Source organism: Mercenaria mercenaria, chromosome 1 (genome assembly GCF_021730395.1).
Source record: "Mercenaria mercenaria strain notata chromosome 1, MADL_Memer_1, whole genome shotgun sequence".
NCBI classification, from domain to species: domain Eukaryota; kingdom Metazoa; phylum Mollusca; class Bivalvia; order Venerida; family Veneridae; genus Mercenaria; species Mercenaria mercenaria.
The window spans coordinates 68,085,624-68,157,712 of NC_069361.1; the positions used below are offsets into that span (position 1 = coordinate 68,085,624).

At 35.3% G+C, this 72,089-nt stretch overlaps 3 protein-coding genes across 5 annotated transcripts; all 3 read right to left on the reverse strand.

Annotated features, from left to right (window-relative positions):
* Window positions 1–7,337: 7,337 nt before the first annotated feature.
* Window positions 7,338–17,143, reverse strand: LOC123545519 (perlucin-like protein). Its single transcript, XM_045331843.2, has 4 exons — window positions 17,058–17,143; window positions 16,321–16,406; window positions 15,389–15,479; window positions 7,338–7,764 (listed from the first exon to the last, which is right to left on the reverse strand). Exons 1-4 carry the CDS (start codon window positions 17,122–17,124, stop codon window positions 7,550–7,552), a joined length of 459 nt encoding a protein of 152 aa, XP_045187778.2. The 5' UTR covers window positions 17,125–17,143; the 3' UTR covers window positions 7,338–7,549.
* A 5,806-nt stretch (window positions 17,144–22,949) lies between these two features.
* Window positions 22,950–26,107, reverse strand: LOC128559673 (uncharacterized). Its single transcript, XM_053552022.1, has 2 exons — window positions 26,028–26,107; window positions 22,950–23,946 (listed from the first exon to the last, which is right to left on the reverse strand). Exons 1-2 carry the CDS (start codon window positions 26,105–26,107, stop codon window positions 22,950–22,952), a joined length of 1,077 nt encoding a protein of 358 aa, XP_053407997.1.
* Window positions 26,108–32,089: 5,982 nt separating this feature from the next.
* On the reverse strand, window positions 32,090–50,703 carry LOC123535293 (neurocan core protein-like). 3 transcript variants are annotated; one of them, XM_053550095.1, is made up of 10 exons: window positions 50,460–50,693; window positions 45,763–45,845; window positions 44,462–44,822; window positions 41,735–41,845; window positions 41,136–41,246; window positions 39,959–40,069; window positions 39,257–39,345; window positions 33,600–33,684; window positions 32,815–33,035; window positions 32,090–32,301 (listed from the first exon to the last, which is right to left on the reverse strand). In XM_053550095.1, exons 2-10 carry the CDS (start codon window positions 45,784–45,786, stop codon window positions 32,296–32,298), a joined length of 1,119 nt encoding a protein of 372 aa, XP_053406070.1. In that variant the 5' UTR covers window positions 45,787–45,845; window positions 50,460–50,693; the 3' UTR covers window positions 32,090–32,295. The 3 variants fall into 3 exon arrangements, 2 of the variants coding, with proteins under 2 accessions (XP_053406070.1, XP_053406075.1); XM_053550100.1 differs by having other exon boundaries at window positions 32,090–32,299; window positions 32,812–33,035; window positions 50,460–50,689; XR_008372137.1 differs by lacking the exon at window positions 32,090–32,301 and having other exon boundaries at window positions 32,981–33,035; window positions 39,257–39,413; window positions 50,460–50,703.
* Window positions 50,704–72,089: the final 21,386 nt, after the last annotated feature.

A 72,089-nucleotide genomic window follows, 5' to 3' on the forward strand; every position in this document is an offset into this window, starting at 1 on the left:
TTCACACTGATACTAAATTATTTTCTCAGAAAAACATTTTCTCTCTAGGCTCATCTCAACAGACTTATAGAATGCGATTCTGAGGTTATGTAACATCATGAAGAGCCATTAGTAGCACCTGTCAATAGCCACCACAAACTGACCCGCAAAAAGATTAATTGAATAAACTATTTCAAATGACCTGTACCAGATGTTTGATTTTTCTCTAGAATTGAAAGAAAGACAAGCCTTTTTCATGCAGAACTGAAGTAATTGGTTAGGCATTTATAGTTGCTGAATAGCTGCTGCAGAACTTTTTTTAACATTCACATCTTTCGAAATGTTTTTTTTTTTATTTGTTTACATTATTGTAGAAAATATGACAGGAGTCAGGAGTTTATGTTTTCAATATAATATTATTAAAATTGCTTTAGAAATCGCTAGTTTGATTTTAAGAATTCATTACAAATGAAAATTACTTTTTCAAAAAAAGAATATTGATGCATCATAACAATCAAGGCTGCGTTTAAACTGCGCATTATACTACTTACGATTTACTAATTCGATTTACAAAAGAAAATATGCCCACAGGCCCATTACAAAATCCCCTTTTCCTCTTTCTGTGACCCCTGCACCCACCCATTTACTGTGGCTTATCTCAACAGGAATTCAACATTTAATTGGTGCACTTTTGTATGTATGTTATTTGATTGGGGATAAATTACATATTATTGTACATAACATTTTCATCTGTCTGTGAAGTGTTATAACATATTTTAATGAAATTTCCTTAAAACCATGTGTATTAAAATATAAATATTTCCTGCATGAATTATTTTGACCGCTTAATTTTCATTTATTTCTGTCAACATGCATAAATTTGTTAAAATTCTAATCAGAGTTATGGGGATTGTTTCTTATGGTGTAGCCTTTGATAGTAAATAACTATTTTAAGTTTCAGGTCAATAGTTTTAATAATAATAGAGATATTGAACGTTATATAAAACTTTAACCAAAAAATTCTAACTTAAAAAGGGACATAAATCTGACCAAATTCAAATCAGAGTTACGTGGATTGTTTCTCCTGGTGTAGACTGTGAAAATAAATAACTACTTCAAGTTTCAAGTCAAAAGCTTTGATAGTAACAGAGATATTTGACTTTAACAAAAACTTTAACCAAAAAATTCTAAGTTAAAAAGGGACATAAATCTGACAAAATTCAAACCAGAGTTATGTGGATTGTTTCTCCTGGTATAGACTGTGATAGTAAATAACTATTTTAAGTTTCAAGTCAATAGCTCTGATAGTAACAGATATATTTGATTTTATCAAAATCTTTAACCAACACGGACGCCGACGACGACACCAGGGCGAGTGCATCGTAACTCTACATTTTCTTCGAAATGTCGAGCTAAAAACTGCAATTAACCACATTTTGTAGCAGCACTGAGTAAGCATATCAGCATTCAATATGACTGAAAACTATGCAGGTCTTACTTTTCGTGGTTTTGCTGATTTACTTTTCCAGTTGGAACAAACTTTCCTACACCCTTTATAACGTTACATGTATTCCATAATACATACAACATAAAAATGCTTTCTTAAATCATGGAAAGTTGAAATCATATTTATATTGTTTTTCCCTTAAATAACCTGATTGATTAAACAGGCTTAATTTTAACTATGATTGAATAATTTCTCTGCACATATATGACATATAAACTATCAGATTGATATGATTTTCTAAAGTTGCCACCTTCAATTATGTTGGTCAGTTTTCAAGTCATTTGTTATTGTTATTACGCAGCACCGTAGTGCACAGCATATCTTCACTATCTATTCAGAATTATAATTGATGTAATACATTGCACCATGCCATTCACAGGGACCACTACAGTCTAATTAACATGAATCTGCATGGGGACTGTAGATAGGAAATCTTATTGCAGAGATTAATCTACCCTCTGACATAAGTAAAAGAAGAGGACCATGATGGTCCTGAATCGCTCACCTGTTCCCACATGACCCAGTTTTGAGTATGACGTCGTTTTTCCTATTATTTGACATAGTGACCTAGTTTTTGAGCTCATGTGACCCAGTTTTGAATTTGACCTAGATATTATCAAGATAAAAATTCTGTCCAAATTTCATCAAGATCCATTGAAAAATTTGGCCTCTAGAGAGGTCACAAGGTTTTTCTATTATTTGACCTATTGGCCTAGTTTTCAAAGGTACATGACCCTGTTTTGAACTTTACCTAGATATCATCAAGGTGAACATTCTCACTAATTTTCATGAAGATCTTATGAAAAATGTGGCCTCTAGAAAGGTCACAAGGTTTTTCTATTTTTATACCTACTGGCCTAGTTTTTGACCGCACGTAAGTCAGTTTCGTAACTGACCTAGATATCATCAAGGTGAACATTCAGACCAATTTTCATGAAGATCCATTGAAAAATATGGCCTCTAGAGAGGTCAAATGATTTTTATAATTTTAGACCTACTGACCTAGTTTTTGACCGCAATTGACCCAGTTCCAAATTTAACCTAGACATCATCAAGATGAACATTCAGACCAACTTTCATACAGATCCCATGAAAAGAATGGCCTCTAGAGAGGCCACAAGGTTTTTATATTATTTGCCCTACTGACCTAGTTTTTGATGGCATGTAACCCAGTTTCAAATTTGACCTAGATATCATCAAGCTGAACTTTCTGTCCAATTTTCATGAAGATCCATTCAAGGGTATGACCTCTAGAGAGGTCACAAGGTTTTTCTATTTTAAGACCTACTGACCTAGTTTTTGATCGCAGTTGACCCAGTTTCAAACTTGACCTATATATCATCAAGATAAACATTCAGACCAACTTTCATACAGATCCCCTGAAAAATATGGACTCTAAAGAGGTCAAAACGTTTTATCATTATTTGAACTACTGACCTACTTTTTGATGGCACGTGACCCACTTTCGGACTTGATCTAGATATCATCAAGAAGAACATTCTGACTAACTTTTATGGAGATCCATTCATAAGTATGGCCTCTAGAGAGGTCACAAGGTTTTCCTATTTTTAGACCTACTGACCTAGTTTTTGACCGCAGTTGACTCAGTTTCAAACTTGACCTAGATATCATCAAGATAAACATTCAAACCAACTTTCATACAGATCCCATGAAAAATATGGCTTTTAGAGTGGTCACAATGTTTTTCTTTTATTTGACCTACTGACCTAGTTTTTGAGGGCACGTGAACCACTTTCAAAATTGACCTAGATATCATCAAGATAAACATTCAGACCAACTTCCATACAGATCCCATGAAAAACTAGAGAGGTCACAAGGTTTTTCTATTATTTGACCTAATGACCTAGTTTTTGAAGGCATGTGACCCACTTTTAAACTTGACCTAGACATCATCAAGGTGAACATTCTCACCAATTTTCATAAAGATCTCTTGAAAAATATGGCCTCTAGAGAGGTCACAATGTTTTAATATTTTTCGACCTACTGACCTAGTTTTTGACCGCACATGACCCAGTTACGAGCTTTTTCTAGATATCATCAAGATGAACATTCTCACCAATTTTCATGAAGATCCATTGAGAAATATGGCCTCTAGAGACATCACAAGGTTTTTCTATTTTTAGACCTGCTGACCTAGGTTTTGATCGCACGTGATCCAATTTCGAACTTGACCTAGATATCATCAAGATGAACATTCTGGCCAATTTTCATGAAGATCTCTTGAAAAATATGGCCTCTAGAGAGGTCACAAGGTTTTTCTATTTTTAGATCTACTGACCTAGTTATTGATCGCACGTAACCCAGTTTCAAATTTTTCCTAGATATCATCAAGGTGAACAATCTGACCAATTTTCATAAAGATCCCTTAAAAATTATGGCCTCTAGGGAGGTCACAATGTTTTTCTATTTTCAAACCTACTGACCTAGTTTTAGACCGCACGTGACCCAGTTTCAAACTTGACCTAGATATCATCAATAACATTCTGACCAATTTTCATGATGATCCATTGAGAAATATGGCCTCTAGAGAGATCACAAGGTTTTTCTATTTTTAGACCTACTGACCTAGTTTTTGATCCCACGTAACCCTGTTTCGAACTTGACCTAGATATCATCAAGGTGAACCTTCTGACTAATTTTCATGAAGATCTCATGAAAAATATGGCCTCTAGAGAGGTCACAAAGTTTTCCTATTTTTAGATCTACTGACCTAGTTTTTGATCCCACGTGACCCAGTTTCGAAACAGACCTAGATATCATGAAGATGAACATTCTGACCAATTTTCATGAATATCCATTGAGAAATATGGCATCTAGAGAGGTCACTATGTTTTTCATCTTTTTAGATCTACTGACCTAGTTTTTGACCCATCGTGACCCAGTTTCGAATTCGACCTAGATATCATCAAGGTGAACATTCTGGCCAATTTTCATGAAGATCTCATGAAAAGTATGGCCTCTAGAGAGGTCACAAGCTTTTTCTATTTTTAGATCTACTGACCTAGTTTTTGACCGTACGTAACCCAGTTTCAAACTTGACCTAAATATCATAAAGATGAAGATTCTCACCAACTTTCATGAAGATCCATTGAGAAATATTGCCTCTAGAGAGGTCACAAGGTTTTTCTATTTAGACCTACTGACCTAGTTTTTAAACCCACGTGACCCAGTTCCGAACTTGACCTAGATATCATTAATTTGAACATTCTGACCAATTTTCATGAAGATCTCATGAAAAATTTGGCCTCTAGAGAGGTCACTAGGTTTTTCTATTTTTAGATCTACTGACCTAGTTTTTGATCGCATGCGACCCAGTTTCGAACTTGACCTAGATATCCACAAGATGAACATTCTGACCAACTTTCATAAAGATCCCATGAAAAATGTGACCTCTAGAGTGGTCACAAGCAAAAGTTTATGCACGGACGCACTCACGCACGGACGCACGGACGACGGACGACGGACGCCACGCAATCACAAAAGCTTACCTTGTCACTTTGTGACAGGTGAGCTAAAAACTTTGGCGGTATATTGAATAAAATGTATTTAATTCATTCACAAAAAATGATTTGAAGGTATCTTGAAAAAATAAAAGATTTTTTTTTTTTGAATTTCAAATTTCTTCCCACTGTTTTTTAGCTCACCTGTCACAAAGTGACAAGGTTAGCTTTTGTGATCGCGTGGTGTCCGTCGTCCGTCGTCCGTCCGTCCGTGCGTGCGTGCGTGCGTCCGTGCGTCCGTAAACTTTGGTTGTGACCACTCTAGAGCTCACATTTTTCATGGGATCTTAATGAAAGTTGGTAAAAATGTTCACCTTGATGATATCTAGGTTAAATTCGAAACTGGGTCACGTGCCTCAAAAACTAGGTCAGTAGGTCTAAAAATAGAAAAACCTTGTGACCTCTCTAGAGGCCATATATTTCATGGGGTCTATATGAAAGTCAGAACATTCAACTTGATGACATCTAGGTTAAGTTCGAAACTGGGTCACGTGCCTTCAAAAACTAGGTTAGTAGGTCAAATAATAGAAAAACATTGTGACCTCTCTAAAGGCCATATTTTTCATGGGGTCTATATGAAGGTTGGTCTGAATGTTCAACTTGATGATATCTATGTCATTTCGAAACTGGGTCACGTGCGGTCAAAATCTAGGACAGTAGGTCTAAAAATAGAAAACCCTTGTGGCCTCTCTAGAGGCCACATATTTTATGAGATCTTCATGAAGATTAGTCAGAATGTTCATCTTGATGATATCTAGGTCAAGTTCGAAACTGGGTTACGTGCCTTTAAAAACTAGGTCAGTAGGTCAAATAATATAAAAACCTTGTGACCTCTCTAGAGGCCATATTTTTCATGGGATCTGTATTAAAATTGGTCTGAATGTTTATCTTGATGATATCTAGATGAAGTTTGAAACTGGGTCACGTGCCATCAAAAACTAGCTCAGTAGGTCAAAGAATATAAAAACCTTGCTACCTCCCTAGAGGCCATATTTTTCAGGGGATCTGTATGAAAGTAGGTCTGAATGTTCATTTTGATGATATCTAGGCCAAGTTCGAAACAGGGTCATGTGCGGTCGAAAACTAGGTCAGTAGGTCTAAAAATAGAAAAACCTTGTGACCTCTCTAGAGGCCATACTTGTGAATGGTTCTCCATAAAAATTGGTCAGAATGTTCAGCTTGTTGATATCTAGGTAAAGTTTGAAACTGAGTCACGTGCCATCAAAAACTAGGTCAGTAGGTCAAATAATATAAAAACCTTGTGACCTCTCTAGAGGCCATACTTTTCATGGGATCTGTATGAAAGTTGGTCTGAATGTTCAACTTGATGTTATCTAGGTCAAATTTGAAACTGGGTCAACTGCGGTCAAAAACTTGGTCAGTAGTTCTAAAATTATTGAAATCTTTTGACCTCTCTAGAGGTCATATTTTTCAATGGATCTTCATGAAAATTGATCTGAATGTTCATCTTGATGATATCTAAGTCAATTTTGAAACTGGATCATGTGCGGTCAAAAACTAGGCCAGTAGGTATAAAAATAGAAAAACCTTGTGACCTCTGTAGAGGCCATATTTTTCATGAGATCTTCATGAAAATTAGTGAGAATGTTTACCTTGATGATATCTAGGTAAAGTTCAAAACAGGGTCATGTACCTTTGAAAACTAGGTCAATAGGTCCGATAATAGAAAAACCTTGTGACCTCTCTAGAGACCATATTTTTAATGGATCTTCATGAAAATTGGATAGAATTTTTATCTTGATAATATCTAGGTCAACTTCAAAACTGGGTCACATGAGCTCAAAAACTAGGTCACTATGTCAAATAATAGAAAAAACGACGTCATACTCAAAACTGGGTCATGTGGGAAGAGGTGAGCGATTCAGGACCATCATGGTCCTCTTGTTCTTATCAAGGATTCAAACAATTCATAAATAGAATTAAACTGACAGTATTTTGATGTAATTTATACATTTTCAAATTTAAATTGTAATTTATTTATACTTACTGGGATCTTTTACAATTAGTGAAAATTGATTTCTCTCTCTACCTTACTCACCAAGTCATAAAAGCAAAGCACTGCTTATTGAAATCTTGGGGCAGTCAGCCAAAGGTTACATTACATCATGAACACTCTTGCAATGATCTTAATGAGATGGTGATTACTAGCGAGTATGAAATCTGTCCGATTCAGAATCGCATTTGTCCAGTCGTTAGAGACAGAGGCAAGAGATACTGTATATTGTTTTAGAAAGTTGTATCAGAGAGGATTGATTTTATGGCCAGGTGCTTTACATTCAATGACTCTAACGACTGATGCCAGTCTAACTACTTGGTAAATGTTGAATTTGCTTTTATTGTTTTTATTGTTTAATCAAATCATTTGCTGATTTCTTTTCTGTAATAAAATCTATGTATTAGACTTTTTCCCTAAACTGAATTTTCTTTCGTTTCCAGAAACCATTCAGAGCATCGACGATTTTACTGTTGGAAGAAAATTGTTATTGAGCGTAAAAGAGTTGTGGCTTTGAGATATTGTATTTTATGACTTCTCGCATAATGGTGTCAATTTACGTTGGCATGGATAATCATTCCATCTGTTGGCTGATCCTGCATAGAACGCAACACAATCTTCGTTACCCAAATTATTTGGCTCACCAGGCCTCCAGTCTGAGAAAGTGGCATGTTTATTTGTATCAGCCCATCGCCAAATCGATTCATAGGTTTGATCAGACAAACCCATCCACGTGTGCACGGCTGAAATGAATATATAAAATATAAAATGTATATCTAGAAGTACATTTACTCCGCCAAGTTATATCACGAAGTAATGGCACCTTTCGTATAAAAATATATATGTATTTATCTATCAACACTAAACTAACAAGATAATGACTTTATTTTGAATGTACACCATACATCAGTTTACAAAAGGAAACGTTCTATTTGACAAAAATAAAAAAAAGACAACAAATATTAAACTGCCTTTTCGAATACATATCATGTCGTTTAAGATAAGAAGTCAATTATAAGAGCCGATGGTGCCTTTTTCATAAAACGCTAGTGTGTTTGCTAGTGTTGTATAAACGCTTTAAACGCAGGGAAATATTTCATGCGTTTAATAGGTTACGGATGCCTGACTGAGAAAGAGTTTTTGGTAGGGAACTTTTTAACTCATCTGAAATGTTTTAATGTGAGCTATTAATATAGGCGTCCATCCATCGTCCGTCTTCCATCGTCCATCGTCCTGCGTTAACATTTTCACCTCTGAAACGTTTGGTAAGATTTCCACCAAACTTGGTCAGTAGCATCCTAGCTTGGATTTCTTTTAAATTTGTTCAAATGGTTCACCCTGACCCCTTTTAGGGCCGACAGGGCTAAAAATAGAAAAAAACAACTTTAAAAAGCTTTTTCTCATTTACCGTTTGGTGGACCTTCATCAAACTTGGTCTATTGGAAGGTTCTCTTCAAAGTTTGTTCAAGTGGGACAATTGGCCTCTAATCACTAGAGCTAAAGAAACCAAATGGTGGATCTTCATCAAACGTGGCCAGTAGCATCACTCTACACGATGGTAAGATGATGAATATATGATCAGTTAGTCGATGAAGAACGATGGGACTATGGTTAACGCGATGTTGCGGTAGTACTAGTATGATGGTGAGATGTTCATATAATATCTCGTTTACATCATCATACCATCGCGTTTTCACCATGGTACTATCTACTATCGCGTTATCACTATCGTGTTATCAGGTTTTCACCAAAATCATTGTGTCATCGCGATATCACCATCGCACCATCGTATTTCGCCGTCTTACCACCACGTTTTCACCATCATAGCGTCGCGTTATCACAATCGTGCCATTGCACCGCAGCGATTTCACATCCGTAGCCTACCATAGCGTTTTCGCCATTGCAACGGATTCAATAAAAAGACTGTTCAAACGGAACACTGTAAAATCTTTAAATCTTTTAGGTTACAATTTACTAAATAGCTGTTATTCTTTATTCTTCATAGAATTTACATATCCAATAGCTACAGCACACATTAGGACCAATTTTAAATGTCTGTAACTTACATTGTCATGAAGAATATTGTCAGTGCTAAATAAAATCAAAAGAAAAGTGGGGGTCATGTTTGATGCAAGAAAAAGAAAATCAGTTAAACACACAAACTGCAGAATCAGCTAAAGGTTGAGATCCCAAATTGTAGTGGTGGTGTATGATCTTAGTATCCCATTTATCATTTCATAATGAAAATGCTACATGTCAAGCATAGATCTGTTATGTGAATTCAGCAAAAAAGATTGCAAAGAGAATAAGGCAAATAGCTCTACAGTGCAAAGAACTGAGGACTATTTGAATCCGCCATTATGCGACTATCATTTTCTGTACAATTTTCCTATTTAGTGTCTGTATGCCTTTAAGGGCTTCTACAGCTAAAGATAGAAATACCTATATATGACTTTTGTCATGAACCGCTTGATGGATCTTCATCAAACTTGGTCTTGAGTATCATCATAAGGTCATCTACCAAATTTGTTCAAATGGAGGCTCTTGGTCCCTTTTAGGGGCCTCTATAGCTAAAATAGAAAAACCTGTCATGAACCGCTTGATGGATACATTTTAAGGTCGTCGTCTCACAATTTTGCTCAAATGTTGTTTGGTCCATTTAAGAGAGGTAAACATTAGTTTTAATCATAATGTTATTTTTGGAAACAGCTGAATACTTTGTTTAGCCTTTTGTCATTCAACGTAAATTCAAAACATGGTACCAACTAAGGTTATAGACCCGTAATAGCATATCTCCTTTTTAAGAGTATTCAATTCCTACAACATAAGCCTACTTCGACTATTTTTTTCAGAAAAAAAAACATGTTTTAGACATGACATGTTATGCACCAAAATGTATATAATCTTGCACAATTGTAATAAAGTTTGTATAGTATGTTGCAAAAGAAATTATTTTGTTTTAGGTGTAGCAAAAAACTTTCATATACAATGTAAAAGGGAAAATTTCACGTAAACCCCAACCTCCCACCCTACACAAAAATCTCTAGTTGTCATATAATGTTGAATATCTAATATGCTAAGTTATCTAAATATAAATATAAAAGACAAAAAGTTTTATATGCAAAGGTGACCTTGATCTTGAGCTAGAGGTCTGGGTCTTACATGCAACAAACCATTTTGCCATTTTGTTATGATTAGTGTTTATGTCAAATCACTTAAATATCCATTCGTGCAAGGTAAAGCTACCAACAAGACCAAATAAATGCCATCTTATCTTTGACCTCTAAGTATTACCTTTGAGACAGGGTTCAGGTCTTGCCTGTGACACATCGTCTTATTATTTGAAACATGTGTTCTAAGTGATATTGAAAACCCTTCTTGAATAATAGTCTTATGGACCAGACATGAAATTTATGTACGAAACCTAAGATCTCCAAGTGTGACCATGACCTTGGAGCTAGAGTTCTGGATCTTGCGCAAGATACATTGTCACGTTATTGAGAACATTTGTGTCAGGTAATGGTCCGGACAAGAAACTAGCCATATAAACATTTGACCTCTAAGTGTGACCTTGACCTTGAAGCTAGGGGTCTGGGTCCTGCACATGGCACATTGTCTTATAATGGGAAGCATTTGTGCTGGGTGATTTTAAAAGCCCTTGATGAATGACTGAGTTATGAACCAGACACAAACCATGTTAACCCTTGACCTCTAAGTGTGACCTTGCCCTTTGAGCTAGGCGTCTGTGTCTAAAGTATGGCACGTTGTCTTATTATCGGTCGCCCCAACAAATGGGTATTTATGTAGCTACTTAGCCTTCTAAGAGAACATTTTGCTAAATAAATGAAGCGGAATGTATGAATTTACTGTAACAGTTATCTATTATAATCATTGCCAATTAAGTATTCATTTGTTAGCATGGAAGGACGGACGGAAGGTCGCAGCCAGTTTCTATGCCCTTTTCTCTTTCGAAAGAGGCAGTTGGGGACAGTTAGGTTTCATTAAAAATATATTATTGGTTTTAAAGTAATCGTTGAATCTTTTTTTGTGGGCAGCGAAGCGTGACCACAGATTTACAATACCACAAATTACGGTCGAAATCGGAATTCTTATCAGAAACCGAAGAACAAGTAGTTCCATGTCCTCCATAAATTTTACGTAATTCAAGTCTGTTGGACTTTCAGAAAGCTTCTGAGATTCAACTCTATCAAAAAATGCACTTCTTAAGTATAAATTTGTCGTAATCTATACTTTATAACAAAAACAACGCTTATAAAAATGAGCATGCGTGCTTTGATCACATGATCAAAGCAATTCTTCCTCACGTGACCAAAATAAACTATATATAACTTAAAAAAATAGTATAGTACTTCAGCACCATCCGCGTAGATCTATAATCGGTATTAAAACCCAGTTGCATCTTTTGTAAACGTTTTAGATTAAAACTCAGTTCCCGCTAGAAAAGTTAATCGAAATTTATTATAATAACAACACCAATGAGCTTGTTTCGATCACATGATTACAAAACATCTAATTAGCATGGCGTGCGTTCAAATTTCGGATAAAATTGCACCCGTGTATCCGTTGAACTATATAGCATAGAAATGGGTTTATGGAAAGATATATTGAATGAAATCAACAGAAGAGGTGTTATTCTGTTTATTTTTGATAAAGAAAGATACGATTCTTTCATAATATTTATGTAAATATCTTTTATTTGCACGACTTTGGAAAACAATTGCAGTCGTAACGGAGGGGGCAAAAAATTTATACCTGTTTCCCGAAAATACGAACGTATGCACTTCTATTTGATTCAATATTACATTCCAGCTCAATAAAGGGTATAATTAATTCGAAAGAAACATTATTTTTAACCAATCCGCCTTTTAATCGCCGATAGATATGCGGTGTTTTCGTCCCCAAATATTTACGTTCTGGCGTACGATTTCTTCTCGGATAATTATACAATAGCGGGATTCGGAAGATTTCAATCAAATCATATGTTGAATGGACTCCTTGATCCCAAAGGACCAGAAATTTAACAACACTAAAACCTGCATATTGGCTTGATTATGAGGCATATTATATTAATCTACAGCTGAAAAATGACTGAATGCAACCCGAAAATCATAATGTGTGCTGAAATTGGAGATAGTAGTAGTTGTTTTGGTTGTTTTAAAATTGAATGAAACATTTAATTTCATTGCAAATATTCTTTTATGGTTGTTTAAGAACTATTCTTAAGTGTCTTTTATTTATGTAATGTATGTATAATATATTCACAGCCTGCTTATACCAAGATGAGATCTCATTTGAAAAAAAAAAATAAAAAAATAAAATCACCTGTCAATGTCACAGGGGCCTGAACATGGAAACCCGTTTCTGATCAATAACGTGAGGGCCACTTGACCTAGAATGTTGAAACTTCATAGAATGATTAGGCATGTTGATTAGATGACCCCTATTGATTTTTGAATCACTTGATATTACAAAGTCGATGACCCTTAATGAGCTGGAAGATGGAAAAATACTTTCTGGATCAATAACTTGAGAATCACTTTACTCAGAATGGATTATTGGACATGCAGAATAGATGGCCCCTATTGATTCTGGACTCACTCGAAGGAGGAGGGGTATATTGTTAATACTAATGTTTGATGATGGATGTTGGTCGGTCTGTAGACAAATCAGTTTCCGGATGATAACTGGGGAACGCTTGGGCCTAGGATAATGAGATCGGGAGATTTGTCATGATCAGCGAATGACCGCTATTGGTTTTCTTCTTTTTTTCGTACGCGACTACACTGACAGACCAGCAGCCTCAATGAAGTTTGTGGTTTTCTGAAAATCCTCAAAGGCTCCGTACAGTTTCTGGTGGAATGAGGTATCTGTCGACCAAGTTGCAGCTCGCTCCTGGCCATGCCTTTTACATCTCTGAAGTATATGCTCCGTAGTCTGATCTTTCTCACCACCTGGACAAGTTGGTGATGGTGCCAGTCTGTATTTCTTGTACATGTGAGCATTGAGCTTATTGTGCCCTGAGCGAAGCCTGACAAGCATCACTTGTTCAGACCGATCAAGGAGATGAAAAGCATCTTCCGCAATCCTTTGTTTCTTTAGTGCCTTGATGATGATGACTTTCTCTTTGTAACTCACAGGTGTTGTTGGTTGTTCTGACTGAGGTCCTAGCTTAGCCAGTTGGTCTGCCTCTTCATTGCCTGCAAGTTCGCAACGGGATGGAATCCGCTGAAGTGCTACTTTATAGGTTATACTCAGACTCTGCATTATTTTGGCTAGCTGCGGAGCTTTATTGTTGATCAGAACTTCCATGACTGACAGTGCATCTGTAAGAAAGACGATTGAGGAGCTTTCTTCTGCCGAGTTTTCAACCATTGAGACGGCCTTCATGAGTGCTTCAGTCTCTGCCTTGTAATTGCTGCAGTGTTTTCCTGTGGCTGCATGTAGTGTTTCTCTCTTGCCAGATTGGTATTGAATGACCTATTGGTTTTGAGTTCAGTAGGTCAAAGGTCAATATCAACTTTTTTCCAGAAAACTAGATTATGCTTTGGTCTAAGATCACATTTGATACGGAGGTCATTTAAGAGTGGTAAGTGACCCATGATTATTGATTTAAGATCAATACGTTAAATGCCCAGTACGCAGTGACCAAATAATTTCTGTTCCTTGTCGGTTGATTCATGCAATTGTTCTACAAGCTCTTGTTAAAAGTAGAATCTCAAAACAACACATAATCATCTATTAATCCATGACCTTTGCTCACATTTACTTTATTCCCCTTGTTCAAGTAAAAGCAGGGTATTTCCCATTAATTTGTTAAAAAAATGTTTACAATTCAAATAGGATTTTGAGCAAAATTAACAAAACCTCACAAAATTTTCAATAAGCACACGAGCTTTGCTCATATATTATTCTATCCCCTTTGAACAGAGTCAAAGCAGTTTTACTAATTGATTTGTTAAAAAATGCTTGTAATTCAAAAAAGATTTTGAGCAAAAATTAACCAAACCTCACAAAATTTTCAATAAGCGCACGAGCTTTGCTCATATATCATTATATCCCCTTTGACAGAGTAAAAGCAGTTTTACCCCTTGATTTGTTAAAAGAAAGGTTGAAAATGCTTTTTAATCAAAAGTAGTTTAACTAGAATCACCAAACTTAAGCTAACTGTTCATGCCCATTACCAGAAGCTGTCAACCGCTGTCCACACCACTCCTCTCAGTGCTTTGATTATATTTTGGAATGATGTACGGACAAAATCAAATAATCCATATTTTGCCCACTATGTATTATTATTAATAGGAATTTTTACTGCATTATTGCAGGTTCCATGTCTTATTGTCGCCGTAACAACTTTATTTTATGTAACAAAACAGTATATGGCATGCATAATTGTACTTTTGTTTTCTCCATTATGCGCCCTGTTACGCATTCAAAGCAGGTTTCTTGCCAAACAATACCTTGCAATTTTTTCGTAGTATACACTTTTTGTGACGGTCTTGCACTGATAAAAAATAAACAAGAACCAGTTAAGCGTCAAATGTCATAGGGTGAGAAAAAATTGTAGTCAGCCCGGGGCTCGAGTCCTAGATCCTCGATTACGGGTTGAGTGCTCTTCTGACAGAGCTGACCGGCTGCTGAGACATTTTCTAATCCTGTTCATTTGTAATGAGATGTCAAGTGTTACAATATATCTAAGCTACTATTATTTCTTAAACTGTCAAATAAAGAATTGTATGGGTTAGTTTGTTTGTAGGTTTGCGAACTTTCCGCCGTTTTTGACTATACACGGGTTTATGTTGATAAACCCGTGATGGTTTTAAAGTTAAGTTAGGATGTAGGAACAGTGTGCAAAACCCTAATAAAGCATCTATTTATTGAATTGCTGGCTTGCTGATCAATCAGGCACAACCCATTAAACCTTTACCATGCTAAATTTCTAACATGGACTGGTCCATCATTCGATCTGGGTAGTACCATTTATTATTCAAAGGGGTGTTCAATGAAAAATTACTGACTGAATAGTGAAAAGTACAAACCATGTAAAGGCAAACATCACTTGTAGCCAGCATGCTAAAAGTTAATAACTGTTATGTTACAAGATTTCAGACAGAAATTTTCAAAGATTAGGTCATACGGTATAAACTACGGACTCGAAAGCTATGAACTAATACGATTCTTGGTCATTCGTTTTCTAGCCAAGTAACCATCGATCTAAACATTTATTCTACATTTTATGCAGATTATACATCCGTTAAAAGCCATACTACTTAACTAAGTAAACATTTTCCTTCGAATTACGGACAAATGCGAAATACTACCATATAATAATATATTACAAAATTTTACCTTTTGATTTTGAGAGCATCTTTCGCAGAAATATATTTTCAGCCCAGGTCTCAAGTCGTGTAAGATATGCACCTCTAGCTTTGCAGTAACGCTAAAATTCAAATACACATACAATTACAAAACAGAAACCTATCATTTCAATAACTTTAAGTTTCTTCTAAAGTAAAGTATGATGCGTTGATGTTTTTATCATTTTGAAATTGAAGATGTATGTCCTTGATAAGTTTTCTAATTTATTTATTTATTTTGTTGGGTTTAACGTCGGACCGACACAATCATAGGTCATATGGCGACTTTCCAGCTTTGATAGTGGAGGAAGATCCCGGGTGCCCTTCCGTGCATTATTTCATCACGAGCGGGTACCTGGATAGAACCACCGACCTTCTGTAAACCAGCTGGATGGCTTTCTCACCTGAAGAATTTTAAGCTAAAAGTGAGGCTCGAACCAACATCGATTAGGGGCAAGCGATATGAAGTCAGCGGCCTTAACCACTGAACCACGAAGGCCCCTTGATATGTTTATAAAGCAGAAGGGCTGTGAAAAATGAGATAAAAGAGTGGGATGACACATTTCCTCTGAAATATTTAATAAATTAATATCACCATGTTCAAAAAGCGGCGGTGAAAACAAATAATCGGACACGCCACTAAAACCGAAATGCGTATTTGTACACGATGTTGATATGTATGAAAATTAACTGGAAATGTTGAGTACACAAGTCGGTATGACATAGAATAATATCACTACACATGTTATGCTGCCATATGACCAATAACAATAAGCCCTACAGAAATAGAAAAAGCAACTCCGTATGTACATTGCGTACTCGATTTCCATTTATTAAATGGAATTTACGATGCATTATCAATATACACTGTACATGCGCATATAGTTGGAAATTTCATGTCTGATGACCACTCTTTTTACAGACTTGTGCATCTGCAAATGTCAGCTCTACTCCATATGCAATGAAATAGCAATGGGATCTGTACGATGTCCATCCATCTGCACAACAACCTGTAGATATACATAAACCAGGACAGCGTTGTGACTTTCTTGTATCAATACTTCAGTTATTAAGCGTTACACAATGAATAACAAGTTCCAGCGAAATGATTCTTTCAAACTTTTATTTCCGAGAAAATTTGTTGAATATACTGTAACAAATGTAACAAAATGCACATTTTAACTTTTCATTTCAATATGCGACATTCATCTTTTATACCATTTAAGTAGCCTATATCATATGTAACAGAAAGAAAGAAAAAAAATATCGGCATTCATGTTATAATGTGTAACAACAGGCGACAGACAGGCCACTGTGCCAAACGTTACGCAGTATAAACTGTCGGAAATGCTTTTAAAACAATTTTACAAATACATTTGAGAACATTGAGTAAGCAATTCAGTTAGTTTGCGATGTTTTTATCTAAGCGCACATCAGTGCTTGCAATCATATTCTGATGGACACCACAAGTCGTTTTGAGCCGACATAGGACGAAAAATCGAGATTATTTGTCAACATGGCTATTTTTCTATAGAGAGGCTAAACACATAAACAAAACAAATAAAAACAACAAAGAAAAACGCAATAAATAATCATTGATATCTCTCTATCTCTCTTCTTTTATCGGCTGACATGTTCTAAATTTAGGACGCTGTAATTACCTGCAGAGGTGACTTGTAATGTTCCCAGTACTACCAAAACTAGACTATTAAATACAAAGACCTTCATTCTGTATAGCAGATGCAAATTATCTGTAATGACAAGGAAATTCATTGTCAAAGTAAACTGTTGTCCTAAATGAACTTTTAAGTAGGATAAATTTTTTTTTAAATTGTTCTTATCAAAATAACTGCTCGTTTTCTGTATATAATACACCAGAATATTATAATTTAGTAATAAGCCAAACAAAAAAATATTATACGTACCTTTTTCAATTCCTTTCAAAACAAATCTATTAAGAGAAATCAGAAATAAGTGTAGTATAAATAAAAAGAAACATAGGATTATAAATTTTGAAAAAATATGCAGCTTTTATTGCTTTTTATCTTGAAGAATATAAATCATACATACATTACATTACATTTGTTACCTGTTCGCCAAAGCAAATCTTGAATTTATTATATCTACTTCAAATTTCTTAGTGTGCGCGTTACTAAATAGGGTAAAAGTACGTTTCTACTTTTGAATTACATATAGATTGAACTTAGCTTTGAGGTCAAGCATGAGCATTGAGTTTTGTCATACACTCAAGAAAAGTGAAGAGGCAAGATCTATTTATGGCAATTACATGTATTTCATGTCTTCAAAGTTACCTATTTTTTCACAAATTTAGTTGCATTGTACTGCAACCGTTATCAGCCTTTAATTATGTTTGAAATAGGCGTTTTAACACATCTATTGTTTTTATTTCGGAACGGTGGATTCATCGGAAGTATACCCAACAGACTGCGAAATAGGAAACCCCATCTGTCACCAACACGCCAATGTTTTCAGTCACGTAACGTCACACACGAAACCATTTTGCAAAAAAGCAAAACAAAAAAAACTCAGACTTTTTCTATCTTAACATCCTGGTCATAAAGTAACCTAAATTACAACACGATCTCCACGTGCACAAATAACATTGTTGATGAAGTTTCTGAGCATCGATCTGCTAAGTAGCAATTGGTGGTAGGGTGGGTTGCTGTGCGATGTGTGGGTCTGGCTGCGCTGGCTGTGCTCATTGCTTCCAGGGGTCATCTGCTTTTACTTTTTCATTTTAATATCTACAATAGTACAATAGGGAATAACCGAATCTAACAATGGAGTTCATTTACTATTAATTAGTCCCTTACCGGTTCACCGGAGGGGACTATTGGAGTATCCACAGTCCGTCTGTCCGTCTGCAAACCTGGATCCTGCGATTACTAAAAAAATATTCAAGCTAGGTTTATAAAACTTTGTTTATGTATAGAGGGCATATCCTGTATAAATTCTGTAAAAAAAAAAGCTTGTAAATTAAATTGCACAGGTAAATAGGAACATGCAGAAAACAAAATCCGTGTTGTACTGTAAATCTAGTCTGTCTACCCACTAGATAATCTTTCTTTTTTTAGAAAAAATAATTTTATTATATATTCTGATTTCTTCAGTCTTGGCTTTGTGTTTTGTGAAGAAAAGGGACATAATTATACAAAATTTGAATAGCCTCAGGTGTTATATCATGTGAACAAAACTCAGAGTCTGAACACACACTACTGTAAATCATATACTGGGCATTTTGTCGAGCTGTTTTCATTAACTGATATTCATTAATTGACCAGACCCAGTTCTATAAATAGCGTAGAAAAAAACCACTCATTGATAAACTTTGAAGACGGCGTGGGGCAATAAATAAGAGGCTCCATTTGTGGTTTGTACTTCTGGTCGCGAATACTTCCAATGACTGTGATATAGCTCTTTATTTTCATATCATAAAATGTTTTAGACCTAACAGAAAAATTATATGAACGATTAGCGCACGATTAATTTTTAAATTACATTAGGAACACTTATAAATGTATCACCATTTTACAACACAAATTACGCTATGATAGTTTCTGTATAATATACTGCTAATCAATTTCAGATGGGGATTTAAGAACATGCTACTAAAACGAAGAATACATTTCTGGTCAAGCTCCAAAAGGAGTAATCCCAATAATCTCAAATACACCAAATACAAAAAGAAAACAAACTCCATATAAATACTTCAGTTTTAAAAGGACCGATGAAACTATATGTCATAAAATCGATTTCACCTGCCAAACAAAATGGCAAATAAAAAAAGCTTTAAAATAATTATGGAGACAATTGTAATAATAGTAAAAATAACATCAAGTATTATCTTTAAACGCAAACGGAATGAAGGAATGTATTGATGTTTTGTTTTGTTCACATCAAAGTTAATTACGCATTCCTTTGCTTTCAACAAAGAGGAATGCATGAAAGAAACTGTTTCAGAATTAAGACATAATTAGAAAAGGAAATGTGAAAAAAGAGTGTCATTTCTAAGATTAGCAATGCAGGTGACGTTTGACGTTGGAAAATGCGAGTTTTATGAGAATAACTGTGTACATGTATTTTGATAAGATCTTATAGAGTAGGAATGTGGTAACGGACAGTCTTAATCAGAAACACGGACAAATACATACATATACAGAAATTTTCATTTTTTATCATTATACAATGCAATACAATCATCAAGTGATTTTGAGAAATATTTTGACCTTAGCGATGCCAAATTGCAGAAGTTAAGGTATTAGAGCACTAATAGTAATGTTTACAAAATGGCCTTTGCTTGGTATATTCTAAAAGGTAACCGTATTTTGCACTATTTTGCAATTTTTAAACAACTTTTACCGTTCCGATTTTTATAAATTTTGTATAACTTATTGTATCTCCTCAAGCTCAAGTAGAGACAAATTTCAAAGTGATAGCCACTATCTAAAACGTTTATAGAGAACTCATTTTACCATTTATTTTAATAAAAGAAAATCAAACTATTGGTAAACAATTATAAAACACAAAATAAAAATGGCAATATCATTTTTTCTATGGTGCCTCAAGTAATCGGATTTAATGAGACAGAATTCATACTTCAACACTGAAAAAATAAGGTCGAATGCTGTGTTTCTGTTTTGAATTTGTCTTACTCTATTTAAAAATAACCTTAGGGCAAAAGCAAACCTAAATTTCTTCCACAATATATAATCTAAGAGTTAAAGCAAAATAGAGAACTTTCACCGCATGTAACTCAATATTTTTAAAGATGTGTAACTCTACCCCTTCTGTTTAAGTAGTAAATTCACTTTGAACACCAAGAAAACGCTTATAAGATTCATTTTTTCCCCATTTTTGTACAAGAAACCAATAATAAGTCTTGAAAGAAGTAAAAACTTACTAGAAAAAAGGAAAATAAGGGGAAAAAAATTTGGTCCCAGTAGGGCTTGAACCTACGCCCCGCTAAGAATTGCAGTAAAAGTAGGTTTATGGTAGGAATTGAATACTCTTCAAAAAGGAGGTTCTCTATTAGTGATCTAATACCTTAATGTCGGAACAGTTATCTTACATTTTGAAACATTCTTTTTAGATTAAATTCCCCCATATAACCATAACAATGCGAGTTTGTTACTTTACCAATTTATTTACAAATTCGTATTTTGTTAGTTTTCAACAATGGGTCGGGGTATATTCGATTAAATAAAATTGTATTACTGTTATTACCCAAAGGGGTATCGAATGTTCAAAGACTCTATTATAGTGTTCATTCTGTTTTATTAACGTTTCGACAAATCACAAAAAAATCTCTACATCATGGCGTCAATACAACATCAAATGAATTACAAACCCGGAACTGACGTAACGTTGTTAAACGGCACCGACAAGTCCCGCTAGAAATCGAAACACATTTATGATTCATAGGGAATGTCTATAACTATCCTGTTTATATAAAAATTGAAAAAAATGATTTATTCAATGTATAACGACACTTTCAAATTTATGTTGCATCTCTTTTAATAACATTCATTACAAAAGGAAGTGTCATCTTACAAATATTCCAATAATGCTATGTCTGTGATAATAAATTGAGCCGCGCCATAGGAAAAATCAACATAGTGGCTTTGCGACCAAAATGGATCCAGACCAGCCTGCGCATCCGCGCAGTCTGGTCAGGATCCATGCTGTTCGCTAATGGTTTCTCTAATTGCAATAGGCTTTGAAAGCGAACAGCATGGATCCTGACCAGACTGCATATAAACCGGGTGCGCCGAAGTATCTTAAGCTAACCTCTCCCAATATCCACGATGATATAAATTTCGATCTAGGCGTCTAGCCAGGCTAGATTTCCATTCTGGTTATTTTCACAGTTTTCACTTTTCACAAAACTAAAAACAATAACATTATGTTTGCTTTTTTTTACATTTAGAATGTATCGGTTTTTTGTCTTCTTTTTCTTCTTCTTCTTCAAAAAAAGTATTTGAGCTTAAAAAAAAGAAAAGAAAAGAAAACCTTTCATGACGGGAATTCGAAAGATCAAAATTCATTTTTTATTTATCTACAAATTCAGAAGATATGAATGATATTCCTTTTTTCTTGAATGACTTTTAATTTTAAAAAACTTTGATATTTATTTAAATCTGCCTTGCCGTTTTTTTTCAGTTTAGGTTTCAATGTTAGATACAGTAAGTATGTTTCCCGTTGTGCTAAATAATAATAGAAAGAACATTAAAATGTTTCTAGCTACATGTATTTATATAGGATCTAGAGGGAGTCTATTCCAATTCTACATTGTAGAATAAATTTTGATCCGAACGTGCAGAACTACCTTAAAGTATATAATAAACTTCTTGTTAAACAACAATGACGTTCCTTACGTGACCTTTAGCACTTCTAACCCTATAACGGTACTTGGGCTACGCTCTTTTGTAATATAAGTTCGTCGTGATATTACCACTTCAGGTCCGCCATCACCGTTTAATTAGTGTATAATATAACTAGATATTTAGCCAGTACTTGGTTTAAATGGAACAAGGTTATTAGATTTTGTTGACAAGAAGTCTTTAGATTCGTTGTATTTTCACGTCTTAGAATAAAAAAAAAAAAAAAAAAAAAAAAAAAAAAAAAAAAAAATAAAGAGAAAAAAAAACAACAACAAAAGAAAAATGTTTTTCTCCTCTTTTTTGTCCAATATATTTTACGCTAGCATTTGGTACAAAACTTAACAATAATTTCTTTATTCATTTGAATTATTCCTGCATCTAAATGTCTGAATGCATAGTAATTAATTGCATAATTAGACTGATTTAATGCTTGTAAAGATATTAAAATACTTTTCCCATGCAGGCACGTGAGACAGTATGTATGAGGTTCCATACATTTCCCACCAGAAAATTCGGCTCAGATCAGAAGAAACTTAAATGTGAAAAAACGATAAAAAATAATCACCACTTTGTTGTAAAATTTAGAGCTGTGATGCAACATATAAACATGTTATTGATAGGTAAAGATAAAATATAAAGATGGCATGATGAGCAGAATAATGTTCCAGACAAGCTCTGTATTTTGGACCGTGGGAATAGTTGTAAAAATTCTATTGGTTTGTGACCTAAATGCGCTTTATTTATGTTATTGCGCAGTTCTAAGTTTTCATCTTTTTCTGGTCTTTGTTTTTAATGTTTACGCATGAAACGGTATGTTTATTACAACATTTAGGTAGATTTGCTGTTCTAAACTGACTGACAATTATTACCGTCGTATTAACATATCCATTGAGAAGTGGTTTTATCCCGTGCCACAGAGAATATCTAACAAAGCAGTTTTTGTTTTGAAAATGGGAGAGCAATCTTCTGTGGCCTTCTATAAATTTACGAAATTCATGAATTTTCTGTATTTCGGTGGATAAATTGCGATATTATCTGCAATAAAAAGAAGAACAAAAAGGTCATAATATAATGATTCCATGTATGCTTATTTATTGTTGAGCGGTCTTTTTTGCCACAAGTAAAGAGCGCATGCGCATTAAAATAAAAACATCAGGTAAAAATCATAGCAGCCAACGGAATTGTAAATTCGGTTATATTGCTGGTTGAATTGGGAGGGCTATATTTGCTGTTTGAATTAGGAGTAGGAGTGCAGTATCTATTGGTTAAGAGGTGGGGTTGGGGGAGGTTTGTGTTGGGAGGGCTATATTTGCCGTCTGAATCTGGAGAGCTATACTTGCTATTTGAATTATTTGGGCTATATTTGCTGGTTGGATTGGGTGGACTATAATTTACTGTTTGATTTGGATGGGCTGTATCTGCTGGATGTATTAGGAGGGCTATACTTGCTGGATGAATTGGGGTGGCTATATTTTTGGTTGAACTTGGATGGCTATATTTGCTGTTCGTGGTGGGAGGGTTATATCTGTTGTCTGAATTTGAGGGGCTATATTTGCTATTTGAATTGGGTGGGCTATATTTTCTGGTTGGATTGGGTGGACTATTTTTGCTGGTTGGATTGGGTGGCCTATATTTGCTGGTTGGATTGGGTGGACTATATTTGCTGTTTGAATTAGGTGGGCTATATTTGCTGGTTGGATTGGGTGGACTATATTTGCTGGTTGGATTGGGTGGACTATATTTGCTGTTTGAATTAGGTGGGCTATATTTGCTGGTGGGATTGGGTGGACTATATTTGCTGTTTGAATTAGGTGGGCTATATTTGCTGGTTGGATTTGGTGGACTATATATGCTGTTTGAATTAGGTGGGCTATATTTGCTGTTTGAATTAGGTGGGCTATATTTGCTGGTTGTACTGGGTGGACTATATTTGGTGTTTGAATTAGGTGGGCTATATTTGCTGTTTGAATTAGGTTGGCTATATTTGTTGGTTGGATTTGGTGGACTATATTTGCTGTTTGAATTAGGTGGGCTATATTTGCTGGTTGGATTGGGTGGACTATATTTGCTGGTTGGATTGGGTGGCCTATACTTGCTGTTTGATTTAGGTGGGCTATATTTGCTGGTGGGATTGGGTGGACTATATTTTCTGTTTGAATTGGATGGGCTATATTTGCTGGTTGGATTGGGTGGACTTTATTTGTTGGTTGCATTTGGAGGGCTGTATTTGCTGGTTTCATTTTAAGGGCTGTATTTGCTGGAAGGACTGGGAGGGCTGTATTTGCTGGTTGCTTTGGGAGGGCTATATTTCTAGTTGCGTTGGGAGGGCTATATTTGCTGGTTGAATTAGGAGGGCAGAATCTATTGGTTGAATTAGGATGGGGGGCTATATTTTTTGTTGAATTTGGAGGGCTTTTTGTCGTCTGAATTCGGAGAGCTATATTTGCTATTTGAATTGGGTGGGCTATATTTGCTAGTTGCGTTGGGTGGACTATATTTTCTGTTTGATTTGGATGTATTAGGAGGGCTATACTTGCTGGATGAATTGGGGTGGCTATATTTTTGGTTGAATTTGGAGGGCTATATTTGCTATTTGAATTGGGTGGGCTATATTTGCTGGTTGGATTGGGTGGCCTATATTTGCTATTTGAATTGGGTGGGCTATATTTGCTGGTTGGATTGGGTGGCCTATATTTGCTATTTGAATTGGGTGGGCTATATTTGCTGGTTGGATTGGGTGGCCTATATTTGCTATTTGAATTGGGTGGGCTATATTTGCAGGTTGGATTGGGTGGCCTATATTTGCTGTTTGAATTAGGTGGGCTATATTTGCTGGTGGGATTGGGTGGACTATATTTGCTGTTTGAATTGGATGGGCTATATTTGCTGGTTGGATTGGGTGGACTATATTTGTTGCTTGCATTTGGAGGGCTGTATTTGTTGGTATCATTTTAAGGGTTGTATTTCTGATTGCATTGGGATGGCTGTATTTGCTGGTTGCATTGGGAGAGATACATTTGCTGGTTGCATTGGGAGGGCTATATTTCTGGTTGCGTTGGGAGGGCTTTATTTGCTGGTTGCATTGGGAGGGTTATATTTGCTGGTTGCATTGGGAGGGCTGTATTTCCTGGTTGCATTGGAAGAGCTGTATTTGCTGGTTGCATTGGGAGGGTTATATTTGCTGGTTGCTTTGGGAGGGCTGTTTTTGCTGGTTGCATTGGAAGGGCTATATTTGCTGGTTGTATTGGGAGGGGATCTATTTGCTGGTTGCATTGGGAGGGCTATATTTCTGGTTGCATTGGTAGGGCTGTCTTTGCTGGTTGCATTTGGAGCGCCATAATTGCTGGTTGTTCTGGGAGGGCTACATTTTCTTTTTGAGTTTGGACAGCTATATTTGCAGGTAAATTTAGCAGGGTTATATCTGCAGATTGAATTAGGAGGGTTTTGTTTGAAACAGTATAAAGGTGTATATTAACAGAAAGAGTAAATACAAACTCAAAGATGTTTTAAGAAAATATTAGTCTTTATAAAATAGCTGTTCTTTTGTGATATATTTGTTTTTGTTTTGATTCTTGCAATACATTGTACCAATGATGATATAAAATATTTTAGTATTGTATTTAAATTTGCCAGCGGTACATTTCTACAAAATTGCTGAGCTATAATTATTAAGCTTATTTCCTTTAGTAATTAGGAAGAAACACCGCATTTTCAGACATATAATGATGTAAGGCAACACCTAAATTGCCAAACACGAACATTTCAGTGTCTCATTGCTTACATAAAATCATACAAATTCGATATCAAATTTCACTCTAGTATAACGATATACATGTATAGTGTAATTTTAGGTAATATTAGAATAAATGATCAGTAGTTAATACATTTTGGTAGTAATTATATCCCGGAAATTATACTTATAAGTAAAAGATAGGAGTTATTAAAGTATTTACACCTCATAAAAGCGAAAGGGCATGACTCAACAGAAAATTTCAACAAAGAGTCAATACCATATTATGCAATGCAAAATATGGGCAGCATAACAGAAAATTTTCGGCGAACAGTGGAATTAGGTCATCGTTGGCGGCAAAAGTACATTGGTACAGTACATGAGAGCCTTTCAGCACAAAAATACCTTTTCATTATGAGATCATTTTTGCAACTTTATATCAGAGACTACTTCCCGCAGTTCTGGGTGAAATGTAATAGTAAATTCCCTTTAATACGTACTTTGGTGATTTGCAAATGTCAAAATGCAGAAAACACGACATTCTTAGAGCATTCCATATCTTGCCAATCAAGCAAGACATCGTTGACAGAACAGAATGATAGTTTTCCAGAGTAAACTGACTGATCACAGTGGTTAATCGTTATAACATATATATAAAAGAGTACATAAAAACAGCGGAGTCGAATACTGTGGCGTCCCGTTATAACCATCGCCACATATTGGGAGCTCAAAAAAGCGAACGAACTATATTACGATACTGAACAGTCGGAATAACAACGATGGTGAAATGTCGAAACCACGATGTTGAAAACATGAAACTACGATGAAGTTAATAGAAGTCCAATTTATATCTGACTGTGACAGATTTAGAGATTTTCAAAAAATAAGGGATCTTGGCAGCTTATGTCATCATGGTATGATGCTTGTACTATTTTATTTGTTTTACGTCATAGAATATGCTTTAGTTTTATTTAGTTAACCTTTAGTCTGCTTGTGGCAAGTGCTTTTGCTTTTGCGACCAGTACAGACTAAGACCAGCTTGCAAGAATCATATGGTCTGCATTGTTCGCTGTTTAGTTAAACACCCCTTTGAATAATAAGTGGCACTGCCCATACTGACTGAATGATGGAACAGTCCGTTTTAGAAATTTAACAGGGTAAAGTTTAAATAATCATATTAACGCTTTTTCTAGTCTGAACTTCATCAGAAAAATTGGAACTTTTGAAATGATATGAAGTACGTTTTTCAGTCTCACTATTTTCTACTTGATATTCCATTAACAGGATCGCATTTTTTTTAAAATCAGAAATAGATAATTTGGGATTAAATATACAGTGGATACGATTGCATAATGTTATTAGGAAAAATAACTTTCACGACCGCAAAATATTACCTTGAATAGATAAATTTGATATGTTTGCGAATCGATATACCCTAAAAACGATCGCAAATTGTTATCAGGAATAGATAGATTTGCGGTTCGATATACCATGAACATGATGATAAACTATTACTAGGAATATAGATAACTTTGCAGTTCAATATACCATGAACACGGTCGCAAACTATCATTAGGAATAGATCATTTGCGGTTCGATACACCATGAACATGATTGCAAACTATCAGGAATAGATAATAGTATACTTTTGATAATAATATGCCAGTAGTCTTAGCTCCTATTAGAGAAGATATACTTCCAAATACTTTACTGCAGGTAACGTTTTGGATTGCAGTAATGTTTTTTTTCTCGGTAATCTATAACTTTTACCGAAATATGAGAAAGACAAGCAATGAGACAACAGTCTAAGATATCACAGAATAAAAAAAAGCTTTCTTTTTTTTTCAAAATAATTCTAACGTTAAAAACAAAATTTTATTTTTTATATTCAGTTTTGAATTTGGCATTACTGGTACAATTTGGTATATACTGATTTAGCTCTATAGATACATACATAGAGCTCCGAATTTGGCTACCCCTTTTTAGTGTCAGTCAAAAGGAAGCATGCTAATACATGCGGTCAGCTGTAAAGACGAAAGTACTAAGCTAACCTTAGAAAATTAAGTGACATCTCTGGTCATTTGACAGCGAATTGTTTCATCTAGAAACCTGTATATTATAAATAGCTTTTCGAATTCTTGATTTAAACAAGAGCAAGCAACTTGTTACAACGGCCAGTATTCCAACAAAGAAACCTCGTGCCATTTTACGGTATAACAGGTGGTAATAAATTGCTCAAAATGAAAGTGTTTGTTCACAAGATGCAATTATTTGCAAGACATTCTGTTGAAGCTAAATCATTTGTTCATTGTTTTTTCTCATTAGTGGTGAAGGAATTATAATTTATCTTAAATTTATGCCACAAACTAATTTCTTATGGGAATCAGTTAATATTGTCAGTATCTTCAATCGAAAGTCGTGTAGTAAACAGCTATGTAGACAATTATCCTGGGGAATTATCATTTGTCTTAGCTTTGGGTCTCACTTTAATATCATTTCTATGGGGAGCAATACATATCGTTTCTTCAGTCGAAATTGTAGATATAACATTATCCTTGAGAATCATAATATGTCTTAAATCTAGGCCACACATGAATCACATTTCTATGGGGAGCAATTAATATTGTATGTTTCGTGTGTATATATGAACAACACAAGAAATTGCAATATGCATTCATTAAGACCAGATTGTTTTGGGATTTCTTTCTCTTTGATATTATTTCTCAAGATACTGTATAGTGGAAATCTTTAAAAAAAGTCCCTAGGCCAAAAATTCAAAACGGTATTGGCATCTACAGGTAAGATTTAGAAAACAGCTTAAATTACATAATTTTGAAGAGTATGATAAATTTGACAGAGATGGCCTTAAATGACACATTTTACGATACGGCAGCCTTATGTTTTATTTATTAGCTCACCTGAGCACGAATTGCTCAAGGGATATTTGGTATGTAGCATCATTTAATAGTCCTCTACCATGTTTGTTCTAATTATCTCCCCTTGGGTCAAATATGGCCCCGCCCTGGGGTTCCCATGTTTATTATAGACTTACATAGGGAAACACTTTTAAAATCTTCTTGTCTTAAATCACAAGGCCCAGGGCTTTGATATTTTGTATGTAGCATCATCTAGTAGTCACCTACCAATATTGTTCAAAATATCATCCTAGGGTCAAATATGGCCCCGCTCAGGCCAGGGACACATGGTTTATATAGACTTGTATAGATAAAAAACCCTTTAAAAGTCTTGTTGTCTTAAACTGGAAGGCCCAGGCTTTTGATATTTGTTATGTTACATTGCCTAGTGGTCCTCTACCAAGATTATTCAAATATGCCCCTATGTTGAAAAGAGGCCCCACCCAGGGGAGTTCGGGGAGTGTTCCAAGTTAAACATAGACTTATATAGGAAAAATCTTCTTTTCTGAATGTTCAAGGTCTAGGCCTTTGATATTTGGTATTTATCATTGCCTAGTTGATCTCTAAGAAGATTGTTCGCATTATGCCCCTGAAGAAAAAATGAGGCCCCGCCCCGGGAGTCACTTGTTATATGTATAAGTCATAAGCTTTTTAGGAAAAAAATACTTAAAAGTCATCAGATCTTACTTCCTAGACTGTTTGATAATAATTACCTGATGATCCCAAGATATTAAGGATCACTTGACCTTGACCTACTGACCTACTTTCTTATTTTTTGAAGATACAGCCTTGAAATTTGGATGACATGTCCAGTTTTGCACACAGATCTTAATACCGACATTCAATGACCATGAATGTGACCTACTGACTTACTTTCTTGTTTTTTTTAAAGATACGGCATTGAAATATGGATGACATGTAAAGTTTTGCACACCGATCTGAAAACTGATTTTCAGTGACCTTGAATATGACCTACTGACCTACTTACTTGTTTTTTCAAGATACAGCCTTGCAATTTGGATGACATGTACAGTTTTGTACACCGATCTGAAAACTGATTTTCAGTAACCCTGAATGTGACCTACTGACCCGCATTCTTGGTTTTTAAGATACAGCTTTGAAATTTGGATGTCATGTACAGTTTTGCACACCGATCTGAAAACTGACTTTCAGTGACCAAGAATGTGACCTACTTTCTTGTTTTTAGCTCACCTGAGCAATGCTCATGTGAGTTTTTCTGATCACCCGATGTCCGGCGTCTGTCGTCTGTCTGTCTGTCGTCTGTCAACATTTAGCTTGTGTATGCGATAGAGGCTGTAATTTTCAACTGATCTTCATAAAATTTAGTCAGAATGATCACCTTAATGAAATCTAGGCTGAGTTTGAAAATGGGTTATCTCGGGTCAAAAACTAGGTCACTAGGTCAAATCAAAGAAAAACCTTGTGTATGCGATAGAGGCTGTATTTTTCAATTAATCTTCATGAATATTGGTCAGAATGATAACCTTTATGAAATCTAGGTCGAGCTTGAAAATGGGTCATCTGGGTCAAAAACTAGGTCACTAGGTCAAATCAAAGAAAAGCCTTGTGTATGCGATAGAGGCTGTATTTTTCAGTTGATCTTCAAGAATATTGGTCATAATAATTGCATTGATGAAATCTAGGCCGAGTTAGAAAATGGGTTATCTCGTGTCAAAAACTAGGTCACTAGGTCAAATCAAAGAAAAACCTTATGTATGCGATAGAGGCTGTATTTTTCAATTAATCTTCATGAATATTGGTCAGAATGATTGCCTTGATAAAATCTAGGCCGAGTTTGAAAATGGGTCATCTTGGATCAAAAACTAGGTCACTAGGTCAAATCAAAGAAAGTTTTGTGTATGCAATAGAGGCTATATTTTTCAATTGATCTTTCTGAAATTAAGTCAGAATGATTGCCTTGATAAAATCTAGGTTGAGTTTGAATATGGATCATCTGAGGTCAAAAACTAGGTCACTATGTCAAATTAAAGAAAAACCTTATGTATGCGATAGAGGCTGTATTTTTTAATTGATCTTCATTAAATTTCCTCAGAATGATTGCCTTGATAAAATCTACATTGAGTTAGATTATGACTCATTGGACTAAAAAAGTAGGTCACTAGGTCAAATGAAAGAAAACTCTTCCGTATGCGATAGAGGCTGTATTTTTCAATTAATCTTCATGAAATTTGATCAGAATGATTGCCTTGATGAAATCTAGGTCACGTTCAAATATGGGTCATCTGGGTCAAAAAGTAGGCCACTAGGTTAAATCAAAGAAAAACTTTGTGTATGCGATAGAGGCTGTATTTTTCAACTGATCTTCATGAAATTTTGTCAGAATGATAGCCTTGATAAAATCTAGGTCAAATTTGAAAATGGGTCATCTCGGGTCAAAAACTAGGTCACTAGGTCAAATCAAAGAAAAGCCTTGTGTATGCGATAGAGGCTGTATTTTTCAATTGTTCTTCATGAATATTGGTCAGAATGATTGCATTGATGAAGTCAAAGTGAAGTTCGAATATGGATAGTCTGGGATCAAAAACTAGGTCACTAGGTCAAATAAAAACAAAAACCTTGTGTATGCGATAGAGGCTGTATATTTCAATTGATCTTCATGAAATTTGGTCAGAATGATAGCCTTGATGAAATATAGGTCAAGTTGGAATATTGGTCATCTGGGGTCAAAATCTAAGTCACTAGATCAAATCAAAGAAAATACTTATTTATACTCTAGATTTTTGCTCCAATTTTAATGATAATTGGTTAGAATATTTTTTCCATGAAATCATTAGGTCAAATATGTTTGCACTGTTATGGTGTGTTTCTCAGGTGAGCGACCTAGGGCCATCTTGGCCCTCTTATTTAAGATAAAGCCATGAAATTCAGATGACATGTTCAGTTTTGCACACCGATCTTGAAACAGACTTTCAGTGACCATTGATATGACCTACTAACCTACTTTCTTGTATAGGAAAAAATTTAAAAATCTTCTTGCCTGAAACTGCAGGGCCTAGGCTTTTGATATTTTGTGTGGTGCATTGCCTTGTAGTCCTCTAACAAAATTGTTCAAATTATGCCCCTGGAGTGAAAAGAGGCCCTGCCCTGGGGGTCCCATATTAAACATAGACTTATATAGGGAAGAAATATAAAAATCTTCTTGTCTGTTAGACCTTTGATATTTGGTAAGTAGCATTGCCTAGTGGATCTCAAACAAGATTATTAAAATTATGCCCCTGCGGTGAAAAGAGGCCCCTGCCCGGGGGTCACTTGTTATATGAATTATATATGAATAAATACTGATGACATGTACAGTTTTGCACACCGACCTTAAAACTGACTTTCAGTGACCACGAATGTGACCTACTGACATACTTTCTAATATTTTAGCATGAGTTTGCCAATTTAAACATGTGGCTGATATTACTAAGGTGAGCGATTCAGAGTCATCATGACCCAGTTGATTGCCATTCATGGTTCAATCTGGCTTGACTGATATACTCAGGGCTCACACTGGCCTCCAAAAACAATAATGGCCTACTTGACATAATTGTTTCAAGCAAAGTAAATATTTGTCTCTTTCCATTTTATTTATCTAAAATAACATATATTCAAAACAGATGGCAAACATTTTTATTCTTTAATGCTTTTACTATTGAGATTTTGGACAAAACAACTGAATATTTTTTTTTAGAATTAAACAGAATACAAAGTAACAAAGATGTTAAGTATATTGACAAAATGTCAGAAATTTTTTTCAATCCACTGACATATTGTGAAATACTTCCAGATGCTCCTGTTTTCGTCCTCAAAAGTTATCTTCCTCTGCTAGTTATCTGTAAAGAAAATGGTTAGAACCCATTTCAAAAGTTATTCATTTCGTTGTGTATATAATAAACATACATGTAAAAAATATTAGAATGATTTGCAATTTTAGCACACAGCTAATGTTAATATGAAAGTAAGAAACTATTTTTTTTTAACAGTAGACTATATATATATAAAATGTTACTACTGATTTATGAGGCATGAAAACAGAGAATTGAGTATATATATGCAAATGTTGAACCAGTACGAATGTGTAGTACAATTCGGGCTCGTATATAAAGCAGCGTCGAGGTTAGTGGACTTGCTGTCACAGTGGCATATACCTGTTCGTTTGTACTGCTAGGCGCTTTGCCGTAATTGGTCTGGTATATTGTGGTGGTGATTTAGTTCGTACAAATTCTCTCTAATATATATAAATATATATATATATATATATATAGCATCTGATTTTGTTGAGTCAGTTGGCTATTTTGACCACCTTCAAAACAACTGATGGGTCTGGCATGACAAAATAAGTTACCTAAAAAACTATTTTAGCATCCTTTTCACAGATATATAGAAGTCGGTAGTCACAGTTTTCATCGTACCAAGCCTGGTAATCAAAGATAAAGGAGTAAACACAGTCATCACCAGGGCGCTGGGAACGATCAGTAAGCAGATCTAAAGACATTGAGTCCCCTGAATAATGCCATACAAAGTCGCCCTCAGTCTTTATATCATTCAGTCCAATCCAGAAATAGTCATCTTCAAAATTCAATCAGATAATAAACTTATAATTTACAAAAATATAATTGTAAGGTTTATCACTACTGCAGTAATTATGATAAAACATATATTATCAAACTATGTTATTGTTGTTTGTGCTCACTTTGCTTTTTAGGAAAGATCTATATATTACAATGTATATCTGATCAAAAGAACATCATAATGGATGAAGGTGTTCCCTTGAGTTTCAGAACTCCGATAGGTTACACTTGTGGTAGAGAGTCATAATAACCTTACCATGGGAATTTTACGCTCAGGTGAGCTAAAACCAAGCATTATATAAAGCGATATAAACACAAAGTCATTTAACAGAACCAATTTTGATTTCTGTCAGTATTTAAAACCTAGACTTTTATATTTTGTATACATCCACAGATCAGAGAAGGCTCATACACTGAGATACCCAACTTAACATTAAAACCTATTTACCTCCTCCCACATACACATACAACCATCCCCAGTCTTTTGTCTTTTATAATACATTCCCAACCAAATAGCTGTGGCAAATACTATTTATAACAGCAATTAGACTGTCTTACTTACATGGAATAGCTATCGAAGACGTAAAAATCACTTCTTGTCCACTCTGGATCTCTACAAGATATCCACCCATTTCATTGCAGGCAGCCTGATAATAATTAAGTGATAAGTTTGATTATCTTTGAAAATTGCATATTATTCATTTCATGATTTTATGTCATTTGTGTTGTTTTTTTCGTGTGCGTAAAATTAGCCAGAGCAGCCAGAGTAGCCAGAGTTCAGCCAGAGTTCAGCCAGAGTTTAGCCAGACTAGCCAGAGAAGCCAGAACTCTGGTTACTCTGGCTAGCTAGAGTTTAGCCAGAGTAGTCAGAGTTCAGCCAGAGAAGTCATAACTCTGGTTACTCTGGCTGACCAGAGTAGCCAGAGTTCAGCCAGAGTAGCCAGAACTCTGGTTACTTAGGTTGGCCAGAGTAACCAGAGTTTCTAGGATTTTAACATGTTTTTGCTACTCTGTCAGCCAGACTAGCCAGAGTAACCAGGTCCCATGTTCACAAAAGTTTTTCAGTCTTAGCTGAATTTGATTATGAAATCTAATAATTGAGCCGTGCCATGAGAAAACAAACACAGTGGCTTTGTGACCAGCATGGATCCAGACCAGCCTGCCCATCTGCGCAGTCTGGTCAGGATCCATGCTGGTCGCTTTTAAAGCGTATTGGACTTGGAGAAACTGTTAGTGAACAGCACGGATCCTGACCAGCCTGCGCGGATGTGCAGGCTGGTCTGGATCCATTCTGGTCTCAAACCCACTATGTTTGTTTTCTCATGGTGCGTCTCATATATCATTTCTATATATCTAAATAGCACGTTTAAAACTGAATTTCAAGTTAATAACCAATTTCAAGTGGCTATTAAGAGTAGCCAGAGTAGCCAGAACTCTGATCACTATGGCTGGCCAGAGTAGCCAGAGTTCAGCCAGAGTTTAGCCAGAGTAGCCAGTGTTCAGCCAGAGAAGCCAGAATTCCGGTTACTCTGACCAGAGTAGCCAAAACATGTTAAGATCCTAGAAACTCTGGAGCAAATGATATTCTGGTGACTCGGTGACTCGGTGACTCGGGCTACTGTGGCTACTTTGGCTGACCAGAGTAGCCAGAACATGTTAAAAATCTAGAAACTCTGCCTACTCTGGTTGAATTCTGGCTACTCTGGCCAGCCAGAGTAACCAGAGGTCTGGATACTGGATGAACTCTGGCTACTCTTGGTGAACTCTGGCTACTCTGGCCAGCCAGAGTAACAAGAGTTCTGGCTACTCTTGCTGAACCCTGGCTACTCTGGCCAGCCAGAGTAACCAGAGTTATGACTTCTCTGGCTGAACTCTGGCTACTCTGGCCAGCCAGAATAACCAGAGTTATGACTTCTCTGGCTGAACTCTGGCTACTCTGGCCAGCCAGAATAACCAGAGTTCTGACTTCTCTGGCTAAACTCTGGTTGAACTCTGGCTACTCTGGTTAAACTCTGGCTGAACTCCGGCTGAACTCTGGCTACTCTGGCTGCTCCGGCTAATTTCACGCACATTGTTTTTTCTTCAAGATATAACGACATCAATGAAATCTCTAATAAATGTAAACTTGAGCTGCTTTTGAGAAAGCCAACAACTGCCTAATCATTTAGTGATTCAAAGTGGTTTGGTGGTTCCGATCAGTAATTTTTGGTAGGTCTAGATGGTTTGGATGAATGGTTTGAATCAGTAATTCATGGATCATAATTCAAAAGTGCCTGGACCAATTTGGCTAGTTATCCAACTTGGCCGAGGACTTACTGGGAAACACATTTTGTTAAAGTTTGGTAAAGATCAGATGAGAAATGTTCGACTAAGAGTGCGGACAAGATTTGTGACAGACGCACAGGAATAAATCAATATGTCTGCCTCACCAATGTGTGGTGGGAGATATAATTAGGGCACAATATATAGACAGATGTCCATTTTCGGTGAACTGGTCTTATAACCCAACATTCAGAAGTTCTCACTTCAAGTAATGCCTTCACACTGCAAATTGATCTGCATACATAACAATTATAACCATTCTGAGTGGAACTACATTGTCCAATTTTATAAAGAAGGTCTTAAATTTCTTCGAAGTAAAAAATATTCATATAGTTCTTGTCTTAGGCACCACCTCTGAAATGTAATTGACCCTTTTTTTCAACTTGCCTCCAACAAAGAGAGGGAATCAATTTTTATATGCTATGATTCATAAAAGCTGTAACAGTGGTATCTGAAGTCCCATCAGCTGAGTCTGCTCAATGGATTTCTCAAGCCAAGCATTATTCTATGTCATATACTTTTCGACTTATGAGATCACAAACAAAATTCCAGTATTTTGGCTATATCAAGGGCCATAACTCTGTAATAAGCATTAAATTTCTCAAGAAGAGTACCAAGTTTTCAAGGTCATATCATGATAAAGACTCGGGCAAAGAGTCATGAATTTACATCAAATACTTTTTGAGTTAGCCATGCAATTAGGTGAAAATATGCAGTTTTGACTATTTCAGGGGCCATAACTTTAAAAATAGGGAATGAAGCTACACTTGAAATAAGAGGTGCACAAGTTTATTACATGATAAGATTCATGCATGGTTTCATCATTTAATATCAAATACTTTTTGAGCTAGGCACGTCACAAGGTGAAATTGTGCATATTTGACTTTTTCAGGGACCATAACTCTGGAAATAGGGGGTGGAGGCAGTCGAAAAATGGGAGGTTCGCATGTTCATGTCATAAAGACAGGTGCAAGGTTTCATCAATTTATATCAAATACTTTTTGAGGTAGGTACGTGACAAAGTGAAAATGTGCATTTTTGACTATTTCAGGGGCCATAATGCAGGAAAAAGGAGACGGACGAAAAATAGGAGGTGCAAAAGTTCCATTCATGATAAAGACCCATGCAATGTGTCATTAATTTATATGGAACATTTTTGAGCTAGGCTCTTCACAAGGTGAAAATGTGCATTTATGACTATTTCAGGGGCCATAACTAAGGAATTAGGTGTCGGAGCCAGACAAAAATAGGAGGTGTGCATGTTCATATCACAATTAAGACTCAAGCAAGGTTTCATCAATTTCTATGAAATACCTCTTGAGGTAGGCATGTCACAAGGTAAAAGTGTGCATTTTTGACTGCCATAACTCAGGAAAATAGGGGATGGAGCCGGATTATAAATAGAAAGTGCATAAGTTCATATCATGATGAAGAATCCTGCAAGGTTTCATCAATCTATGTCAAATATGTTCAGAGCCAAGTGCGTCACAAGGTGAAAATATGTTTTTTTTTTTTTACAATTTCAGGCGCAATAACTCTGGAAAAAGGGGGCAAAACCGGATGAAAAATAGAGGGTGCACATGTTTATATCTTGAGAAAGAATCATGCAAGGTTTCATCAATTTCAGGGTTGCCAATCAATTGGGAGAATGAAATGCCCTGACTTTTCACTGACATTTTCCTGACTTAACCATACTTTTCACTGACCAATACTACCCTATTTTAGACCTCCTCGTCCTCTAAAGCAATCCGATCTATCATTCTATACTTATGCTTTGGAGGCAAGGGTTTCAGAGCCTTTCAGTTTTCAAAATTCCAAAAGTTAACATAAAAAAGAAAATTGATTCCATTTAAATTATGTTTTTACACATTTACACAAAATGTGTTTGGATAAATACTGCTTGAAAACTGTGATAGGTATTGGACGTTCTTAAAATCAATCCAGAATTTCATTTTTCCCTGACTTTTCTAAAATTTCATTTTTCACCGATCATTATCAAGATTTCCGTGACAATTCACTGACCTTGAAAAAAATAAAACATTTCCTTGACTTTTCAAGGTAAATGGCAACCCTGAATTTTCATTAAATTCTTTTTGAGTTAGGCGCGTCACAAACTTAGGATGGACAAACACACAGATGGATGCACAGACAAGACCAAAATTATATGCCCCCCCACCACTCATGGAAAAGAACGCAAGAATGTATTGCAGTATGCAATAAAATGTCATTTCATTTTATTCAGGTATAATACATTTAGATGCTATAATGATAAAAAAAAATAAAACAGAATATTCAAACAAGAGCTATCAGAGGACAGCAACACTCGACTATTCAACAGCCGTGTCAGGTTAATGAATATTAAAGTCCAAAACGGGAATGACCTAGTGATATCACGAAAACCAATATTCTGAACAATTTTCATGAAGATTAGACCAGAATGTGGTCTCTTGCGAGTAAACAAATATTTTCTTTGATTTGACCTATTGACCTATTTTTCTATTTTTATTTTTATATTTCATCAAGGCAGCCATTCTGACTAGATCTATGAATATCCAGTGTAAAATGCAGCCCCTATTGCATACAAAAAGGTTTTTCTTTGATTTGACCTAGTGACTTAGTTTTTAAAACCAGTTGGCCAAAATTTGAAACTGACCTAGATCTCATCCAGACAAACAATCTGATTGAATTTCATGATGATCAGGCGTAAAATGCAGATCCTGTTGCACACACAAATATTTTATTTGATTTGACCAAGTCACCTTGTTTTAGACCCCTGATGACCCATTTTCAGAACTGACCAAATTTTATGAATATCCACTGTAATATGTAGCCCCTATTAGGTACACAAGGTTTTTCTTTAATTTGACCGAGTGACATAGTTTTTGACCTTAGATAACCAATATCTAATCTTGACCAAGATTTCATCCAGACAAACATTCTGATCAGATTTCACGAATATCTGGTGTAAAATGCAGTCCTTAATGCATACACAATGTTTTTTTTATTTGAGCTAGTGATCTAGCTTTTGATCCCAGATGACAAATATTCAAACTTGACCTAGATTTGATCTAAGAAATCATTCCTTCTAAATTTCATGAAGATCAATTGAAAAATACAACTTTTATCGCATATCTAACCTAGTGACTTAGTTTGAGACCCCGGATGACCCATTTTCAAACTTGACCTAGATTTTATTAAGGCAATCATTCGGACTACATTTCATGAATATCCAGTGTAAAATGCAGCCCCTTTTGTGAACACAAAGTTTTCCTTTAATTTGACCGAGTGACCTAGTTTTTGACCCTAGATTACCCATATTCAAACCTGACCTAGATTTCATCTAGACCAACATTCTGATCAAATTTCATGAGATCTGATGTAAAATGAAGTCCCTATTGCATACACAAAGTTTTTCTTTGATTTGACCTAGTGTCCTAGTTTTTGACCCCAGATTAACCATATTCAATGCTGACCTAGATTTTATCAAGGAAATTATTCTGACCAAATCTCATGAAGATCAATTGAAAAATACAGCATCTATCGCATACACAAGGTTTTTCTTTGATTTGATCTAGTGGCCTAGTTTTTTACCCCCGATGACCCATGAACTTGGCCTAGATGTCATCAAGGAAATCATTCTGACCAAATTTCATGAAGATCAATTGAAAAATACAGCCTCTATCGCATACACAAGCTTAATGTTTACAGATGACAGACAACAGACGCCGGACACCGGACATCAAAACGATCACAATAACTCAACTGAGCATTGAGCATTGCTCAGGTGAGCTAATAAAAACACAAAATTTAGAGACTATTATGTATCATTTAATTAGATAGAATTTTATGCTTTTAACTTGTTAAGTATATAATATTATGTGAAAAATGATAACATACAACAGCAGAATGCCAATCTAGCCTCGCGTCACTAACAAAATAACAGCTACCACTGAATAAGACCCATCGTTCTGGACATGCTTCAACAGCTTTTGTAAATTAAGAAAGAAACACATAAAGATTTGTTCCAGTAGACATGGTTCAACTGCTTCAAAATCTGTAAATAAGGACATATCTATCCTGCAAACATGGTTCAGCTTCATTATTTCATCACGAGTGGGAACCTGGGTAAAACCACCAACCTTTCGTAAGCCAGCTGGATGGCTTCCTCACATGAAAAATTCAACACCCCAATTGATGCTCGAACCCACATCAATTAGGGGCAAAATCCAAAGCTTTTAAAATGCCATTCAGTTTCAAAGTTATATTGTCAGATGACAATGTGAACAATTTATCCTGAAGAGGATTATTCAATTTCCTTCATAAGATCTATTTTTGTTGTCCAAAATAAAACATTTTATTATACATACTGTTCAATTCAGTTTTAATAATGGCACTGTGGAATAACTTCTATGTTTAAGTTAATAGGGTATATTCTCATTAAAAACTTGCAATCCTTACTTTACACTATATGAGGACAGAAACAAAGTAAATATCAAGTCAGTCTGTTCACATCTGTAAAGATGTCATATACAATTCTTACAACAAAATCAAGAATCAAGGCCCAGTAAGCAACCAAATATTATATAACAGCACAAATACCTTCACAGTTCCTCCCTTTAAATCCATCAGTACAACTGCATGTGTAATTGTCTCCAACCTCTACACATGTACCATTATTCTTACAAGGGCTTGTGCTACACATGTTCAATTCTGTATTATAGAAATATATTATTTAAGGATTTTTCTGGAATAGAAGAATTCAACACCCTAAATGAGGCTTGAACCATATCAATGAGGGGCAAAACCCAAAGCTTTCAAAATGCCATTCAAAGTTATATCATCAGATGACAATGTAAACAATTTATCCTGAAGAGGATTACTTAAGATAAAACTATTATTCTTACACTCTGAACACATCATCATTGGTTCAATTTCCTTCATAAGATCTATTTTTGTTGTCCAAAATAAAACATTTTATTATACATACTGTTCAATTCAGTTTTAATAATGGCACTGTGGTACAACTTCCAGGTTAAAGTTAATAGGGTATATTCTCATTAAAAACTTGCAATCCTTACTTTACACTATATGAGGACAGAAACAAGTAAATATCAAGTCAGCGTCCATGTTCACATCTTAAAAAAATGTCAGGCCCAATATAACACATTTCTTAACACAAAATCAAGAATCAAGGTCCCAGTAAAGCAATCAAAAATATTATTAATAACCAGCACAAATACCCCTTCAAAAAAGTTACCTGCCACAAAATTTAAATTAATCCATCAGTACAACTGCATGTGTATAATTGTCTCCATACCTCCTTCACATATGGTACCATTATTCTTACATAATGGGAGCTTGTTCGTCTTGTCACATCGTTCCAATTCTTAACTTATCAAGAAAAATTTATAGTTGTTTTAATCGATCAACAACTATTAATGTCTTAACAATCTTAGGTTGAACCACATACATACCATTTGTTCAATTTCATCCTTCATAAGATCTATTTTTGTTGTCCAAAATAAAACATTTTATTATACATACTGTTCAATTCAGTTTTAATGATGGCACTGTGGTACAACTTCCAGGTTAAAGTAAATAGGGTATATTCTCATTAAAAACTTGCAATCCTTACTTTACGCTATATGAGGACCGAAACAAAGTAAATATTAAGTCAGTCTGTTCACATCTGTAAAGATGTCATATACAATTCTTACAACAAAATCAAGAATCAAGGCCCAGTCAGCAACCAAATATTATATAACAGCACAAATACCTTCACAGTTCCTCCCTTTAAATCCATCAGTACAACTGCATGTGTAATTGTCTCCAACCTCTACACATGTACCATTATTCTTACAAGGGCTTGTGCTACACATGTCCAATTCTGTATTACAGAAATATGTTATTTAAGGATTCTTCTGGAATAGAAGAATTCAACACCCTAAATGAGGCTTGAACCATATCAATGAGGGGCAAAAACCAAAGCTTTTAAAATGCCATTCAAAGTTATATTGTCAGATGACAATGTAAACAATTTATCCTGAAGAGGATTACTTAAGATAAAACTATGATTCTTACACTTTGAACACATCATCATTTGTTCAATTTCCTTCATAAGATCTATTTTTGTTGTCCAAAATAAAACATTTTATTATACATACTGTTCAATTCAGTTTTAATGATGGCACTGTGGTACAACTTCCAGGTTAAAGTTAATAGGGTATTTTCTCATTAAAAACTTGCAATCCTTACTTTACACTATATGAGGACAGAAACGAAGTAAATATCAAGTCAGTCTGTTCACATCTGTAAAGATGTCACATAGAATCAAGGCCCAGTCAGCAACCAAATATTATATAACAGCACAAATACCTTCACAGTTCCTCCCTTTAAATCCATCAGTACAACTGCATGTGTAATTGTCTCCAGCCTCTACACATGTACCATTATTCTTACAAAGGCTTGTGCTACACATGTCCAATTCTGTATTATAGAAATATGTGTTTTAAGGATTCTTAAGGAAAAGCCATTTATGAATGATATCACAATGTTTCCTTCAGCATTCTTGAGTTATCATCTGGAAACTATGAACTTGACCTACTGACCTCAAAATCAATAGATTCATCTGCTGTACATGGCCAACCTCTCTATCAACTTTCGAGATCCTAGGCCCAAGCGTTCTTTAGTTATCATCCGGAGACTGTTTCACTGGTCCGGGTCACTGCGACCTTGACCTTTGACTTACTGACCTCAAAATCATTAGAGGTCATGACAAACCTCCCTCATAACTTTCATTATACTATGTGTTACAAGTGTTCTTGTATTACCATATGGAAATCATTTAACTGTTCAGGGTCACTGTGACCTTTGAGCAACTGACCTCAAAATCAATAAAGTCATCTGCTGGTCATGTCCAACCTCCTATCAGCTTTCATGATCCTAGGTCCAAGGGTCTTGGGTTATCATCTGGAAACAATTTAACTGTTCCTGGTCGCTTTGACCTTGACCTTTGAGCAACTGACTTCAAAATCAATAGAGGTTATTTGCTGGTTATGATCAACCATCCTATCAACTTTCAATATCCTAGGCCCAAGCGTTCTTGAGTTTTTATCCAGAAACAAATGATTCTATGGACCAACGGACATACGGAGTGACAGATGCAAAACAATATACCCCACCTTCTTTGAAGGGGCGGGGGTGGGGGGGGGGGGGTGTGATGGGGGCGGGGGGAGCATAATTACAATAAGATAAGTTTCTAAACAGAAGATTCTAAAGGTTTGCACAACAAATGTATAAGGAAGCAAAGAATGCAGCCAAGAAGAATAATAGCAGACTCGGTTTGATTGAGTCTGTTCATGAGAGGTAATGAAATGTGCAACATCTCTCACGCCCTCTAGCACCGGCTTAAGCTAAACCCTATTACGCATATGTTGAATGGACTCCATGATCTCAAAAGACCGAAAAATATCACAACACTGAAGTCCTCTGTTATCTACTTTGTAATGAAAAAGTAATCTGAAGGAAAGTCTTGATAGAGGATCATAAAAGGACATCTGCATCAAACATTTCTCTTTTTTTTCACACTTTCTGTTTGACAAAGAGAATAAAGGACCAGAACCCCTTGTCTCCAGGTGTTTAGACGCATCTGCAAAATTTGAACAGTTTATTAAAGAATATTTTATACCCATGACAAACTGCTATATTGTGAGTGCTACCAAAACATGTTGAAAAAAAACAAAACTTCTTTTCGGATTGAAGCTTCACACACAAACTAATAATCCACTTCCATAAGGTTACAAAGCAAGCAATGTCGGCAAAACTGATAAATGTTTCCCGATGTATGCAGAAAAAAGCATAAAAGCAGAGTTCACTGACTGGGCACATACCTCATCCTAGCAGTGAAGTTTAAAAAAAAGAAGTTTCTTAAAAAACAGGCTAGTAGCTGTTTGGAAAAGCACTAACAAGATATGTGAATTTTCCTCTTTGGAGTGTAGCCTGAATTTTCATTGAATATCAGCTAGAGGTTGAAAAAGAATACCTTGGACGAGGAAGGCACAATAGTACTGTTGAATATAGTACTGCTGAATAATCAAAGGCAAATAACTCGGTGAAAAAAAAAAAACATCAGACAGAAAAACAAAAATAATATATGCATTTCTTGAGAGTGAAGCTTAGCTTCCTATGATGTTTTACTCAATGCAAGTGAGTGATCGCTGATAAGTACTTCACACACAGCAAAATTATTGATTCTATAGAACACTTATCTTGATGAATCATTGGACAAGAACAGTGAAAAATCATTGTAGCAGAACATAAAGATTATAATTATGCCCATCTCCTCTTCCTATTAAGTAATGCGTTATTCCAACCTGAGTGATTTCTAAGAAATATTACAAACAAGAAATGATGGATGGACAGATACACAGACGGACTGACGAAGCAGCCAAAATATACACCCCTTTCCCAATCAAGGAGCATAATAATCCACTTCCCTGTAAGAATAAATCCTCAAGGTTACAACAAAAATTACTTCCCTTTTCAATATAAAATCAAAAGGTTACAACAAAAATTACTTCCCTTTGCAATATAGTCAGAAGGTTACATTAAGAATTACTTCCCTTTGCAATATAGTCAGAAGGTTACAACAAAAATTACTTCCCTTTTCAATATAAAATCAAAAGGTTGCAACAAAAATTCTTTCACTTTCCAGAATAACACCAGACTGCAACCTCCCTTTTCAGAAATAAAAGCACAAGGTAACAACCTTAATTCACTTCCCTTTTCAGAAATAAACTTCAAGCATACAACGTAAATTAATTTTCCTTCTCCAGAATAAAACTCCATGGTTACAATCTCAACTATTTTCCTTCTCTCTCCATAAAAATTCATTTCCCTCTGTGGAAATCAACATATTGCTTATCATTTAAATTCTTTTCAATTGTCTTGTGTCAGAAAATCATTTTATGATGTATGTCTGAAACATACGTGTCTAATTTCATTTTCTGAACAATCAGGCATTTTAATTAATTCTTTCTAACAAACACAACACAGTTCATATCTACTAATATTACCATTACATTTTTCAAAATATGCACTTACCACCTGATTCCGAGTCTGATGAACTTTTATCTTTCTTTGAGTCTGATGAACCTTTATCTTTCTTTGAGTCTGATGAACTTTTATCTTTCTTTGAGTCTGATGAACCTTTATCTTTCTTTGAGTCTGATGAACTTTTATCTTTCTTTGAGTCTGATGAACCTTTATCTTTCTTTGAGTCTGATGAACCTTTATCTTTCTTTGAGTCTGATGAACTTTTATCTTTCTTTGAGTCTGATGAACATTTATCTTTCTTTGAGTCTGATGAACCTTTACCCGATTCTGTGTCGCTTGGAATGGGCTTGGCATTTGCAACACTCTCAGGTCCTGTTAGACAGGTTAAAGCACATGCTAAGAATATAACCTGAAATATAAAACAATATACGAAGTAAACAGGACAAGCAGATTTCAGGTAAATGGTATTCCCCATAATATATGATAAAGTTTTACCCTTAAAAATGCATTGTCTGTAGAGAAAAAGCACTTGCATGCAGCTTAATTTTGGACAAAATGAAAGCTACCGATTTTACAGAGTTTACTTGCAATTTTTCATTGCTTACTAAATTATCGATCGAACACAAGTTCCTATATTTAGTAAGTATGACTTTGACACACGCTACCTAAACTACAATCAAAAACATTATTCCCTTTAAAAGCTTACTATCTAGCTGGTTTGATTTGCTCACCTCATTTCTAACTGAAATTTTTTTAAGGCAACGGCAATCGGTAACACCAATGGATGCTCCCTGAAGCAAATATCAGAAATGGGGGTGGGGGGAGGGGGTGGGGGGGTGGGGAGCAATTCAAAAACAGGGTCATACAGTCATGGTTCTTATTTATTGCACTTCCTCTCAAAGACCTTATGTGTTAAGTATAAAGTCAATCCTTTATATAGTTTGCAAGTTATTCTCAGGACAATCTTTCATACAAGGGAGATAACAAAAACTGGGTGGTCTAGAGTTATTGTTTGTATGTACTGTACTCCCCATCAATGTGTTCTAAAAGACTTTAAAGTTTGAAGAAAGCATCTTTCATAGTTAAGGGGAGAATTGCTGCTCTGGACAAACTTTTTAACACAAAGTTTTGTTATAAGGTGGTGATTATATTGTTTGAAAACAACAGGAATGGTCACTTAAAAACAAAGATTTGTGCGTTCTAAACATCAGTTTATATACTTTTTTAATTCACCAATTTCTAATGACTACATGTTTATTGAATGCAAATTGAAAGTTACTGATAACGTTCATTCTCTAACAACTGTTCATTAACCAAATTATATATATATATATATAAACACAACTTACAGCACAATATAATATCAGATTCATGGTTGATTACTAAGTGAACAATCTGTCTGGCTTTAGGATATCTGTAAAAAGCTGTATTGCTGAAAATAGAAGGCAATACCGTATAGCGGGTTAACTCTGCGGGTTTTTATTTCTGCTAAATTTGCGGGTCGAGGCTGTCACGCAGAAATAAATTCCGCACATTTAAACTATCAGCAGATTGTTTTTTGACGCAGATATTAACTTTAATATTTTGCTTAATATAATGACCTGAGATTTTTAATTCACAAGTTTTTTGTCTACTAGCAAGTTATTCACACCGCATCGATTGTGGTTGATTGCTTTTGTATCAATCTATTGTCCACGAATGAATGGTTACCGTTTCGGGCGTGTAATCTTTACAAGTGTATATCACAAAACACTCTAGGTTTATGTAAAGTTAAACAAACTAATTAATTTGTGTTGTTACTGTTGTAACTGAATGGACAGTGAACGGACTATGTACAGTACTAGAATTTGCATTTGTTAATATTTGTAAATAAATCGTAGTTTTCTACCAGCAGTGATACATTTTATGAAAATGTCTTTCAAAATGAATTACTGGTACTAGACCTTTTATTTTTAACTCTGATTATTGATCATGCATGGTAATGAACAGAGAAATCAGATTTAAACATAAATCAGCTGTGCCAACTTCACTGTCTTAGATTCCGACCTAGATAGTACCACCAAGACAAAACTAACGAGAACGATATGCATTTGAATGGTGATTATGACGTAGTAAATGTGGTAGCTATTTTCCATGCACAAAATTTACTTCCAGATTATGCAAACCGCAGATATTAATTCCTGCTTTTCTCAAAGGTCACAGAAATAAAAACCGCAGAAATTAACTAGGCCCATTTTAGGACAAAACCTCAATTTTTTTGCCCGCAGAATTAACCCGCTATACAGTATACTGTTTAAAAGCAATTTTCTTCGTAAAGGTATAGTGGAAGATATCATGAACGAAAGGATTTTTGACACAAAGGTACTTCTTCCTGTACAATCCATGTATGTATGAAAGTTTCACAATTTTGCTAAATGCTACCAGTAACAGTCAAGTCATACTGTCATAGCTAAGGCGTAAAAAAATGTTCGTTTCCGGTATCCAGACCTACCCTAATTTTTTGGCCCGACCCTAAATGTTTTTATGGCCTTGGAGAAAACTTTTTTTCAACTTTTTTGCAATTTTTTTTTATGCTTTAAACCTGGTCAGTGATGTTAGAAATAAACTTACTGATGCTCTAAAGGCATAACCCCCTTATTTGTATTCATTTTTTGATACAAAAATAATTTCCGAAAAGTCACCCTTAATAAAAAAAAAATCCAAAACAAAACTTCCGACCTACCTACCCTAATTTTTTTAGCATGTTACCGGAAACAAAAAATATATTTTTTAGGCCTGAGGATTATTGCTCAAAAACTCTACAAAATACAATACTATATTGGCATTCTTCACATATATTAATGTAGTATTACAAATAACAACTAAAAAGTGCTTAAAAGACACACATGGAGAATACACAAACAAACTTGGAAATTCCACGAAAAAAATATTTTCAAACTTTGCATCAAGTCAAAGGTTCTGTTTAAAAATAGGTTCATTATTACTTGTTACAAGTGTGTCCAGTATTTTCAGGAAAATCCAGGATCAGACAAGTTTCATTCATTCAATTTGACAATCAAACAACTGTCAGACAGAATAAAGATATCAATACAACAAGATACAAAAACTATTCAGGAAAGTATACAAACTTCATTCTGCTGTTAAATGATTTAGTTGGATTAAACAGCACACCAGCAAAAGCCCCTCCGTGCATTATTTCATCACAGGCTGGCAACTGAATAGAGCAAACAATCTTCCATAAGCCAGCTTGATGGCTCACTCACATGAAGAATTCAATATGAGGAAGTCATCCAGCTGTCCTATGGCTCTTCTAAGCTCTTCGGTCTTCATTAGCACAGTTTGGGGCTAATGCATTTCACAGTAGGGTTTATTGTTTATTGTTTACTGCATATCTGTCTACCTTTATATTGTACCAGTAAATGAGAAGAGGGAACAGTGTATCTTATCATCAAACTTTTATTTAAGGAGAATTCCTATAGTTTCTTTTTCTGTCAAAGAAGTTTTTCAAATTCACATATATGTTAGGAAAATTTGTGCTGAAAGCAATGAACAAATAAAAAAAATGGGTCACCAGGCTTGTTTTTGTGAAAAATTGTTTTGAACACTCCCACAGAAATTCGAACAATTGAATTACCCTCCTTACAGTCCAGACCTGGCCCCAAGTGATTATTATCTGTTTCGAAATTTAAAGTCACACTTGCGTGGAACGAGATTTCAAGACGATGATGAACTCACGGCTGCCACAGAGGCTTGGTTTGGGGACCAAACAGAGGACTTTTATTTTAAAGGCAAAGACTGCTTAAAAGAAAAGTGGGGCAAGTGCGTTGAAGTAAAGGGGGATTATACTGAAAAATAATATTGAAACCATCAGCCTACCTCTATTATAAACCCCGAGTTCTACGAACTTTTTGATCTTCCCTCGTACATGTCAGACATGATTCATGTCAATACAACATAAACTAGTATCAACATTTGATTATTGATACAACTTATTAAAAACAGTTAATTTATTCAAGATTCTCAAGATTGTCTGTCACATGTTGCAACAAATGTTAACTTCACTTCAATTTTCCATAGACAGTGTAGGGTGCACAGAATGATGCGCATAAAAAACTACCGTAATTCCCTTTAAATAAGTGAAAACTATATATATTGGCACTTCTTGTTATTATTTAGAATGAAAAAAAAATGTTTACTGTTCAAACATAATCCCATAATGAGGAAAGAAACTTATTCAGAAATATTTTACAAATTTAACATGTTGTTTTGTTTTGGTAAAAAAGAGTGTTTTTTTTAATTATTCAAGTTCTATCTGGTTTAAATGAACAATTTTAATCTCATAAAAAGAGATTTTTTCAGTCTTGACATTATTCAAAGTGAATTTTAATGAAAATACGGTGAATATTTATTTGCACTGTGCATAAATTCAAAATGTATTTTTTAAGAAGACTGTGAGATCCACACGTCTAAATTTTTATTTTGGCTGCTGAACATTTGGTTTGGCTTGAAAACCTCAAATGCAATAAAAGCAATAAAAAAGGTACACTCTATGCAACCTATAATGTTTTGTTTGTTTGTTTTTTGTTTAATGCCGTTTTTCAACAGTATTTCAGTCATGTAACGGCGGACAGTGATTACCTAACCAGTGTTCCTGGATTCTGTACCAGTACAAACATATTCTCCGCAAGTAACTGCCTACTTCCCCATATGAATCAGATGTGGACGACGAATGATTTCAGACACAAAATCTTTTATAAAATCGTCACGGAGAACGTACGCCAACTTGAGAATCAAACTCACAACCCCATGATCCGTAGACCAATACTCTCCCTACTGAGCTAAACAGGCATGACGAAGCTAACATTTGGTATATAAGAAAACATGATGATCTGAATTTATGCCATTATGTTATATTCCAATAATGGTGACTGCATTATTTTCCTTTTTTCTTTGTATTAAGTGTTTATATCAGATCATTTTCAATTATATGACTTCTTCATTATTATGAAACAGTCAAATGTTGATTTGTCAATAAAATAAAATTTTCTAGTTTTCACAAGGCCTGTGGTTTTACTGGTTTATATGATAATAACAATTATTATGAATTCTATTAGTAATTATTATCATTATACATTCAAGAAAAATTGATTTCATCCTCTGTCATCCTTAGTCATTATCACAAATTTTAAAGGCCGGGACCTCAATATAACAATGAAAGACCTGTCTTTGCCATATGAACAAAGTGCTAAAATTTTGTTCACCAAATGCAGCATTCTGAACAGGAATAAGAAATATTTGGTAACTATATACACATTTTAATGTCATTTAACAACAGTTTTTAATCAATAGGTATATTGTAACAAGTCAAAGTCTGATAAAATGAAAATTAAGGAATTTAGAGAGTGAGAGAGTAGCTTTTTTAAAGGAATTTCCTTTGATTTTTTTTTCTTTCTTTTTCTTTCTTTATTTTATTCTTTTGTATTTTTTGTTCGAACTCTTTTTAAAGAAAACAGCAGGAAATTTTAGGAATTTAAGGGCATACACTATGCATTTAAATATGCCAAAGAATGCCCGTGCAGCATAATGTTGAATTAAAACATTTTCGCGGGGCATGTCCCTGACTCCAATGATAGATGGCTACACACTGCTTTTTGCAAAGCTGATATTATTTCATATTTCATAGTGTTATTTTAATCAGACATGCAAACTTATTTCGTATTAGATAAATATTTTATTATATTAAACAGATTGTTACTGACTGACTGAAAGGTATTTTGTCTCCAATGTTATAATTATTATCTTTTTTGCCACTGAAATTAAATTATTTTCAAGTAAGATGTTATTCTGAATGCTACACAAGTTTAATCTTTATTGAAAATCATTTTGACAACCTTAGTATTAAAATAATTATATAAACCAGTAGGTTTAATAAAAAATTAACATTTTCCTGAACCAAAAGTGTTGAATCCCTGCAAAACAAAGAACAAAATTACTTTAGCTATGAATATAAAACGTTAAAGACAGAAAACAAGAAAAGAAAACTTACCTTTAAAAAGATATTGAAGACCGATATGATTTCTGTTGCTAGGAAACAATCCTAAAATATTTAAAGACACACTGTTTATCCTAAGTAAAATATAATTCTAAAGAATATATTAGAAATATATTCTTGAATTTACCAAAGCTAAAACGAATTCTGCGTCCTGCTGCAATGGTAGCAAGTAGTGAAATGCTCCTTTGCATGTGCTTAATATTTGTTCAAATATAGACTTTCCTATTAAAATTTGCATTAAACCTAGACAATTTGCATTAAACATAGACAATACAATAACAAATAACAACTCAAGAGGATGCCTCATGGTCACACACAGAGTTATTGGACAAGGACAGATAGCAACGCAGATCTTTTCAGTCACAAACAGTCAAACACACACAGTTATTGGACACGGACAGACAACAACAATGTCTCATGATCACACACACAGTTATTGAACAAGGACACACAACAACGCAAAATCTTTAGTCACTATTGATTCAATATGAAAAGAGTTGTTAGATGGGTTTTACGGCGAATCGACACAAAAAGTCATATATCGTCGATCTATATGGAAAGAAAAATACGTCTATTTTCTTACAAACAACGTTTGTGTAATAATATTGAGGACCCTCCTTTCCTCGAGATTTTATGTGTAATCTCACGTTATTCACAAAAAAACCCCCCAAAAAAAAAAACATGACCAAAATGGCATTTCAAAACTGGATATTAAATTTTCAAAAAGAACATTAAATTATAGCTAACAGTAAAAATCAAAACCGAAACTGCACCACTATTCAATTTTTCACTTGATTTAAGAATATTTCAAATAAGAACCTGGAACTGTATATTTATTGGAAAGCAAATTACAATTGGGTATGGGCAGGTATTTTTGACTGTTCTATTTAAATGTGGAAAAGATCCATAACTTTACATTTATTCTGATTTTCTGGGACTCATAGAAAGTAGTCACCATTTACTTTTGTTTGTTTGTTTTGGGTTTAACACCCTTTTTCAACAATATTTCAATTTAATTTTGTAGCATAAGCTACTGTTATCATAAAGACATAAGCATTAAATGCTTTTATAAAAATCTATACACACGGGTGGTAAATGCGCAATCCTGTACCCACTGGGAATACGCTTAAAAAGGGTTGCGCGACTTAATTCCGGTGCTGATGTTGCACATCAATATATACAAAATCGAGGTAGGTGGGTTTTTGTTTTTCAACAGTAAATAATGACACATTTACGAGTGTTTTCAAAAAAAAAAGGAAAAATGACACAAAATGAATAAAGGTCATAATTGAGCCGCGCCATGAGAAAATCAACATAGTGGCTTTGCGACCAGCATGGATGCAGACCAGCCTGCGCATCCACGCAGTCTGGTCAGGATCCAATTGCTGTTCGCTTTCAAAGCCTATAGGAGTTGGAGAAACTGTTAGCGAACAGCATGGATCCTGACCAGATACGCAGGCTGGTCTGGATCCATGCTGGTCGCAAACCCACTATGTTGGTTTTCTCATGGCATGGCTCAATTATGTTTGAAATACCAAATTACATGTATTTAAGAATCAGCCCTGATATCACGAAAACTCTGCTGGCTCAATCTGTCAAAAAAGTATGGAATCATGAAAAATGCAAATTTTCTAACTCTTGTGCCTTCTTTCTGGAAATGTGATGCTTCTAATGATCAAACACGTGTACAACAGTCACGAATATTATATACACTTGAATGAAATGTTGCTTTTGGGGGAAAGATTGGCAAAAATAATCGGGAATGGGGTTGCACCCCGGGAATGGAGTTGTGCATGTACATTATTTTCATTATGATGTATATGAGCAACTCCATTCTCAGTGCGCAACCCCATTCCTGATGATTTTTTGTCAATTATGTCCCCGTAAGCAGGATTTGAAGCAAATTATTTTAATATCCGTTATTTCATAACAATTGAGTTATATTTGTGTCGAATAGCATTTTCCTTTTTTCGCGAAAAATTATTCTCGTCTCATACTGAGCAAAATCATAACTTCACATACCTCTGAATTTCGTCCTTTTTTACTCGCTAAACCAGTTTCGGACGTCGCGCATCAAAACCCATAAAAATACTCTTCAATTTCTCAAAAATGATTCATGGGGTTTAACTGCTTCTGTAAACTGGAGTTTAGTGATTCTATCAAGGTGCTACCAGTGCCTGAAATAGTATCTGAAGGTGCAACTGGGATCTTCCTTCATATTGGATGTCAATGAAGAAGCCAATTTGTATAATTACTGCTAGACTAGCATCAGAGTTTTTTTTTAAATAAATATCTCTGCCATAAAATGCTTGTTGGTTGCTGGTCATTTTAATCAAGATGACCGTAGTATTGACAACTTCACATTTATGCCAGTTGATGTGGTAAATAATCAAGTTAACCGGTTATGCAAGGAAACATTCTGGATTCATAAGTTAAAAACACTCAATCCTGATGGACTTAATTCAAAAACATTGCTTAATGTGTAATGAATTTTACATGTATATGTGTTTGTTTAGTACTATTATTTTTTTCCTATTTATGTTTTTTTTATATATACAGCTATAGGAAATTCTGTATTCTTATATCCGTAACGTACTAAACTTCAGCTGCTATCTGTTATTTACATTAACTTATGTAATACTTAAAAAAACAGTAAACGTTTTTTCGCCATTCAACGTAACGTTTACTTCATGACGTCACGTCCGTTGTTTTATTATGTATTTATCCTGATGAAGGCGTAAGCGCCGATACGTCGATAAAAGATAAATATTCACGTGTTGTTGTTGAATTTTACCATCGTATAAAATCCTCTCAAATAGCATTTTCTGAAATAAAATTACAATATCTCGTAATTTTATTTTAAAATCTGTTGAGATTAGCTGGAAGAGAAAAGGGTATTCATTGAAAATGTCTGAGTTATTACGGAGAAAGAAATAAACTAGAAGATAAGATGCTTTTGTAGAAAAGTGCATGTTTCCCCCAATGCATAGTCATATAGGCAAGAAGTCAATGGGGGACTTGAGCAAAAGCCGAAGAGACATTGATGGTTGACTGCAACAGAGGTCATCTACTTGGCATGTCCAACCATCCCACTAAATTTCAACACTTTGGGCCTAGTGGTTCTCAAGTTATAAATTGGAAATGGTTTTCAATGTTGAGGCCCCTGTGATTTTGATCTTTGATCAAGTGAACCCAAAATAGGTAGGGGTCATCTACTCTGCATGTCCAATCATCCTATAACGTTTCAACATTCTGGGTCAAGTGGTTCACAAGTTACAGATTGGAAATTGTTTTCTAAATCCAGCCTCCTGTGACCTTGAGTTTCCTCCAAAACAACAGGGGGCCAATTAACCCTGTAAGTCCTATCACCCTATGAATTTTGAAGGTTCTAGGTCAAATGGTTCTTAAGTTATTGACCTGAAACGGATTTCCATGTTCTGTGACCTTGATATATAATAGAGTGACCCCAAAATTAATAGGAGTGATCTACTCTGCATGTCAAATCATCCTATGCTAAGAAGTCTCAACATTCTGGGTAAAGTGGTTCTCAAGCTATTGACCGGAAATGGTTTTCCATGTTCATGCCCCTGTGACCTTCATCTTTAATAGAGTGGCCCTAAATCAGTAGGGGGCATCAACTTTGCAAGTCCAATCATCCTATTAAGTTTCAACATTCTGGGTCAAGTGATTCTCAAGTTATTGACTGGAAAGAGTTTTTTATGTTCAGCCCCCTGTGGCCTTGATCTTTGATGGAGTGACCTCAAAAACAATAGGGGTCATTTACTTTGTAAGTTCTATCACACTATAAAGTTTGAAGAGTCTATGTTGAATGGTTCTCATGTTATTGACCGGAAATGGATTTCAATGGTCTATCTGCTGTGAGCTTGACCTTTAATAGAGTGACTCAAAATTAATAAGAGTCATCTACTTTGTATGTCCAATCATCCTATGATGTTTCAACATTCTGTGTCAAGTGGTTCCAAGTTATTGATCGGAAATTGTTTTCCATGTTCAGATCCCTGTGTCCTTGACGTTTGATGGAATGACCCCAAAAACAATAGAGGTTTTCTACTCCTCGGAAGGACGGACGGACACGGCAAAAACAATATGTCTCCCCAAATGTGTGTGTGTGGTGGGATGGGGGAAACATAATTTTATTGCAGATTACTTGATCTCAGTTTGGACTGTTGTAAGTCTAAATTACTGCATTAAGTCATCACAACCATACTTTGCAAGTCTAAATTACTGCATGGAGTCATCACAACCATAGTTTGTAAGTCTAAATTACTGCATGAAGTCATCACAGCCATAGCTTGTAAGCCCGTACGATGTGTGACGCCTGGTCACCCCACGGAGACCAGGCGTAAACTTTACAAGAACCAGGCGTAACTGCAGTATCAAAGGAATCATATGAACCAAGTGTAAACCAGGCGTAAACCAAGCGTAAACCAGGCGTAAACCAATCGTAAACCAGGCCTAAACTGAGGCGTAATATGCAAATAAGTACGCCAGGCGTAAAAAAATACGGGCGTAAACCAAACCAGGCGTAAAAAATTACGGGCGTAAAACAGACCAGGCGTAATCCTGAATCCTGGCAAAGGGAAGTTACTAATGTTTGCTGGATATTTCTGGTTGGCATCTGTTTGCTGCTTATGGCTGTAAAGAAATAAGGACAACATTTTCTACCAATTATAACACGATCCGTAGCAGTTGCCATATAAACATATAGCTAAATCACTTAAGCATCAATCTAGGATAAAATATAGCTGTTCTATGCCAGTTAGTATTTTTGTTATATTCAATAACTCAATGAATAAGTTGGGTTTTACAGCAACAAACACAAAAATGTCATATGTCACCGAAAAAATATTTTAATTGATCAAAGTTAACTGTAAAGCATATCTAAAAATATCTAAAACCATAAAGGTAAAAGGGTATATACATTATTGTATTGTTAAATACCAGTTGCATTGGTAACATTGCGAAGGTTTCCATAAAGAAAGTTCCAATTTAATAAATCTATAAAGAAAGTTCCAATTTCATACGCCTCATCACTTCGTACGGGATAGCTAAAATTTCTCCACAGAATTATTTCCGCAGTTTATAATAACGCAGAATTAATTCAGAGTATTGAACCCCAGAAATCTGAAGCAAAAACCAGGATGCAGAAAAAAAAGCGGAAATGGGGAGCAAAATCAGGTCGCGTATCTTTGTGTATTTTGATCTTTGGGATCTCACTTAATACTTCCGCATTGGATACATGTATGCATGCACTGTGCGTACAACAGTTTAATCTATTCTACGTGGTACAATAGTGTGCAAAACATCCAACAGGGATGCAATGCGGAGTACTGAGCCATGGAAACCCACAGCAATTAACCATAATGCGGAGAAGCTGCGGAAATAAGAGAATTAATACTTTCATTTCAAAATACTGTGAAATCATTAATATTCGTGGGGGACTAATGTTCGTGGTTGTGTCAATCCACGAAATTTAATCCCAACGAACAAGAACATTTCCCATTCATTTTATATCTAAAAGTTGAAATCCACGAATTCATATCCCCACGAAAATACCGTTTTGACCAAAAACCACAAAATTTCATGACCAACGAAATAATTTTTTTTTTGGATTTAACTTAGTACCGACACATGATAGGTCATATGGCGACTTTCCAGCTTTAATGGTGGAGGAAGACCCCAGGTGCCCCTCCGTGCATTATTTCATCACGAGCGGGCACCTGAGTAGAACCACCGACCTTCCGTAAGCCAGCTCGATGACTTCCTCACATGAAGTTAAATGATTTTACAGTATGACAAGCTTTAAGCTAAGAATGAAAGTTTGATGACGGATATTGTGTGGTCACAATAGCTTGTCAAAAACATTTCGTGCTAATGTGAGCTTATATTATAGTCAAAATCTTTTAAATTGTATTCTTTATTCAATTTTACTTAAAAATATTTTCACATACAAGCTCAAACAGTCAATCATATTAATGCCTGAAATTTAATTAATGAAAGCATTTAATGAATTTAGGCACAGTTATGCAACAGGACATTAATCTTATTAATACAGTAGTCTAAGCTAAATTTTAAAGCCAAAATAAATCTTAAACACAAGATTATTCTAAGCAAAAATTCCAGCTGTATACACTTAATTATCTAACTCAATAAATGCATTCATGCAGCTTTGTATAACAAAGTTTCATCCTTTTAATGTCAAAACAGTGCGAATGATTCTGATAATACATGTAGTTGTCGAAAAATGTGTCAATATGTAAAAATGGTTGAATAAAACAATTAATTAGATGATAAATAGAATTGAAAGAGCGATTTCATGCTCACAAAAGTACTAAAAGGGTCAATTGACTGTTAACTGTCAGATTTATTTATCTTCAGACTTCTTGCATCATGGTGATAGTTAGCATTTCCACTACTGCCCATAAACAGGCTCAATCAAACCATGCCTGCAACATTTTCGTTTTTGTCTTGTTGTACTACCTGTGGAGTTTCCACTTTTCTACTTTAAAACGTCTACAAGTTTTCTATTGATCTTTGCCAGACTTATGGTGACATCTGGGAATATCTTCAGCACTGTATCTGAAAAACAAATAAAATTTACTTTGTGATTGTAAGTGCCATCTGGATTTTCAAAAATTGCAGTTAAATTCTTTTCAATCAGTATAAAAGCTTCATTTAATTTTTCCTCAGACCAACTGGGCAACAACCACAACGTTTTATAGTGAAAATAATTAATTTATTTACTAAATATTTTAACGACGCACTGAGACAATTATAGGTCATATGGTGATGTTTCCAGCATTGATGGTGGAAGAAGACTCCAGGAGCCCCATAGTACATTATTTCATCATGAGCCGTTGTAATGAAGTATTTCGACCCCCATAGAATAATGACCCCCCGGTCATTATTCTATAGAAAAAGTGACCCCCCGGTCATAGTATTATGACCTCCAGATCATAGTACTATGACTCCACCACGTGAAGTAAACTGAACCTCACGAAGAATATTGACTCCCATAAAAAAAGACCACCGGTCATTTGGTCAAATTTAGTGATAACTCATGTATCTAAGGCCTAATTGCTGCATTTTATGCCCCCACTCGGGGGAGGGGGCATATAGATTTGCCCTTGTCCGTCCGTCCTTCCGTTTGACCATTAGCCCCAGATACCATCACTTGACACAGAAATCAGAGCATTCCGTAACGGGAAAAGGGATTCTATTTCTAGACGCTGTATCTTGGTGTATACATTTTTTTTCAGGAAAATAACAATTCACAATACGTTCACAAAACACACCAGTGTCAATAATCCCCGCAAACTTCGGTATGAAGTAATTCTTCAGAAGAAAACTGCACAAGAAACAGTAGCGGCAACAATAGAAAGTAGTAGTAGTAGTAGTAGTAGTAGTAGTAGCAGTGGTAGTGGCAGTTGCAGTAGCAGCAGCAGCAGCAGCAGCAGCAGCAGAGGAATAAGTGACAGCAACAACAGCAGCAGGAGAAGAAGAGGTAGATTACAAGACGTATTAGTGGAAGCAGGTATAGATGTATCAGTAGTAGCAGTTGAAGTAGTAGTAGTAGAAGTAGTAGTAGTAGTAGTAGTAGAAGAAGAAGAAGAAGAAGTACATGTAGTAATAGCAACAGAAGTAGCGGCACCAGTAGTAGTAGTACAATCAAAATGTTAACTATTGGCAATGGAGGGTATTACAGTTGTAGATCTAGTAAAATTGTCCGTTAGGTTTGGTGGGGATCACTTTTTAATAGATATTATCGTCGAAAGTCTTTTTAGGAGCCGGTGTTTAACACGGAAAGAGTAACTGTTTTAAATAGAATAATGTCCGGGAATCGATATTGTATGAGAGTTCGAATGTAGTAATTTCGGCAGTGAGCATTTTACATGGAAGGAGTCACTTTTTCTATAGAATGATAACCGGGGTCGTTGTTCTATGAGATTCGAAGGGAGTCATCTTTAGGGAGTCAGTATTTTATTTGGAGGGGTCAGTTTTTCTATAGAATAATGACCGGGGTCGTTATTCTATAGAGTTTTTAAAGGGAGTCAGTTTTTTATAAGGGGAGTCAATATTTTACAGGAAAGGAGTCACATTTTCTATAGAATAATGACCGGGGGGGGGGGGGGGGTCGTTATTCTATGGGGGTCGAAATACTTCATCCGGCACTTGAGTAGAACCATCAACCTTCCGTAAGCAACCTGGATGGCTTTCTCACATGCAGAATTCAACGCCCCAACGAGGCTCTAAATCACATTGATGAGGGGCAAGTGATTTGAAGTCAGCTACATTAACCACACGGCCATGGAGGCCCAGTGAAAATATAAAGAAACTAGATCGAGCTGCTTTTGAGAAAAGCGAATGTCTCAAACAACTGCCTAATCATCTAAATAGCAAGTCAGTCTTTATATACTGTTTACTCACTACAATTCAAGGGCCGTAACTCCAAAATGCCTGAACCGATTTGGGTAGTTATCGAACTTGGCAAAGGTTTTATGGTCAAACACATTTTGTTTAAGTTTGGTGAAGATCGGATGAGAAATGTTTGACTTTGACTGCAGACAAGTGTAAAAAGGCTGATTTTTCGGTAATTCAAGGGCCGTAACTCCAAAATGCCTGAACCGATTTGGCTAGTTATCGAACTTGGCCAATATCTTATGGTCAAACACATTTTGTTCAAATCTGGTGAAGATCGGATGAGAAATGTTTGACTTTGAGTTTGGACAAGCTTTGTGACAGACAGACAGACACACACACAGACTGGAGTAGATCAGTATGTCTCCCACACCACTGTGTGGTGGGAGACATAATAAATTTTATAGATATCAAAATGCTGTAATTAGTTAATAATTACAAAATTAGTGTTAAATATTCCTTAGGAAACGTTTTAACGTAAATAAAATGAGCCTGAAATTTATTAGTTATACATGTTGAAGATCATGTTCAAGGTAAATAAACTAAATTTGAAATTTTAAGATTGTGAATAAATTTTAAGAAGACTGGGGGAAAATACTCAAACTTTTGTAGGGGCTACAGCCTGTATTCAGAGGCAAATTCAAGTAAACCAAATTGATGTACACTTAAAAAAGAAAATTAACAGAAATTCAATGTATCTTTAAGGATTATGTTTATAATTCATACTGTAACTTTGTTCAGCTTACCGGTAGTTTGGTAAAGCCTTTTTACTGTTGCAGATCCTCAAGACTTTAATCTTCACTAAACAAGGCCCTACACAAGTTTTGTTTTCAGCATTGCCTACTCCTGCCTCGCCTTTCTTCACAAATTAGCACCTGCTTATGAGCTGTTCCTGAAATGAACAAGTGAATGAAATATTGCCATGCAATACAAAGTCCCCTACTGGAAGGCACCTAATTTTCTCTACTGCAGTATAACATAATGAACTGATATCTGTCAATGATGTATAAACAATATTGTACTACATATACAATATGTTATAACAACACACTTGGATTAAAATGTGCATATATAAAAACCCACAGTTGTTTTCATATTGAATTTTTTTGGCTGATTATAAAAATGTTATCATGTAAGTTATTTATCGTAACAACAAAGGGAAATTAATCTTTAAAAAAAAAAAAAATCTATATAATATAAGTCCACAAGAAACTCTTTACCAGGTAGAGATAGGTCAAAATACACCTAAAAATTGGATGTAACATGCATGCTGTACCACAGAAAAGTGGTCTCGATTTTTCTCTACCGCCAGTAATAAAAAAGTTACAATAAAATCTATTTATAGTACAAACAAAGGGACGTTATTCTAAAAACAAGGGTGCCTCATGGTGGTGAACATTTGGTCCAAGTTACATCAAAATCCCTCCATGCATGAAGAAGAAATATTCCGTACAAAGTCATTCTTGAATTTGACCTTTGACCTCTAAATATGACCTTGACCTTAGACCTAGGGACCTGGTTCTTGCGCATGACATGTTGTCTCATCCTGGGGAATATTTGTGCCAACTGATATCTAAATCCTGCTTTGCATGACAAAGTTATAGACCGGACAGGAAAAAAATCCTATTGACCTTTGATCTCAAAGTGTGACCTTGATCTTTAAGCTAGGGTACTGGGTGTTGCGCATGACACGTCGTCTCATCAGGGGGAACATTTATGCCAAGTAATATTGTAATCCCTTGATGGATGACAGATTTCTGGATCGGACAGGGAAAAAACTTTATTGACCTTTGACCTCCAATTGTGACCTTGACCTTTGAGCTAAGGGTCTGGGCTTTGCGCGTGACATGTTGTCTCATCATGGGGAACATTTATGCCAAGTAATATTAAAATCCCTTCATGGATGGCAGAGTTATGGACGGGACAGGAAAAAAACCCTCTGTTGACCTTTGACCCCCAATTGTGACCTTGACCTTTGAGCTAGGGGTCCGGGATTTGCGCATGACACGTCGTCTCATCATGGGGAACACTTGTGCTAAGTGATATTAAAATCCCTTAATGAATGTCAGAGTTATGGACCGGACACGAAACAGACCCTGTTCATGCTATATTAACATTTGATTATTAAGTGTGACCTTGACCTTTGAGCTAGGGGTCTGAAAGTTATGCATGACACATCGTCTAATTATGAGGTACATTTGTGCCAAGTAATATTAAAATCCCTTCATGGATGGGGGAGTTATGGACCGGACAGGAAAAAAGCCTTGTTGACCTTTGACCTCCAATTGCGACCTTGACCTTTAAGCTAGGGGTCCAGGATTTGCGCAAGACACGTCATCTCATCATGGGGAACATTTATGCCAAGTAATACTAAAATCCCTTCAAGGATGGGAGAGTTGTGGACCGGACAGGAAAAAAGCCCTGTTGACCTTTGACCTCCAATTGTGACCTTGACCTTTGAGCTAGGGGTCCGGGTTTTGCACATGACACGTCGTCTCATCATGGGGAACATTTGTGCCAAGTAATATTAAAATCCCTTCATGGATGACAGAGTTATGGACCGGACACGAAATTGCGGACGGACGGACGGACTGACAGACGGACGGACGGACAGACGGACGGACGGAATGACGGAAAAGTGCATTCCTATAGTCCCCGAAACTGGTTTTCAACCAGTAGGGGACTACTAATATCAAAATTGTTTCACATTATCACCCATCAAAATCAAACATTTTATGTAAAAAAATATGACCAGACACTGCACTGTGGTCATCAAGCAGTAATTCAACAAAATCTTATGTATGATAAAAATTTGTCAGAATAGCACAATTAGTATTCTCAAAGCCAAAATGAACAAATGCACAAAACATCTGTTTATCTCTTTTTATCTTAAAAACTTTAAACTGGAATGCGGGAAAAGTTTGTTAGCTATCTGCTATTCCCTCATTAAATGCCCAGACTGTGCGGGCAGGGATTATCGGAACAACCGCAGAAATAACTTGGACCTAGAAGTTGCGCCAGGTTTAATGTTTTATTCAAAATTTGAAATTTGATTTTGCACTGTATATAATCTCTTGTGAAAAAATGAAATCTAAACTTTGCCAAATGAGACCATGCACTTCTCTCACTGAAAATACTGGCCAATTTAATAAGGAAGTGGTTATAGGTGTCCGGTAACTGAACCTGTAGACAACCCGTACAGGGCAGGCTAGAAGTCCAGTAATCGATATGACTACTGAGAATGGTATTTACAAAGAGCTGTGAGACGGGAGATAATATCAAAAAATTGTTTTCGTTTTTTTCTTGTTTGAAATATGTGGCAAGTCGTGTCAGGAAACAGAAGTATTTCAGTGGTCGCAAATTCGACAAATAATTTATAGCAATTTGTAAGCCGTAATTGGAATTGCTTGAATTACAGTCTTTTTCTTTTTTCTCGGGATGGATGAATTAAAATAATTAACTTATTGTTTTCTTTAGTATTTTAAAAGACATGGATTGTGCTCATGAATTGTTGAATTAGTTTTACTGCTTGAGTAAATTATTATTATTATAAAGTTGCCTTTATTACATTAAGTTTTGTAAATATTTTAAATACTTGTATAACTAAGCTCTCACTCGGGTTCGATACATATTGTCTTTTTATTGAATATGAAACTTTAACAGCAATTCCGGTAGTCACCGTTATCTATTTACTCAAGCAGACTAAAACAAATTTAACAATTCATAAGCGAAATACTGTACATGTCTTAAATAACTGAAGAAAACATTATTATTTTTATTCATCAGTCTTGAGAAAAAGACAAGAAAAATCAATAAAAGCTTCCAAATAATATAATAAAGCATACAAATTGCTAATTTTAACACAAGCACGGGGGTTCGGACTACCACACACCCCATTTTCCTCCTCCCCTGGTTAAGTTTAGCCAATATTTTTAGCAATTTGTCATGTATTGAGCATAGGTGACGATCATATAACGCATTTTGTAACATTTCAGCGTCTTTTAAAGAAAATGTATTTTTACCATCAATGCTCTCTGAATATTACAAGATTTGAAACAATAATCTCACGAACACTTATTTAAGGGATTAAACAATAGCCAAAATTTTTAAACTTTAAAATGAACCCCTACCAATGAATCAATCGACGGGTCTGTTACCATTCTGTCAAATGACACCGGTCCCGACAACTATCATTTGTATTCCGGCGAGAAATCAATAAATAAATTATAAATCAATCAATCTAAATTCTATGGAACACTTCCTTGCGAATTGATACCTGCTTTGAACTGCGCATATCATTGCCAGGTAGTGGTACCAAAATTGATACCGTTTCGACTACATTATACCAGATTATCGCTTGAGCACGTGTTACACATCTAAGGTTTGTTTACATAAAGAAGTGATGATCTGGTTTAACATGGTCGTAAGAGTATAAATTTTGGTACCCGGTTTATGACAATCGCGCTACAAAAAGCGAGGGTCCAGCGCAAGCAAGTGTTCCCACTGTTTGTGCGATGTTTCAAATCTTGTAATATTGAGAGCATTGATGGTAAAAATACATTTTCTTTACAAGACGCTGAAATGTTACAAAATGGCCGTTTTATGATCGTCACCTATGCTCAATACATGGTAAAATGCTAAAAAATATTGGCTAAACTTAACCAGGGGCGGAGGAGAATGGGCTGTGTTGGGGTCCAAACCCCAAGTGTCTGTGAATTTTAATAGATTTCTTAGTATTCATACTGATTACTGGACCTCTAGCCTGCCCTGTACGAATGGTCTAAAGGTCCAGTTACCGCACACCTAGGCAGCTGCCATATAATAATTCCTGCTATGGAAAATATTGCCCTAGATCTATTGCGACCTGAACCCATAACAACCCGAACTCTTGTGAGGACGCTCTTAGTAACCTACTAAAAGCTATCCTGAGTCTGTCACATCTCAACATCTTCACCATATTAAATATTTGAATTAGAAATCTATTTGAACTTAGTGAAGATAGTCACAGATAGTTCTAGCTACTTTAGCTTAGTAAATGGCCTAGTTTTTAACTTCTGATGGCTGCGTCAATTAGGCGTAAAAAAATTGTTTCCAGTATCCCAATCTACCCTAAATTATTGGCCCGACCCTAAATGTTTTTATGGCCTTGGAGAATGATTTTTTTCACAACGTTTTGAAAAAAGTTGCAAAACTGCACTTATTATGTTTTAAACATGGTCAGTGATGTTAGAAATCAACTTACTGATGCTCTAAAGGCAAAACCCCCTTATTTGTAATCATTTTTTGACACAAAAATAATTTCCGAAAAGTCTCCCTTAATAAAAAAAATTTCCAAAAAAAAAAAAAAAAAAAAAAAAAAAAAAAATTCCAACCTACCTACCCTAAATTTTTTGAGCATGTTACCGGAAACAAAGATTTTTTTAGACCTTAGAGCATAATTAATTTATACAGTAGACATCTCCGACTCAGAGCTGAAATTTTTTGACAGCCATCACTCCCCGCAAAACAATAATCAAGTAATTAAAGTAATGGGAGTCATGACGTATCTCCGACCAGGGACTGCTAAACTGGAAGTGTCCCGTAAGTAACATTGATTCCAGAACTTTTATTATTATACAAATAGAGGATAATTGTTGGTTTCGGTGTAATATCACGTTATAATTTCACCGAGTGGGCACCAAAAGTGATATTTTCACGAGTGGCGCAGCCACGAGTGAAAATAACAACTTTTGGTGTTCACGAGTGAAATTACCGTGATATTACATCGATACCAACAATTTTTCTGTTTATTTTATGTCTAAAACTCTACTTTTGTTGTGTTAATTTCAATAAAATGTCGAAATTTGCGGGAAATTTTATCAGGAAGCATCGCAAAGATGACGTCATTTTAACGACGTCATCGTCATATTGTTTCCGGCTTTCAGTACGCTCGGTAAAATTTTTGACGTTAATCCGGGTATCAGATTTGATAATTTTCACTGAGTGGCCAGTGAGTTTATCAGGATATAATTCACCGTTATATTTCGATAAACCACCGAAAAACATAAAATAAAAGAAAGTATTGACATACTAGTAACGACTGTTCCTGTGACCTGTGTCTGTGAAAACTGAAATTTAGTAAAATGTTGTTCTGCTGGACTTCTAGCCCCCATCAGACACTAAAATTTTTCTTTTGACTTGGAAAGGCGTTTTGCTTCAGGAATTAAGTCACAGGTTTTCTCAACGATTCAATTTTTGGTCAGCGTGGTACATGCTACTTCAAAATTATCTGGCACAAACGTATTTCTTTCACAACAAATATCTTGTTGTTGTCGCACAAAATTTTTAAAGATGGCGCAAAAAAAATGCAACAGCTTTGGCAACCAATAGAAGTTCTCGAATCAGTTGGCCCTCGGTCGCATAATAACCAATCAAATATTTCAATACAAAAATACAATGTACTGGTCCCCTGCGATCACCAACTTTAGAACAGTGCGACAGGTAGCCAGCAAATTTCCTGTAAAGCTGATTGGCTGAGGTATCTACTGGTAAACAACATGGCGGCGCCAGTCTTCTAAGCAATCGGGAGTTTGTATTTTCTCAATATTTGTTGTTGTTTTTTTTCTCAATAAAAACAGGCAGTTACTTATATGAATTTCATTTAAATGGTAAAGTTTTACTGATCTTCATTGTATTTTAATGTTCGTATATGTACTAATGTCATCATCCTGTTTTTATTTTTAACAAGCTGTAGATATTACCGCTCTTACTCTTTTAACAACATGAATATCATGTATCATGCAACATAGCAACATGCTTTTAACAACTGCCCCGACCTCCCAGTTATGATCAGAGATTGATTGTTGGGAGTATCTTCGTAGATGTAGATGTAGATGTAATGTGAATTTGACGCATCTCCGAAGAAAGCGCGTAAATGATGTCTTACGATGACATTCGTCCCCAGTCAACTCGTTCCCATTTTTACAGTTGGTCTGACTCTCCATGTAGAAATTTACTCATCCTGCCTCGTAAACTATTGTTTTTGATACAAAGTGTACAAATTATTTAAAACAAATAGATTGGCAATTTTTATTGACAATCCTAGCTTTTCTGAGGGTCAATACATGATCAATATGTGTAATTTAATTAATATTCTTTTATTTCCTAATATTTTTTCAGCTAAACTATGAATTTGAAGAATAATTAAAGGTTAGTCGTACTCACCACGGCATTGGCATCACCTTAGAATAGTTAAGTTTTTTTTGTTCCAGTCTGCATTTTGAAAAAAGAAAAACAAAAAAACTTTTGAGATAATAAGACGTGCGCCAACATTTACTCCAAATATATCTTGTAATACATGTATCTAATTGATTTACAAAAAAAAATTGTATGAAGAAATGTCGAATTGTCCGTTTTAAGATTCTTTAAAGTATGAGATCTCTATTATAAAAATAACTACAGTCAGAATTTCTGCAACAGAAAATATCAAAGTATAACTTCAACGCATCATGAAAATGTCTGTCATTCTACATGTTCTCCGAATATCTGCAGATTCTTCGCAAAGTAAAATTTTTTTATGGAGAATATGCCTTAATTTTTCTGCAGCTTTCAAAAGTGCACCAAGGGTGATATGAAGTATACGCTCAGGAAAGGGCCGGTTAATATGGGAGGGGGTGTTCTCATCCTGCCTATGTGGGTACGGGGACCTCCCCGCTCAAAATCTTTGAAATATATACTATATTAGCTTGTGCGTATTGTGTGTAATAGTAGTTAAACCCTTGGATTTTCCACATTCTCTCCACTTCTTGAAATGCAATGCTGAAAACTGCATTAGCAAAGGGTATAATATAAAATCTCAGGTTGGCATATTTTTAGCTTGACTATTCGAAGAATAGGGAAGCTATCCTACTCGCCCCAGCCCCGGCGTCAGCGTGAGTGTCACACAAATGTTAAAGTTTGCGTACCACCCCAAATATTTTCAACGTCCATTGAGATATTGCTTTGATATTTTGCATACTTGTTTACCGTCAGGACCCTAGTCTGTAAAAAGGAGGAGGCAACTCTATCAAGCATTTTGACTGAATTATGGCCCCTTTTCGACTTAGAATATGCTTATTGTAATGTTAAAGTTTGCGTACCATCCCAAATATTTTCAACGTCCATTGAGATATTGCTTTGATATTTTGCATACTTGTTTACCATCATGATCCCAGTCTGTAAAAAGGAGGAGGCAACTCTATTAAGCATTTTGACTAAATTATGGCCCATTTTCGACTTAGAATATGCTTATTGTAATGTTAAAGTTTTACTCATAGCTTATATTATATACTATCAAGCACTGAGAATAGTCGAGCGCGCTGTCCTTTGACAGCTCTTGTTTTATTTTGCTGCTTATAGCTGTAAAGAAATAGGGACAATGCTTATAATGAAACACAAATTTTATTAATTCAGTCATTAATGTCTCTCCATAAAGTTTACTGTGTTATCAACAAAGATTGGCTCTTGTCAGTGGTATCACTTATTTCATTTGCATTGCTCATGAAAAAAAAATCGAAGTCCAACTTTACCATTATTGTTTAGGCCTTTCGAAAGGGAAAAATTCTAAGTCAAACTTTACGCCTCTTTCTACATTTAGTCAGAAAATTTCAAAGTCAAACTTTACGCCTCTCACTAAGAAACAGAAATTCTAAGTCCAACTTTACGTCTCTGTTTGTCTAACATGAATAGGTTACGCCTGGTTTGTTAATGATTACGCCTGGTTTTCCTGCGATTTACGCCCGTAAGTAAAATAGAATTACGTGTCCTGCTCCTTTACGCCTGGTTCTTGTCACGTAACTACCGATTACGCCTGGTTTACGCATCAAAACCAGGCGTATTACGCCTCATTACTTCATACGGGTATTCTACAGAAAGAAGTTATTAAAATGTGATTGATTGCTTTTGTTTTCTATACAAATCAATCACCCAGGTAATTGCCTTTATCTCTGTGCTTTACTTACCTGCTCAAGAAGTTGTCAGACCGCTGACAAAGCGCTAATTAACGAGGATAATTTCTGATTGTTTCCTCTACGCATTTTATGTAAACAGTACAGTATTACATATACAAGTGTAATCTTTGAGAACTGATTTTTTTGCATATATCTGTTGATTAAAAACAGTCATGTGTAGAGCCTATTTTGGAAATAAGGATATCACATGTCTGTTAATTAGCACTTTTGCATATTGGCTGTTTAATGTCTCCATTAATTAACCTGTTTACTTAAACTTTTTATGGTAGTGAGACAGACTTGTATATTGTCTAATTGATGTGACCGGGCTAGTAACTTTAAATTTTTATGGTTCTCGGGCGGACTGGTGCTTCAGTAAGACTGGTTGTCGGCAGCTAAAACTGGTTGTCGGAGGACATCGGAAAAAGGATTTGTCGGACCCTATTCACCGTCAACAGGCCAATAACAGGCTTGGGAATATTCCAAAACAAGCTATTATAGCTAAATCAAGCTATAATAGCCCGAACAGGCTATTTCTAAAGCAAAAGAATCAATGAAAATCGTCTACTATTTTAACCCACCAGAGGAGTACCATACAATGTTATGATGGCTTGGTACTCCATCCAATGCACATGACAGCATTCAGCCTCCAGGTTGCTGCGCCGGATAAGTGAAGGTAGGGGAAATACATTTTCATTTCATGTAATAGCAAGTTTTTTTATCATATTGATTCTTTTTTTTTTACCAGTACTGCTAACTTTTTTTGACTTCTACATGGCGGATGAAACATCACCTTCAAATATTAGAAAAATGTATTTGGACGAAAACAATTTTAAATAGTTTCCGAAATTATAATTAAATAAAATTAATAGGCCATAGTGACTCGCCAAATGAGAGAAGTTTGGGAAAATTTTAGGAGAGAATCAACAATGACTTTCGAGTGCATAAATTATGGAAATGAAACATCAAAAGAATTTGTCCAAAATACGATTATACAATTTGTATTTACCTCCCACTGGAGAGCATGGAAACAGCATCGGAGGAAATTTTAAATTAAAAAGTGGAATTTAGACAAATCCTTGATTGTTTAAGATTATAATTATATGTTTTCTGTGATTTCTTTCAAATTTCTCCCAACCTTCACTCATCTGGCCCAGCAACCCGGAGGCTGAATGTTGCAATTGTTGTGTGCATTGGATACAGTACCAAGCCATATAACATTGTATGGTGCTCGGAAAATGTGCTTATCTGATGCGTTAAAATAGTCGACGATTTTCATTGATTCTTTTGTTTTAAGAAAAGCTTATTCAGGTTATTATAGCCCGATTATCTATTATAGCTCATTTTGGAATATTGCCCGGCCAATGTTTAAACTAGTTTGCATTGGCCATTTGATCGTAACAAAAAAGGATCATACCTTTGGTTATCAGTTTTAATTGAGAAGCTCATGTCATTTTGTCTTTCTTGTAGTGAAGTCACGCGAAACTCAGCAATCATGTGTTTCTCAAAAATCGGGTATCTTCGGCGATTATCGCCTAAAAATAATTGGTTTTGGAATTAACATGGCCGCTGAAAGGGGTCAAATACGGCGGTCGGGAGGCAATTTCGGTGGCCGCTGGCCGCGGACGGGAGGTGGCCGCTGAATAAAGTGATGAAATAGAGGAAAATCCATCGGGGGCGTCGTAAACTGACCGCTGAACGGAGGTGACTGCTGATCGGAGGTGACCGTTAGTACAGGTTAGACTGTATTATGTTGTATGGATGATTCAAGTGTGGGAAACCCTAGTACAATGTACCCGGTTAGCACAGATGACCTAGAGTGATGGACTAGTCAGCTGTAGATTCTCATGAAGATTTTATCATACTCACAACAGTGTCCAATACAAAGAAAAACTTTTTAATAATCAAATTATAGAATATAGAAAGAAACGAATAGTCTGTACCCCACAAGACTTAGCACCATTCAACCAAACTGAAAATGAATTGCTACGAACAAGGTCAAATCACGAAAACGTGTGACTTTAAAACAAAAAGGGATTTTCAATTTAAATTAAACTAACTACAACTAAAGATTATCTAAATATCATAAGAAATGGTTTGTAAAACAGAAACAAATGTTGTAAATGTCAATATCGCTTAGCATCCGTCATTCTAGTATATTAAAAAAAAACCTCACTCGGCCGTGACATGTAAACACCACCAACTCGTCTTCAGTTGGCAGCTTTGACCTCATTCGTTGGTGTTATTACGGACAAATGTCTTTACTTGGTGGTCTTTACACACGCGCACGCGCACGCGCACGCGCACGCGCACACACACACACACACACACACACACACACACACGCACAGAGAAGTAGTTACGTGTTATTTTTCTGTCGTTGCTCATTTTCATCACCATGCACGTACTCACAAGTTAGTTTGACTGTTGTTACAACAGTAAAAATATTGTCATAGCCGTAGTAATCATTTGAATGCTCATAATGCCTTTATTTAATATATGGCTGCCACATTTTCCGTTATGAACATAGATACATTAATTTCTTGTTAAATCCTATTTCTTATAATTACTTTCTCTAAAATTTGTCAAAGGTTTGAATATTGCTGAATATACCAGAATGTTTCACTGAATCTATCGTTTTTATTTACTTTAGGCCTAAGACATTTTCTAAACAGTCAGAATTGTTAATATTGGCGAAAATTGACTTTTCAAGTGTTTAAATCAAACATTCTGTTTTTTCATAGATGCGGTTTTTTTAAATCCAGCATATAAACCGGGTACGCCGAAGTATCAATAAGCTAACCTCTCCCAATATCCGCGATGATATAAAGTTCGATCTAGGCGTCTAGCCAGGCTAGATTTTCACAGTATTCACTTTTCACAAAACTAAAATCAATAACATTATGTTTGCTTTTTTACATTTAGAATGTATTGGTTTTTTGTCTTCTTCTTCTTCTTCAAAAAAAAAAAGTATTTGAGCTTAGAAAAAGAAAAGAAAAGAAAACCTTTCATGACGGGAATTCGAAAGTTTAAAATTCATTTTTTATTTATCTACAAATTCAGAAGGTATGAATGATATTCCTTTTTTCTTAAATGACTTTTAATTTTAAAATTTTTGATATTTATTTAAATCTGTCTTGCTATTTTTCTTTCAGTTTAGTTTTTAATGTTAGATACAGCAAGTATGTTTCCCGTTGTGCTAAATAATAATAGAAAGAACATTAAAATGTTTCTAGCTACATGTATTTATATAGGACCTAGAGGGAGTCTATTCCAATTCTACATTGTAGAATAAATTTTGATCCGAATGTGCAGAACTACCTTAAAGTATATAATAAACATCTCGTTAAACGGCAATGACGTTCCTTACGTGACCTTTAGCACTCCTAACCCTATAATGGTACTTGGGCTACGCTCTTTTATATAAGTTCGTCGTGATATTACCACTTTAGGCCCGCCATCACCGTTTAATTAGTGTATAATATAACTAGATATGTAGCCAGTACTTGGTTTAAATGGAACAAGGTTATTAGATTTTGTTGACTAGAAATCTTTAGATTCGTTTACTTTTCACCTCTTAGAATAAAAAAAAAAACAACAAAAGAAAAATGTTTTTCTCCTCTTTTTTGTCCAATATATCTTACGGTAGCATTTAGTACAAAACTTAACAATAATTTCTTTATTCATTTGAATTATTCCTGCACCTAAATGTCTGAATGCATAGTAATTAATTGCATAATTAGACTGATTTAATGCTTCTACAGATATTAAAATACTTTTCCCATGCAGGTACGTGAGACAGTATGTATGAGATTCCATACATTTCCCACCAGAAAATTCGGCTCAGATCAGAAGAAACTTAAAATGTGAAAAAAAAACCGATAAAAAGCAATCACCGCTTTATTGTAAAATTTAGAGCTGTGACGCAACATATAAACATGTTATTGATAGGTAAAGATAAAATATAAAGATGGCATGATGAGCAGAATAATGTTCCAGACAAGCTCTGTATTTTGGACCGTGGGAATAGTTGTAAAAATTCTATTGGTTTGTGACCTAAATGCGCTTTATTTATGTTATTGCGCAGTTCTAAGTTTTCATCTTTTTCTCGTCTTTGTTTTTGATTTTTACGCATGAAAAGATATGTTTATTACAACATTTAGGTAGATTTGCTGTTCTAAACTGACTGACAATTATTGCTGTCTTATTAACATATCCA

Excerpts from the sequence above, each read along its gene's own strand:
- LOC123545519 (XM_045331843.2), bottom strand. The coding sequence starts at position 17,124 with ATGAAGGTCTTTGTATTTAATAGTCTAGTTTTGGTAGTACTGGGAACA. Across the intron at positions 15,480-16,320 it reads TGACATTTGCAGATGCACAA|CGTTACTGCAAAGCTAGAGG; the intron begins GTCTGTAAAAAG and ends TTTGAATTTTAG. Across the intron at positions 7,765-15,388 it reads GATGCTCTCAAAATCAAAAG|CCGTGCACACGTGGATGGGT; the intron begins GTAAAATTTTGT and ends TATTCATTTCAG.
- LOC128559673 (XM_053552022.1), bottom strand. The coding sequence starts at position 26,107 with ATGTCTTGCTTGATTGGCAAGATATGGAATGCTCTAAGAATGTCGTGT. Across the intron at positions 23,947-26,027 it reads GACATTTGCAAATCACCAAA|AAAATATAGTCCACCCAATC; the intron begins GTACGTATTAAA and ends CAATTCAAACAG.
- LOC123535293 (XM_053550095.1), bottom strand. The coding sequence starts at position 45,786 with ATGAATCTGATATTATATTGTGCT. Across the intron at positions 40,070-41,135 it reads TAAAGGGAGGAACTGTGAAG|AATTGAACATGTGTAGCACA; the intron begins GTATTTGTGCTG and ends TCTATAATACAG. Across the intron at positions 33,685-39,256 it reads TAGATTGGCATTCTGCTGTT|GCTGCCTGCAATGAAATGGG; the intron begins GTATGTTATCAT and ends AATTATTATCAG.